The sequence below is a fragment of the Acinonyx jubatus genome, chromosome B1, assembly GCF_027475565.1.
Source record: "Acinonyx jubatus isolate Ajub_Pintada_27869175 chromosome B1, VMU_Ajub_asm_v1.0, whole genome shotgun sequence".
Classification (NCBI taxonomy): Eukaryota; Metazoa; Chordata; class Mammalia; order Carnivora; family Felidae; genus Acinonyx; species Acinonyx jubatus.
The window spans coordinates 158,875,364-158,947,452 of record NC_069382.1 but is presented as its reverse complement, the minus strand read 5'-3'; the positions used below and the strand labels follow the sequence as shown (position 1 = coordinate 158,947,452).

The 72,089-nt window shown below is 37.1% G+C and overlaps 1 protein-coding gene across 3 annotated transcripts; it reads right to left on the bottom strand.

The window, feature by feature from the left end:
* Positions 1 to 17,479: 17,479 nt before the first annotated feature.
* On the bottom strand, positions 17,480 to 70,285 carry CHIC2 (cysteine rich hydrophobic domain 2). 3 transcript variants are annotated; one of them, XM_053217376.1, is made up of 7 exons: positions 65,818 to 69,293; positions 58,797 to 58,876; positions 47,709 to 47,763; positions 47,405 to 47,560; positions 22,610 to 22,666; positions 22,384 to 22,443; positions 17,480 to 18,922 (listed from the first exon to the last, which is right to left on the bottom strand). In XM_053217376.1, the coding sequence occupies exons 1-7, from the start codon at positions 65,854 to 65,856 to the stop codon at positions 18,872 to 18,874; spliced, it is 498 nt and encodes a 165-aa protein (XP_053073351.1). In that variant the 5' UTR covers positions 65,857 to 69,293; the 3' UTR covers positions 17,480 to 18,871. The 3 variants fall into 3 exon arrangements, with proteins under 3 accessions (XP_053073351.1, XP_026912730.1, XP_026912736.1); XM_027056929.2 differs by lacking the exons at positions 58,797 to 58,876; positions 65,818 to 69,293 and adding an exon at positions 70,151 to 70,285; XM_027056935.2 differs by lacking the exon at positions 58,797 to 58,876.
* Positions 70,286 to 72,089: the final 1,804 nt, after the last annotated feature.

The following is a 72,089-nucleotide window of genomic DNA, read 5'->3' as shown; positions in this document are numbered from 1 at the left end:
AAATTCTCAAGCGTGTGAGAGGTTTTTATGACAGAGTCTCTATTTTTTGTTTCGGTCTATATTGATAATCTACTGTTGAGTTTCCTCACTGATGTCTATTCAAAGATCCTATTGCCCTTCTTTCCAATCTGAGGGGGTTTGCAGACTATAATTTCCTAACAGTGGCTGGGTAGGAGTGGCCAAGCTTCTCAAAGGAAGGAATGAGGACACACATTCCTTAAGAGAGGACACACAACCATAAGAGAAACAAGAGAGTTTCCTAAGGTCAAAGTTGTGGGGTAATGCCAATTTTATATTAAAATATGTGTGGCTACAAAATTTATTTATTCAACAAATACTTCTTTTTTTTATTTTTTTTTATTTTTTATTTTTTAAATTTTAATGTTTATTTAGTTCTGAGAGAGACAGAGTGTGAGCCGGGGGAGGGGCAGAGAGAGAGGAAGACACAGAATCCGAAACAGGCTCAGCTCAGAGCCTCACGCGGGGCTCAAACTCGCGAGCTGCGAGATCACGACCTGAGCGGAAGTCGGACGCTCAACCGACTGAGCCACCCAGGCGCCCCAACAAATACTTCTTGAGCACTTATCATGTGTCAGGCATTGTTCTTGATGCTGGGAATACAGTGCGCTGGGATTTAAATCGGTCAATGTCCCCAATTTCATGGGGCTGATATCCTAATAGAAGCCATACCAAATGACACAAATATGAAAAAGATATATGCAGACAGTGAAAAATATAATCAAGAAACTACAGTTAGGATACTGACTGGGTAGAGGGACTAATTCAGACTGAGTGGTTGGGAAAGGTTTCACTGATGAAGGTAGACACTGGTGCTAACACCTGAATGACCAGAAAGTCACTCTAGGCAAAGGCAACAAGGAATAAAAGGCCCTCAAAGAGAATTACACTTTGCCTTTTTGAGTAACCGGGAAAGACCATGGATCAAGGACTGGAGTGGGTGAGACTGGGTGCTGGGAAATAGGAAATGGAGGCCAAAGATAGGCAAGGGCTGGATTACATAGGAGGTTAGAAAACAGTTAAGAGCACCAATTCAGGTAAGAATGGACAGGAAGTAATGGAAGCTTAGACAAAAGCACAAGCAACGATACGGACAGAGATTAAAGTACCGAGGACGTATTTCTGAGGTAGAGCATGGAAAGCAGGGCACATGGAGGGGAAACGACAACTCCTGGGTCCTTGTTCTTGAATATCCGAGTGAAGAAGCCACACTCAGGTATGGGAGAAGAATGAAGAAAGAACAGTTTTCAAGGGGAGAAAACCAAGAGTCCTGCTTTGGCCATTTTAAGTGCGAAATGCCTTTCTGTTATTCGAGTAGAGAAGTGTTAAATTGGCATCTGGGCATCTAAACTTACAGCTCAGTGGAAAGGTCAGAGCCGGCAACATGAATCTGCAGATAGGTGGTCTCTAAACCATGGCATCAGATGAGATTGGGTATAAAAAGAGAAGAGCACAAGTCTTGGACCTGAGACCTTGAAGGGAGCCACCATTTGGGGGTTAAGAGGAGCTGGAGCCAGTGGGCGGTGAGAGGAGTGAGTAACTGACAGAGAGAAACAGAAAAGGCAGGGCAGGGAGAGGACAGAGTGGCCAACGGACGCCAAGCTTCAGAGTAACAGAGGCTCGACTGCTGATCCGGCAGAGTGGTGGTGGTAATCTTTCAAGGGGAGAGAGCAACCAAAACTGTATTAGGGTCAGCAAAGGTAAGCTGGGATGTGCGGAAGCTTCTGAGCTGTCTGTGAGATGTGAGAGGAGCGGCAGAAAGGGATAGGAGGTCCAGGGAGGGTTTTGTTTTGTTTCAAGATGGGAGGCAAAAGAGGATGTTTGTGTGTGGATGGATGAAAAGATTCAGTGGTAGGAGAAGGTTGGTGCTGGACACTTAAGAGGGAAGCAGAGATACGACAAAGTAATTTTGGAGAGCAAGGGACCAATTGTATTTGCGAAGTATAACAACAACTCTGGGTGGTAACTCTTTGACACTTGTGGTAATGAGCTAAAAATGAAATGAGCACTGGTTGTGGGTTCTTCTCCAGCCCCTTTCGGCTGCTAGGTGTAAGCACCGAGTCGGGGGACAGCTATGTTGAAGACACGTTGAGACTCCCAGGTGACTATGACAGGGGGGGGGGGGGGGGCGGGGGGGTCGGAGCAGATGAAGAAACGGCTGTAATTACAAGGCAGCAGATGCTAACGACAGCCTTTGATAAGTTGAATTCCCAGTGCAATGCGAGTGTTTATTAAATGTTTGATGAAAACCACAGATCTGGAATCGAGCTTAATCACTTCCTAGAAGAGCAAGTTTATTCAGCTTAAGTCAAAGCTTCCTTTGCAGAATAGAAAAATTATCCTCTATGTACAGGATTTCATAACTTGTGTGTGGTGTCTAAAATCGCACCTGGCGATGAGTAACCACTCAGGAGATGTTAGCTTCGGTTCTGCTTTCCAAGCACAGTATGGTTTCCTCCTTGAGTTGTTCAATAACCATTTCTTCAACACTTAGTCTATGCAAGGCATCGTACCAAGTGCCTGGGATAAAATAACAGACAAACAGGGCCCTGCTCTCGTGGTATATCTGGGAACACAGAGATCATATGAATAACTGCACTTAATATTTAAGTGCAGTCATGATGAACACTATAAAGGTCGGCCAGTGTGGTATTTACATAAAATAGACATGTTGGAATTAGATTTTTAAACTTTCCGTTAAACTTGCATAAAAATGTTCAAGGAATCAGAAGTTTAACATTCTGATTTATCCTTCCTGATTATGAAAAACACTAACTCAAAGTAAAAATCTAAAATGTAAGAAAAATCTATTCACATACAAGAGGCCAACAGAGCCACGATGCCAGATTTCAGAAAAGCATTTGAGACTTGGGCTCAATATTACAGTTCCTTAAGAACTATTCCTTAAGCTTTAACTGTTTGCCAGGCATCGTGCTCACTAAGGGGAGAAAAGCAGTCCATGGCATCTGGAGGCTGGCTTGTTACTATCAGCTAGGCCTTGGTGTTCTCCTGTTGAACATACACTTAATGTCACAGAACACCAATATTAGGCAACGTCACTCTATGACCCTGATGAAATGAGAAACAGAGAAACCCTCTTCATAAATTCGTCTAAGTATAGACAAAAACAAAGCCACAGTGCAAAGCAGAAATTCCAAACATCCCCCTCGCCCCGTCAAGACTAGCGACTGCCGCTTCTTTACCAATTACAGCTTTAACTTCGCTGCATTCTTCCCACCTTATAAACAAGATCCATGAAGATAGCCAATCATAAAATAACCCCACTTCCTGAGAGAATCTCAGGAAGCAAGCAAACTCTTGCTTCCTTGAACTCTCCCAAATAAGTCTATATCCCATAATAAAGTCCTTTTCAGTGCTGGCCGATAGGAATACACTCACTGATGCCCTATTGTGTGCTCTAGTTTCAACAACGCAACGAACCCAACTTTGTTCGACGCCTACACTTCCTGGTGGCTTATGGCCGGTGGCATTGCCAGTGGCACATAGGCAGGATGTTATTTAATCCTCACAGCTATTTCACGAGGGGTGCCTGGGTGGCTCAGCGGGTTGAGCGTCTGACTTCAGCTCAGGTCATGACCTCACGGTTCGTGAGTTCGAGCCCTGCATTGGGCTCTCTGCTGTCAGCAGATTCCTTGATAAATTCCCAGATAACTATCCAAAATTTTCTGAAGGCTAGTCTTTAAGTTAAAGGGCAGAATCATTTTTCTACACCTCCATTCCCTCTTACCCATTATTTGCTCTTATTTCTAGAATAATGAGTTCTTTAAGGAAGTATGACTTTAACCTGTTTTACAGGTTAAAACATTAACATTGGGGCTTGTTTCTTTTGGCTGATTTCAGGGTCAGGATGAGCTTTGTCAGGGGCAGACCGATCAGGCCCGCTCATTTCCTAAAAACCCTTTGACAGCTTCAGGTTAGAGTTAAAATTGCAGCAGGCTATACACACCCCTTCTTCCTTTTCTGGCCTTCTCTTGATGCTTCCACTTAATTCATTGATTTAACATATAATACTATGTACCAGACAATTCTCCCTGTTTTCTAGTCTTGCAGAACCCATTTTTGTTAGTAGTGTGTGTGTGTGTGTGTGTGTGTGTGTGTGTGCTTGTAGTTGGCATACAATGTTGTATCAGTCCCAGGGGTACAGTGTAGTGATTCCACAACTCTGTATGTGATGCTATGTTCACAAGCACAGCTGCCATCAGTCTCCATACAACACTTCTACAATACCATTGACTTCATTTTCTATTCCTATGCCGTTCCTCTCATCCCTGTGACTTCTTCATTTCATAGCTGGAGGCCTGTGCCTCCCACTCCCCTTCACCCCTTTTGCCCATTCCCCACCTCTCTCTCCTCTGGCAACTGCTCATTCCCTGTTATTTATCAGAACCCCTCAGTTTTTTTAGCACAACATAGTTCTGTCTCGGCACACGTCCGTTAAGTTTCAACTGGGGCTTCGAAATCACCTCTACTCTCTCTCCTGCAGACTTCACTGAACTTCCCACACGGTACACAATGTATTGCTGAATTACATGGTATGGTCATTACCATGGCCGATTCCCTTGGCTCTTGTCAGACCACGTTGCATGCTTATTCCTCCAACCTCAACTCTTCAGAAACAGAGATGTTATTTCCTTTAATATCTTGTGCACTTGGCACACAGTATCTGGGAATGGGCCAAGCTTAATACATTGTTTGAGCCTTTCCTTCACCAAACCCATCTGAAATATGACTCGATTAAAAAGAATAATTCAAATGTCTTCAGTAGTAACTTATTTCTAGCTCTGTTACCTGGCACTCAAATCTACATTAATCAATTTAGTGCATTCAGCCACAATGAGGGGCAATTGGTTTTCAGACTATTTTCCTAAGATCGACTGTGGATCCGAAGACAACTTATTAATTGAATTTTTTGTCTTAATCAGGAAGAATAATTCAACAGGTCTTTAGAGCACCGTGGTGTCATCTCTTGGAAGTACACTTCAATACATCTTTTTTTTTTTTAATTTAAATTCTAGTTAGTTAACATAACTACCTTTTTTTTTTTAAAGGAAGTCTTTATCTTCAATTCCAGGCCGCTCTACGTGATTTGTGGACGCTGTAATAATAAATCTCCTTAATAACTAGTAGGAAAATAAATACTAATAACAAAAACAAAATAACCTCACAAGATAAGGATTACTTAAGGAAGTGAACTGAAGAGAACGAAAACTAGCAATTATTCTCTTTTGTGCCTTCTGAATTTTGAACTGATGTCAAAAAAACTTTCATCTGATGATGAAAGTACTCTTTAAAGCGAAAACTGTACTTGTTGGAAGTAACAAGAGTCCTACGGATCGTGTGAGATAATGGAGACGACTTTTTTTTTCAATCTACTTAAATGTAATGAACAATCTTATTAAGAAAAGTACACTAACAGGGTAGCTTTTAACAGTAGATTTGCCATATTGAGCTGGACTCCTTTGCTTCAGGAAAAAAGATGAGGTAATCACCTATCTTTAAACTGTTAAAATTAGAATCAAAGAAAACACACTTGAAGTGGCATTTAAATGACAATAGTAAATTTGTCAAATTTGTTTCTCTCTTTTGCTTTGAAAAAAAGATATTCTTGAAAGGTAATTTTGTAAGTAAATAGATTTGCTGTCATAGTAAATCCTCTCTTGTTTGACTTATTTTTGCCATTCCCTTGGATTTGTTTTTAAAACTTCAACAATTAGACCTAGCGGTTTCAAAAAATCCAAAGCCTTAAGCCTTTTCGTTGTTGAAGAAAGCAGAATCAGCATTTTGTCAAAATAAACATAAAAATAACACTCAAATTCTGAAATCTAAATGTTACTTCAAGGCAGAACTACTACTATCTCTGGTCAATACTTTGAACTGTTTAAAAACAAAGATCATTTTTGTTTTACTCCTTGTTTTAAGCTACTTAAATATTCCCCCAATTGATTTTAGACATCACTCAAAGGTGTACCTTGAACAAATTCTAGCATGCTATTTAAGTAGATAGGGTTCAACATTGTCAGCTGCTATACTTCATCTTCCTGTTTAATTGAAAACATTCTCCAGTTGGTTTCCAGTGATGTAATGAACTTCATTTGTGGTCTTAATACAAATTCATTCCAAGAATGTCATTTCGATGAGTAAATCAGAGTAGTTCAATGGAGGAACCACAGATATAACCAAGAGATGCTTCATGTTTACCCTTCATGTTTGAAAATGTGGCATTCAGGATAAAGGAATTGTGGTTTATATACACAATGGAGTACTACGTGGCAATGAGAATGAAAGAAATATGGCCCTTTGTAGCAGCGTGGATGGAACTGGAGAGTGTTATGCTAAGTGAAATAAGTCATACAGAGAAAGACAGATACCATATGTTTTTACTCTTATGTGGATCCTGAGAAAATTAACAGAAACCCATGGGGGAGGGGAAGGGGGGGGAAAGAGGTTAGAGTGGGAGAGAGCCAAAGCATAAGAGACTCTTAAAAACTGAGAACAAACTGAGGGTTGATGGGGGGTGGGAGGGAGGGGAGGGTGGGTGATGGGCATTGAGGAGGGCACCTTTTGGGATGAGCACTGGGTGTTGTATGGAAACCAATTTGACAATAAATTTCATATATTGAAAAAAAAAATGTGGCATTCAGGTAGAACACACCTGAAGCATAGTTTTAGGGGCTCCATACTGCCGCAGGAAGACAATTACCGTAAGAGAGACAACGTTGAGCTCAGCAATCCTACATCAAAAGGCTCTATCTTTGCTGACAGCTGCTTCTTTGAGAAGAGAATCCCAAACTATCTAAGAATCTGAGAGTGCTCGAAGCATTCAAAGGAAAAGCACATTCATAAAAACTATTAAAAATTCTGTGATTTTTAAAGTTTATAGTTTCCTCAAAAATATACCTACAACTGCTATGTTTTTTTAAGCTGCTAAATTTTCAAGCTGTACAAGTCCTTAAATGGGAGATTCTGGCCAAAGGACTTTCAGTCAGTAAAAACAATTTTAGACATTATAACTTTCTGCAATTGAATAGTTCACACTTCAAATTCATATGATAGACTACTTTCTTCTTCAGTCACGGCCTAGAGCCACAATGTCATTATTACTGATGCCAATAACTAAAACTAGGGCCTTTCCTCTCATCTCTCAGGCACCTGCTTGTCAATTACCCTACACTGGCAGCCTGCTGGCCAGCCAGCCCCTCCAGCATAGAGTTCTTAGTTCCAACATTTCAATTCATTACATTAGTCAGTCGCTATTTCCTCCACAACCCTTTCAAATCCCTTGTAACTTCACAGAACTTCCCAAAGTATAAGATGTTTAAAAGAATGGCAAACTGAAGTCGAATTTCTAGTCCCTAGTGAACATTAATTGTCGAACATTCCATTTTTATATTGTCACTCCTTATCAAGACCATTGATTTCTATCCACGTGGATGCAGAACTAGAGTGGCAAGTCTGTGGAGAATGGGTTTACTACACAGCTGAGCAATGATGCTCAGACTACACTTCATTATCCCCAAGCATTCGTTACCTAGGGAAGAGTACATGAAGTTTACATGCGTAGATCTATAGAAAATGTAAAGCAGGGTTCACTGAAATTAATGTTGCTACACATTATAGTTAACTCACACTTTAAAATAAAAAGAAAAAAAAGGGGGGCGGGAGAAAAATAAATAAAGAGGGAAATTAATGGTAAGGAAACAGGATATAGTTAAGTTAGCATTACATTATTCACTGTTTGCTTGGAAAATGCAATGAGAACACACACATACAAATCGGTATTTGTAGACCTGCCTTTGTAATTTAAAATGTTAATGAAATGTAAATTTTTTCAATACAAAATTCATGAATGTTCATCTCTGGGCCACATTGTGTCCAACCTTGTTGGAGTCCTTTTTTAAATTTTATTAGTACCAGAAGTCCCTCGTTGTCCATTTCTCTTCCATCTCACCACCACGGAAGAAAATACACCTGACAATCACAACCAGAATGGTGGCACTAACACATAAAATAATTTTAATTTAGAAAACAACACACCCCTTGCATTTTTTGTAACGAAATCAAGTTTTTGGGTTCCAAGCCATTCATCATGAAGAGAATGTGTTTAATTTGATGTGAAGTTGGCTACCCAGCAGTCTCGTCAGGCCGTAGAATGTTTAACTCGGGCCTGGGAGGCTGCCAGCCATTCTGAATGTTTTCACACGGATCAGCAATAAATAACTAAATGTCTAAGTCACAGCTCTCAGGTTGGGCAGGAGCTAGAGCTAAAATTTCCTCACTTTGGACCTAAGAAATTTTGAGAACTTTTTGCTCGAACAATTTGCTTTAGATGATACTCTTTCAGCGACAAAGAATCAATTTTGATAATGCTTTCTGGATTTCAAATGGTAACTTCTTGGATTTTTTTAAAAAAATCACTACGTTGGTAAAAAAGACTCTATTTATAGCATTTACTGCAAGACAGACCCCACATTTGTGAACTAGGGATTTTTTAGTCCTGGTACTATCACTAATCATCTAAGAGTGTAGACAAGTGACAAACTGCCTAGGTCATTATAAAGTTAGCATGGGAAGGGAAAATGTCTTACCATAATTGAGAACACTTTTCAAAATATACATGCTCTCCTTGCCTCTCCTCCCAATTCTAATGGGGGTTGGGTGGGGATACAGTCATGGGTAACGGAAAAACAAAAGTACTCCCCAGTTGATTCTAATGCACACCCCCCATAGGACATCTTTGGGGTTTCTTCCAGATCCGATATTCTACATTAAAAAAAAAAAAAAAAAAAAGGTCTGTAAGCTATGGCTAAAAAGCAAGACCCACTCACTAATGACAAAACTGGAAAAGAAGGTAATTTATTTCCTACACATATCCTTTCTTCAGAGCTCTTTTTCCAGCCAAATTGTCGATGGTTTTGACAGTATTTACACACACACCATGCATTTATAAATAATCCAACTCATCTTTGCCCTAAGTAGTATGCAGAAGAAATCCTAGTCAGTCAAGGCAGAGTAGTTGGTTTTACACCTGTATTTTACAAAATTACCTTCCAGCAGGTAGTAGTAGCATGTTATAAACAGAAGACTAACTATAAAGAGCTGGTTTATCAGAGTTCATCAATCTTATAATACTTCTGGTAAATTTTACCTATATTTGGAAAATAACTTCACAAGAGTTGTTGGTACATGCTTGATGCACAGAGTAAGACTATAATGATTATTTTTATGTACATGAACAGAACAGGTTTGCCCGCCTCTTCAGGTCAGGCTGTCCAAGTATGAGAATTCCAAAGTTTAAAATAATGTTGTAGCACCTGGGTGGCTCAGTCGGTTGAGCGTCAGACTTTGGCTCAGGTCATGATCTCACGGTCCGTGAGTTCGAGCCCCGCGTCGGGCTCTGGGCTGACAGCTCAGAGCCTGGAGCCTGCTTCGGATTCTGTGTCTCCCTCTCTCTCTGCCCCTCCCCTGCTTGCTCTCTGTCTCTCTCTCTCTCAGAAATAAACATTAAAAAAATAAAAAATAAATAAAGTAACGTAAAAGTCATTTTCAGTGGAAAGAAAAAAGCTCTCACTATATAAAAATACTTGTGTTTCTCACTACTTTTCACCTATGATGAAGTCTTAGCCAATTTCCTCATTCTTACAAATTCTCAATTTTAGGATTCCAGCATTGAACGGTAGCATAGAAACCATTGATAAATACAGTCAGAAACACAAGGCTGAAGATTTAAATTCATCCCTATACTTTTCAACTTTAGTCTTTAAGCTATAGGTAAGCTTTAAAGAAAAAGCTTTAAAAATATCACAGGGGGGAAAACATCCACAAATATGTATATACCAAATATGTTTGATTGTAAGAAAAATTCTTACTGGATGTAGTCTGGAAATTGGGATTTTATCTATGACGCACAGTAGCCAAGAAGCATCTTCTGGGGGAAACAACTAATGAAAAGGTACGATAAGTACAGGAATTAAGAATTTCCTTTTCAGATGTCTTTTTAATAAATTTCGTATTTCCCCCTGGTAGCAGAATGCCTTTGCAATTTATGCTTCTTGCCCAGATCATTCAATATTAAAGAACTACTAGTTTAGAGTTTTTACTGATGTAATTAATTGTTTTGACCAGGAACACTCATTTCTCACCTCCAAATCACACAGGCTTGTCCTTTTAATACTTGAGATACTTCCCTTGTGATCAATTTTAAATTTGCGGAGACTCATGTAGCAATTTTCCTTCCTAGTTTCTAGATTTCTGACATTTCTAATTGAAAATGTCTAAACTCTCTTCAAGTTATATCAGTGCGGTATTTGTGCTGAACAAAAAAAAACAAAACAAAGCCACATGCATCAATGCCAGACTGTCTGACCGATGGCATCAATGCCAGACTGTCTGACCGATGTCAGCCACTAAAAGGGCGTGTACGATGCGCCATAAAAGGAAGTCCTTAGCACCTTCAGGTACTGCAACCTAAGCAAGTCAGTCCACTGGTTCAAGACCGAATTGGATCCTCCTTCCACTCAGCTTTATAGTGGAGAGAGTCTTGGAAGTCTGGAACATGATACCAAGTAAGGAGCATATAACTAAAACCTTCAATTTCACAACCCAGTTAAGGTCTTTCTCACCTAGAGCCTTCCCAACCATTATGAATATGCTAATCCTCACAGCCAAAACTGGTTCACCCACAGGGCTTCCTTTAAAGGACAACTTCAGGTCATAAGGTGTAGGAAGTCTAGCCGCAGTCACGCACCAGGAAGGATTCGGAAAGAGAGTTGAACCATCTCTGTGCCACTTCAGAAAAGAGTTTCTCACTGTTTTAACGGCCCCATATGAGTCAGTGAGGTCATCTACGGTATGCAGCCTTGCGCTCCAAAAAGTGGGTGGTCTTTGCAGAGGGGAGGTGCTCACTCACTCTGCCTCTGGCCAGAGCCAGTTCCTGCAGCTGGACCGAAGGCAGCCCACAGACTACACTCGGCACAGTTCTTCATTTCTCACTTGAGTGCCCTTCTTTAGTTCCCTTTCAACTGCCCACTTTATATCGGCTTCATTACACCACCGCTCCATTTGTGATGTAAATTGGGAAACTCGGGGAAGTTTTTCTTTTGGCCTTGTCTGCGGAAGAATACGGAGAGGTATTCAAAACGTATTAACACAAATCAATGGCACCAATAAAAGCAAAATCTCCTTAGCAACATAATCTTGATTGCAAGAGGAGAACTGAGAGCATTTAGCAGAACAGTGGCCCACATGGAATACGCATTTGTCTGGAAGAATCCAGCACAAAGCCTAAAAGAGAGATTTTGAAAAAATCCAAAATTAACTCACAGGGAACAGTTACTCTTTTTTTCAAAAGTACACAATTGGCTACATTAAATCTATCGTGTGCTTTTGGCTCAGCAACATTGTATCACACCGCTTTGCAAACTGAAATTACAACACCCTGCATGCTTCACATGAGTTACAGGGTGTTTTTTGTTTGTTTTGTTTTTTGAGGGTTTTTTTTTTCTCTTCGTTGATTTCTTTAGTAAAGCAAACAAAAAAGTCTCAAGAAATATTCATCTCACACACAATGCAAAGAAAATTGAATGGCTACCTAACAATATCTAAGGCTGTAGGTACAAAAGGTTGAGCTATCTTTTTTAGGCTTTCTGTGCTGCCTTCTAAGATAGTAACTGCTGCAAGAGGTAATGGCATTTTTGCTTTGGCCTCCATTTGTGAAAAAGGAAACTGAATACACTTCTGAGAACTCTCATATTTTTCTCATCAGAATGAAAAAAAAAATAAGCTAATGAAAGAGCAGGAATTCAGAAAATAAGGAATCAATTCTTTGGAAACTACAGTATTGAGATGATTTGAGGAAACAAATAATCCACAAACACAAAATTTCCCTCTTAGTTTTTAAACGTTTCAAATAGAATTGTCATTTTTATTTTAACGTCAGCAATCCAGGTGACGGACGGAAGCACCTTTCCTGCCTACTGTGAAGAGATGCCTTAGTAAGCTGGGTTACAATTTATCTTCGAATGAAGTGTGTGTGCATGTGTGTGCTGGGTCATCAAGTACAATGAGAACGTAAAAAATCTGTATGACAGTTATTTGAAACAATACAACAAACTTTAAACACTGCTAAATATGTATATTTACAGGAGTAGTGATTAGAATTATTTGTGTCCCCCTGAAAGCTTAAAAACCGAGGCTAAACCTAAATAAGATAATTGAGAATCCTATTTTAAAGCTGTATTGGCTTTTGAAATTTAGGAACAACTTAAATAAGATCTTTGGAGAAAAAAGATAATATATGCTGTATTTTCTCCTCTTCTTTTTTCTAATTACGTGCAAGTTATGAATACATAAATATAAAGGTTTGTTAGGCATGGTTCCTAAACTCATATACATAATGTCAATTATTTAATTCCCTGATATTCGTACAATCCATGTCTACAGAAGTATTTGTGTGTGTATTCATTCATTTACATGGTCAATTCAACAGACATCCTTAGTTTGGCCAATTTCTTTTAAAGTGATTTGATCTCTACATACCAGGCTCTCTTTTTCAACTTCACCTAAATTGCCTTAAAATTTTATCTAATATAGTAGAGTCTGCAAAGAGCAAATGCTGTAAATCAGCCCACATTTTAGTTTCAAGCATAGAAACATGCACTGAAGTCACTCATTAAAACCAACTCACTTAACAAAAACTCAACTAGCCAAAGCAAGCAAGTAAAGAAAAAGTAAAAAAAAAAAAGTCCCCTATTTCAAATTACAAATCGATTTACTAGAAAAACCCTCTCAATTAAGACTTGATTTTATAAGACTAAACCTACTGCAACCAACATGTGACCAAAAAGCAAATCGCCTCAAATAGAACCCATCTACATATTTCTTCACAATTATGAAGGTCAACAAATTTTTATCTAACCCCCCAAAAATCTAATTTTAATAAAAACAGACGTTTGACAATGGTGTTAATTTCTCAATGAAAGAAAAATACAAATACCTTTAAAATTCAGCTGTATATTTTACCGGTTATTTTCATTTTTTACAACGTTACTAGACTTACCTGATTGTAACTAGAATTAACTGAAAACACAATACGGACCCTGATCTTGGGTCTGCATAATTGTTCACCCATCACGAGTTTCTGATTATTCTATGTGAAAACTATTCCATGCTCATTAAGGATATATATAGGAACAAATTCCTAAAATCCTTTATTTAGTATTTTTTTAAAAAACTGTCACACTTCCATTATAAAAGATAAATAAAAGAATACTTTATTCAAGGTAGCCTCCCATTCTCTTCTCAAAGGACACGATAGCCGAGGAAAACTATCTAGAACAAATTTTAAAAAAAAATTCCATTGTAATACATAAAGAATGTATAAAAAGGAAGCAGTAAAGCTGTGTGCAATTCCCAGCCATCGCATAATTTTGCCCCTTGTAACCCAAGTGTAGGATGACAATGCAGTTACGTCTCTTGGCCAGTAGATTTCAGCATACTGCTTTCCAGTCAGGTCTACCTTGCTTCCACTGCCAGCTTCTTACCGCTTAACTCTTCTGCCAGGACAAGATGTCTGTCAGTCATTAGCTCCGACAAATGTCAAGAGAAATACGAACTTTCAAAGGGCTTTGATAACTTCAGCTAATACAAACTCCTGTTCATGAAGACCTCAGAGCAATGCAATGAGATTATTGCAATTAACCTAATTAAATAAGCTGCTACTAGAAGATAAAGAAGGAGGTGGTCTTTTTATTAGTGCCAAAGGTTTCTTGAGAGAACAGAATGCTCTTTCCTTCTAGAACATTTTAAATCTGTATAGCATTTGTGTCAAGAAAGAACTGGAACCAGCTATACTAAATTACAAACCGGCAGGAAAGATAATAGGAGGAAATCTGCAGTTTGAGAATGTATTATGGTCCAGAAGAGTAGCCAAAACACTGATCCATTACTTGTCTTCTCTTAAAGGCTGGTTGACTTTCTTTAAAAATAAAATGTTGGCTTATCTGCCCAAATTAAGAATGCCTGGTATAGTTAGTTTACTGAAATATTTCTGACAAAGAGCTAGGAAAGCAATTTATTATCTTTCATACAGAGAAAAAAGCACTCAACTCTCAAATTCCGAGCACCATGTTTTATGAAGTAGAGGAAATGTCACTAAAGGGGGGGCATGGTTTTGCTCAAGTATCTGAGATGTACCTATTATCTTAAAGGGTCTTATTAGAAAGAAACCTTTCTCAAGTATTATATTTAATGTCTATGTGATTTTTAAACATGCAAATCATTACTATATATATAAGGAGTACTCACTCTAACTCTTTAATTTTAAATGCAAAATTGGACAGTAACTCAAATTTCTGCTGACTTTGTAACTCACTCAAAAAGCTACTCATTCGTTACTATTGAACATCTAGCTACGTACTTTTATATAGGATTTAGTAAATAAAAGCAAAATAAATGACTTAAAAATATGAGGTAGTCATAGTATCTTCCTTTTGTGGAAATGAAAATAAATGCAAAGAAGCCAAGTAATCTGATGATTTTGCAGAACATCAGAAATAAATTCAAAATCAGGATTAGCACTCTGAATTTCTGCTTTCAGTACTGTCTATTAAGGCTACAATCAGCCTCTGCTGTTTCAATTTACCATGGTGGGAGGAAGGGCAGTATTGCTCCCCGATTACAGAAACAAGTGCACAGAATTATGACCCACAATATAAACAATATTTAAGCTTCTCTTCTGTTACTACCTAAAAATCTCTGCAAAAGTACAGAACAAGATAATAAGCCTTAAAGGCTAATCACCTTGAAATTTCAACTTAAATAAAAGGTATGTTCCTTAACATAACATAAAGTTGGCTATTACATCTAAAACTATATTTAAGCACAACTATTATGGGATGATTAACAGTCTGGTTTAGGACTGGCCTTAGGGCGCCTGGGTAGCTCAGTCGGCTAAGCATCCGACTTGGGCTCAGGTCATCATCTCATCATTCGTGAGTTCGAGCCCCGCATTGGGCTCCGTGCTAACGGCTCAGAGCCTGGAGCCTGTTTCGGATTCTAGATCTCCCTCTCTCTGCCCCTCCCCCACACCCGCTCTGTCTCTCAAAAGTAAACATTAAAAAAATATATATATATAAAAAAAAAGGATTGGCCTTGAGCCTCTTCTTTCTAATACTCTATGAATAAATCAGCTTTCTTCAGGAATGGTGGTTTGAGAAGCCCCACTTGCAACCATCCTTGCAGAGTCTGGACTGATAGTCTGATGAAAAGGAAAAAACCAATTGTACCACTGCAACAATGGGAAACTTAAGTCAGGAAATTTTTTAAATTCAAGTACCATCTTAGCAGAATTGAGAGAGTCGGCCATTAATCACTTAATGTGACTAACTCAATTTAATTGGCCTTCTAAACACCTAGCCAAGAATGCAAAAGAATTACCATTTGTACTGGGGAAGGAAGACAGAGGCATGGTGAACTCTGTCCATGGACATCTGGACATCGAGAGGGCAGCAAAAGGACCCACGGTACTTCAGTAGGATAGGACAAGAGAAGGAAACAGGGTCCAGGACTAGATGCTGGAATTCAGTCAAAGACAGTTTTTTAAACAGGTTGTACTTCTGATTTAGTACTGCTGACCAACAGCCGAGCCAAAGCAAATATTTACAGTGAAAATCAGGCATGCAGCTCAAGGTTGTAACTGTAAAGCAGAATACCATAAAAGTGGAAACAGTCTATGTACATAATGTTATGTAAGACTACTGTAGTTTGAACACATGCAACGGTGAATCCAGCTGTACCTGTCACTATTAATATCATTCTTTTATAACCAAAGATGGATATGGAATGTTGTCAAAGTTTTACACAGTTTGCCTGTGTCTACTAGTATAAAGAAGCAATCAGAAGTCGCCTGCAAATAACATTGAGAACACAACCATGGAGAAATTTGTAGTTCTTCCCGCTCCAAAACTGTTCAATTATAAAAGTACTTTTTCTAGTAAGAAAAGGGAATCATTGCTTACTATTAAAGGTTTGAACACTTCCTGATTTTTGGCCAAAATTGTATGTTTGAATTTCAAATGAATGGAACCTACTCATTGAAGAGTCTTAATAAAGCATCTGATGACCATTTGCTATAGGTAAGGTGACCCTCTTGTGAGCGGGGCCAGTATCTGCCTTAGAAGCTAACTGTGTCACTTGAGTTTTACTATAGTCATTAGGTTTTAGAGTATACATTTTAACCCAGTTATATTGTAGTCATGTATTAAAATATAATAAGCTTTGCAAAGTAAATGTTTCTACACAAGAATGATGGACTACCTGTAAAATGCCAATCATACATAAACAAGGATCACAGTTATTCACTTAGCCTATGTAAAATCTACACATTAGATTTTCTGCCAATAACACCTTTTCTTGGCCGACTTAAAAAGTACCTATAGTTTATGTCTCAGGAACTTTAAGTCAGAAAATAGGAACCGAAGAACAACTACCATTTTAAATATTTCCTTTGGGCTAACGTTCACACAACATATGCATCTCTGACATTTCAGCTCCTAGTGACATGGGCCCTTAGATTCATGAATCAAGAAAAGATAAGCCAGAGGGCTCCGCGGGAGCTAATAACGAAGAGCCGAATGGGGAAACGGAACTGCTCAAGGTATAACTGGCTAATGGTGATGCCACATATTAATCATTCATCGTTCTTTTCTACACACACATTAAAAATAGGAGAGTGCATATTTCTAGGGAATCTTAAAGCAACTGACATACTTCTCAAAATCAGAAAAGCTTGAAAAAATCCTATTCCTAAATATTGTCAACTATGAATATTATCTTACTGTTAAAATATTCTTATGGGAATAATTTTAAAATTATAATTTCCAGAAGACTAATAACAGGAGAAAAAAATTATGTCTGAATAGGTGTAGTTCTTCCTATAAAGCTGATCAATATGGTACTCTACAAATTTACAAAATTTTTGATATGGAATACCTAAAATATGTAGACGTGTTGCAGTGTCTACATATGTATTTTCTTGTTCTTTCTGAATCCTGAGGCAGAGTCAGCCTTCTCCACTTAATACTTTTTCACACTGAAACCATACAGGAATACTAGTTTTTGAGTAGCATTCCCTTTTCGTTCCACTACTTTAATGCGGTAGGACATGCCCTGGACATGAAGTCAATAAAGCGAGAAAGAAGTGTTTGAATCTTTGTACTCTGAACTCTTCGTAGGAAAAGTGTTTTGGGGGGCAATGGAAACAAATCATTCTCAGACAAAAAACAAAAACGACACCCTAGTTTTTAAGATAGTTCCTAATGTCCAATATAGGATATAGGATATAAGATTCTAGACTCCAACTATTCAAATTTATATACAATTACAGTACTCTGGAGAAGTACAGAGAAATACTTTTAAAAAATACAGGTATATAAATTAAAGAAACTGGTATTTAAAAGATTTAATACAAGGAGAAAAGATACTGTATAGTGGTACCAATTCTTAATACAAATTAGTAAGCATAGTTTATATAATTTCAAAAGTTATTCACATTATTGCTAGATACCACAGTTGAATGGAACAAGTTCTTGACACACATTAAAACTCGTATAATTTCAGGTTTATAAAAACAAAACTTTACACATAGGCCATTCAGAAATTTAGAAAGTTTTAAAATGCATGGAGATATGTACAACCAAAAGGGGGGGGATATGTATATTTGTATATATTTAGAAGAAATATGTTAATCTGATTCAAACTTACATGTCGCATTCTCAGTCAAAAAAGTATACATAACTGGACTGAAAGCAAACTAGTGGATAAAAACAGTACTAAATAGGTCCTCCGTCTCTTAGCAATAGTAATCTGTTCTAAGTATCAATGGGGTATTTAAACACCAGCTTACTTTTAATTCTAGAACTTTTGCTTTCTTCCAAAAACTTTTCAGAAACATATATCCATTCTACAATTATGTTAGATTGGGAGAAGTATTTTCCTTAGAAATTTTTAAAAGGAGTATTTCCATACTTTTCTATAGAAGATTTGATAAACAATAAAAAATAACGCAAGTAAGGCCATTATTATCATCTTGATCAAAAATATACACAGATTGTAATGCTACTATATTTTGTGATCCTGAGCTCTAGTAACCATTAGGTGCATGCATACCATTCATTATTTGTCTATTCTATTAAAAATAATTTAATACTGCCTTACTACCTCTGAAGACAGAAACACTTTCAAAATTTGTTGATAGGTCTTCATAACGTAACAGATATTTCTGCTGTAAACAGAGCATTAGGAATTGTATGGAAAAGGATATGTTAGATTCCAAAAAGCTATTAAAGAAAACTTACTATTTTAAAACAATAACTATTTTAAATTTTAAAAGGAAGAAAAATAATACAAAGAGTGTGCTTGGAATAGGTAAGTAGAGGCTTACAAAAGTGTTCTTCTATATTATGGAATTAATAAATAGAGGACTGTGTGTGTACCTTGGTGATAAAATAAAAAAGGCTGGCCACTTTTTATGCTAAGTTCAAATGTATTTTTTCGATAATACAAAAAAGTAATCCTTGAAAATCAGAATACATAACAGAAAAGAGCACAATAACTTAAGTATTAAACATCTGTATGAAATAACTGTTGCAAGGTTTGACAAAAATGCACACTTAGAACATGCGGTTATTTAAAAAAACAAAAACAGAAAAAAAAAAAAAACCAAAAAAACACCACACGATTCTGTAGAACCAATGTTATGTCACCACCAGGAGAGCACCAAGCAAGGCACCATTGGAAAGACAACATACTTGGAAAGTCTCTATAAATAAAGTGAATGCTAATCTGGTCGAAAAATCGGTGTCTTTGGTAAAAATTCTATGAGGATGACCTGTAGAGGGAGAGAAAAAAGTTTTAAAAAGATTTAAGTACATTTTTATCTTAAAAACTTTCAATTCTAGTCCGTCGCTCACAGCAATTTTGCTGCCTCTGAAGGAGAATGCATGCATGCGTGACAAGAAAGGGGAGCCAGAGCTAGCAGTCATGGGATGAGAACTGGACTCCATACCAAGTGTTTCATACTCTACCCATCTATTTAATCCCAACAACTTTTCTACGAGGCGAGTATTAGCATCCTCATTTTACAGATGAGGACAGCGATGATCCAAGAAGTATAACATCATGGACTGTGGAGTCAATACTTGAACAAAGGGCTATCTTAACTCCTAAGCCTTGCCCTTTCTACTGCACCATGTGGTTGCAGCCAACCCAATATTTATTTCTTCAGGCTTCCTCTTTTGTACCTAACCCAGTTCCATGGGTCTTTTAGGTTCTAGATTTGCTCTCACTTTACTGTACCAGGATATGTGGATCTCTTGATAAAGGATCTCTTAATTTTTTCAGAAGCCCTTTTCTTCCTAGGTTAGCAAAATTAAAGGTTAAATTTGTTCCAAAAGACCTTTTACTAGGAAAACCAATAAAAACAAAACACAGTAACACAGAAAAACACAAGCTGACTAGAGCTAATTTTTATTCCAGTCTTGAGCTGCTTTAAATTACAATCAATTCTTTCCCTTGTTCCAACTCTGTATGAAATAGATGCTAAACAAAACATTACTTGAACAGCTTCCAAGTTTGGTCAACTCCTCATTTTTTTTCACAAACTTGTCCTGATGTAACCTCCAGGTTTGGACACTCTTGTACATTTAGCCAAATGGGCCAGAAACATTCATTTTCACTATTCATTTCTCTTGACTTTTGATCTGCCTCAATAAAGAAGGCTCTTCCACATACAGCTCAAAAATATTCCTCCGCTACTTTGGTTATCTCATACTAATAAGCCTTAGGTGCCACTCTCTGACCTGTTATTTGCTGACAAAATGTCCACTAGCTTCCTGTCTAGCTTTCTTATTTGAGCTAGATTCCCCTGTTTCTCAGTTTCCTCATATTAAATAAAGGGACTGGACTAGATGACAAAATTCTGTGCAGCTCTAAAATCTGATGATTAAACTACCTGATTTGAGGTTTAACAACTTATGAGTCAACATTCAATAAATACTTCTATATTTCAAACATGTCCTCATCAAGCAGTTTTTATAATTTCAGGTCTTAGGTATAGGCATTACATTACATACTACAACTACGTAATACAAAATAAAAGCTATCTTTGACTACATGTCAATTATTACTGGTTTTCAAAAAATATATCCTAGAAACTCTTTTCCTTCATGGTCACACACAGAAACTGGCCACTTGTCTTATTTCTTCTACTGCATCTGGATAAAAGTTGGTATCAAGTTTATTTTTTTCCAGATTGTCCCCAATATTCAAAATATAACCGAGGAGAATTCTTTTCTTTTAACTAACAAATGAAATTTCTGTAAGTTAAAGAAAAGCTAAGGTCAAAGAGAAAGCTGTGGTAAAAAGGCCCAATTCATTAGAAAAACAAAGCACTCTCTTCTTACTAATTATTGTGCTATCTTAACTTTTTAAAATTATTTCTTAGGGAGTTTTTGAAATTATGTTATTCCACCATGCGACTATCACAAATGACACGTACTCTGAGAAAATTTAGAAAAAAATACATTTTGTAGCAATTTTCCTGTATTTTTCCTTGTTTAAAAACAAAATTTGTATTTTTAAGTAATCTCTATACCCAACATGGGGCTTGAACCCACAACCCCGAGATCAAGAGTCCTATATGATCTACTGACTGAGCCAGCCAGGCATCCCTGTTTTTTTTTCCTTTTTACTACTCTTCTGGGTATCTCCTATGATGGTGTAAGAATAATATGGCTTTAGAGGAAAAGTGTTTATCTAAAAATTTGTAATAAATTAAACTATTTTACAAACAAAGCACATAGTTCAGAATGTTTTGGAAGGTTAGTAAATTATTTTTAGTTAATAAAATATGTCATAAAAATAAGCATGAATATAATGAGTACATTTTATGAATGGATGACTTTCTTATAGCTCTATCTGGAAATAACAGCATTGGGAATAACTTTTATGTTTTACTTTTGAAAGTCAATTTAGAAATTCACTACTATTTGGGTTTATAAATATAGCAAGTATTTTTTCACAAAAGCCTTTAAATCTACATATTCACCCCTCCTCACAAAATACATAAACTCTCTTACCATCATGAGAGCACAAGACCAACATTTTCATAGGTCAATCTCAAAACGAGTTACTGGAATGTACTTTTTTTAATAAAAAAGTATCAAGTGACTTTCACATCATCATAAATTAACATGTCTGATATACTAAATAATGATAAAACCTACATTTTTGATTCACTGAAAAGACATTTTTAAGATGTCTTTTCTGTTCAAGGTTAGAAATGGGATTTGACTGTATGATAATGAAAGAAAGGGAAAACGCTACAGAGAAAAATGATTTTATGATAATTTGCAACTATTTAAGCACTGTTTTAATCAATCTCTTATCCATACACACACTCTCTCACACATGCACACACAAATCTACACTATCTATGATGGCTGTACTGTTTCAAAGAATAGACAAAATTTGTCAGAAATGTGCCTGGTACTTCACAAAGACTAAGACTTTAATTTTCAACAGTTAACCCTTCACAAATCTTTTTCTTTCAATATAATAACCTTTCCATACTTAAAGCACTCAAGCTCAAGGGAGAGTAAATAAAAATTCATGATTTTCTACAGTATTTTCAACTTTGTACAAGGAAAATCGCTCAAGTAAAATCAAGGAGTCAGTAAGTTAAATCCCATACTGAATAAATTTTCAAATTCATTGTATACATGCACCACTTACATGTCTTTTAAAGAATACAGGATGAGCAACATCTCACCTCCTGCCTTCCCTCTAAGATAATTTTTACAAAACAATATTCTAATAACATTTTTAAAGATTCTTTAAAGGCCACTGAGGTATGGGCAGTTAAAATCTATAAAGGCTAAAGGTTTCTTAAGCTCCGACGGCTTGGTTGAAAGGTTTTCTTCCATACTTGGAAACTTGATTAGCATTATATAAAAAAGCCATATCTGACTTGCTGCGTAACCAAAGTTGTGGTTATTCTTTATACAGCATCTAAAATTTCACACTCCATCAACACATGTTCAGGCTATTTTATCTTGGCAATTAATTTATTATTTTTCAGAACACAGTGAAGCCTTGTTCTCAAGTCATTCATAACTTTATAAATCAGTCCTGCACATGAAACCACGCATCTGTGAACCGTAGAAAATCCTTGCACTCAGGAGATTAAGCTCCTGACACCTTTGCTGATTAATAATCATGGAAAGAATAAGATCAGAAGCAAAATAAATGATCATTTAATAGAGAAACTCACAAAACAGCCCTTTAACTTACATATTCCATCATGTTATTCGTTTCACATTTCCTTTTGCTCAGTCTCCAGTGCAAGCACAGCTAGACAAGTAGGAGAGTAAAAGAAGAAAAATGAGCTCTGTTTTATTGCAGCGCACAGACTAACCCATTTGTCCACCTTTCATATTTTTAGTTCAACAAAAGCATCTGTTTCCATACTGTGCAATTCAGACCCCAACAGTACGAAGCTGCTCCCTGCGGTACTCACCTTGTGGTATAACCTATTGTTTTCCCATTCTAATAACTTCTCAATCGATCTTCGTGTCTGGAAGACAAATGAGAAAAAAGTTTACTCTTGACTGGTTTTAGAAAAACTTTGTTTTGCAGCTGTTTTTTGTGTGAAAAGGAGAGAGGTAAGAAGACAGTGACTGAGTACATGGTAGTCTAGAACACTTTCAGCATTTTCGTACTGCATAGTAACCTGACCAGAAGTAGTACTCTATTTTAATAAAGATATGGCTTTATTCTCTAGCACTGTATCTTTTTTTAACCGTTTCAAAATTACTAGCTTCTGGTTTAAAACTGCCAACGTCTAAAAAGCTAATGTAATCTACCAAGTGATATACATTTTAATCCCCGTTTCTTTCAAAAATATTTTTGCGGTATTTAGTGGTAAAAGTTCCTTCATATCGATTTTAAAACAAGTTATCTAAATATCAGTTAACAAAATACAAAAGACTTTAGGGTAAAATCAAAAAGAAAATAATTAAAAATTAATAAAAAATCAACCAGCTATCAAAACAAACTTTTACATCACACTTAAAAAATAATATCCAAATTTAAAAGCTAGTTTATTAATTATTCCACAAAGATTTTCAAGCAGAGGCAAAACTGTATATAAACCAACAAAAGTGATTATTAAAATCAAAAGTTTAAATCAATACTACTAGCTGCTCAAGGAATCAACTGAAAAATTTATGTTTAAGTTCACTTGATTTTTGCAACATACACCATGCAGCATGAAACGTGTCTTGCTTGGACGTGTGAATAAAGGAGAGGATAATTCATGATGCCAGGTGTTAGGATGAGACTGACACAGCTGCAGGTGCAAAAGGGACGGTGCTGCCACCAGAAGCAACTGCAACTTGGTGCAGCTGCAGCTTCCTTGCAAGGGAAGGAAAAAAAGCATCCAGCGCTATTAATGTGCACAACTAAATGACTACTAAGAATCAAATATGAAAATCTGCATGTCAAGCAAGGATGAGCAAGGTGAAAAATTGTTAGGATCAAGCTGGTTTTCAATAGTTTGTCACAGAATAAATGGTTAATATTTAAAGTATATACAGTAACCTAAGTTACCACATTACCTTTTAGCATGTTGTACATACTAACGTTACACTAGTCACATAGGTGCCAATTATAATTCATAGCTACCAATGAGTTACCCACTATTACTATTTTCTCCAAGCTTATGTCCTAAGAATCAGAAAATCACCTAACTCTGAGCAATAATACGCCAATGACTAATTTATTACTTTTTTTTTTAACAGTTGTGTGGGTTTTTTTTTTTTTTTTTTTTTTGGCAAGAATTTTAAAGGAAAAAAGTGCCCTTGTTAACAATGATCAGCAGACCTCACTTGTTTCTTTGTAAAGATAGCCTTTTAGAGGCAGCTCTCCTTTTAAATGAAAATAGGGCAGCAGTTATGGTCACACTTTTTGTTAATTTAGTTGCCAGTCAGCCCCAAATCAAAAGAAAATAAGGCTGCAGAGTGTAATTAACATTCAGTTCAGTCGTTTTGTCCCTTGTCTAGCCCCCAAGCTTTGTTAAAATTGCCATCTGAATGCTGAAGGCTGTAGGGAAATCGATTTGATTCTAATCGCACCATGAAAAGAACATGATCTAACTGCTTTCAGCCCTCCGTAAATCTGTACTAGGTCTTTAGCACAATGCAACTTCCAATTTAAAAAGCACTGAATGTCTCGTCAATGACTTTGTGAAGAAAAAAGAACAAGGAGCAGACATAAAAATTCCAATAGTTGTTTAAGCATTAAAGTTCATTTGCATCACAGCGAACCTGAAAAGGGCTGACCTCTCAAACCGCCTCTCAGGTCTATGAAGTTGTAGCCTTGACAAGCTCACATTGACAGAGCTCATTGACTCTGAAAGGCTACTCTATCAATGGTGAAAAATGGCAATAGGTTCTACTCTGAGCAGGCATCTGCCTGCCCACCCGCTGCTAAACCAATGGCAAACCGATTCAAGACCTGAATCTACCTTGTAATCTTCCTTTCTAGGACTTTTTAATAATAGATTAAGATTACTATACAATTTGAGGTTTTACTTTTACTGATGTTTAAAACAGGGGGAGGAGAATGAAATAACTAGGGAGGAGAGAACAAGCTTTCCGAGTCCGTTGTTTTCTATCAATGTATAAAAAGTAAAAGCTTAACATTACATTCAGTAAATATTCATTGCGCAAAAAAAAAAAAGTGTAGATACCATCAACATCATTTCATCACAAATTTAAACCTATGCTATACTATAGCGAGAATGGATCTCATTAGGAATGGATCTCATGGTGTATATGATGCACACAAAATTAATTTAGAAACTTGAAAGTAGTTACTTTAAATAACTGACATCAACTAGCAGTTTTTGGATAAAAGGTAAATTACAAAGTATGAGCCTGAAATTCCAAAATATTTATGTAGGAATTCTGAATTGACTCTTTGCCTCTAATTAGGAGTTTAATGATAGGGTTTGGTACAATAATTGTATCTTACGACATTTAAGAATTCTAAAGCAAACAAACCCTGGTATGCCGTATTCTGAATAAGCATCTAAATATAAAATATTTCTACGTACTTAGACAATCTGGAGAAAAAACTGTGAATTAGCAACATCTAATCTTGCGATAAGACTTCTTTCCTGCTTGACAGGTGAAAAAAAGCACTTGCACGTGCAGCTTAATTAATCACTGCACTTGACATCTCAATGATTTACAGTGAGGAGCAGGTGAGAACATACAAAACCAGAAAGGAACCCTTGATCTAAGTGGAACATTTCTAGGACACTAAGGTGACAAGTATATAGATTCTTAGCAGTCATTTAAAAAAGGAGAAAGAAAGAAAGAAAGAAAGAAAGAAAGAAAGAAAGAAAGAAAGAAAGAAAGAAAGGGAAAGAAAGAAAGGAGGGAAAGAAAGAAAGGAGGGAAAGAAAGAAAGGAGGGAAAGAAGGAAGGAAGGAAAAAGGGAGCAAGAAACTGTGCCACAAATGATTTGTTAATAACAACAAAAGCTCAAATTAAATGGAAAAATAAAGCTTTAACTACCAAGAATGGTTAATATTCTGTACTTATTTTAGCTAACAAAATCAAAATATATTTTCAAGATCAAATACAACATCAATTTAGCAAATATTGAAAAAATATACATCTCAGCATTTGTAAAAGCTATTTAAAAGTCTTTAAACAGGAAGAGAAAGCACCTCATAATTGCAGTCACCTAGAAATCAAAGTTAAGAGTTTATGTCCACAGTGTTGTTAGATAGCTATTTCTAAAGAAATATAAGATTTAACACTGCCAAACTCTATAATTACTACTAGACAAGCAAACCTAGCCATATAAAAATTTGTTCTTGATTTTTTAGAAGTTTGTATCCATCACCAAATTCAATAATTAAAGCAAACTAATGTGCATCGAAAAAAATTAGTATGTACAGGATCTGTGAACACAAAATACCAAAAAAAAAAAAAAAAAATCCTTTTTCAGTATTCTAGCCCACTGGATTTCTAAAAATAAGTCATCTTATTAAAAGAATTTGGTGCTTATGAAAAGCACCAGATTGATATTCATGGGAACCAAAAATCTTCTTCTATTTAACTGAAAAGAACAGGGGAGAGGGCAGTGCAGGCTTCAGTGCAAGCTTCCCTACAGTGGGCCTTAATCCTTTTCAGCGTTCACACCCTGGGGGTGAGAGGACAGGTTAGTGGTTCTTTACCAATGAATCCTCGGTCCGGCAGCATAAGATGATCAACAAAAATCTAATTTTATCATGGATTCTTAACGAAAAGGACCAAGACCACCAACTCACACCATGCAAGCAAAACAAGTTTTTAAGGGAATAATGGCATGCCACTAACCTGGTCTGTAAGGGGACAGCTCCAAGAACCTGGACTCCCACCTATCTTCCTTATCACAAAGCTCACTTTAACTCTTTTTTCACACATTTCTTCAACACCTTGCTAATTCTATTTCTGTCACAGGTGAACTAACTCTAATATAGCCATATGGCAATGTTAAAGTAAAAAATAATAGAGATTCAAAAACGTTGCAATTCTAAATAAACTTATTTAATAAACAGACTTTTAAGTAACAAGTAGTAATAACAGAAGGATAGAAAGTTTGGCTTCTATTTCTATTACCTTTGAGACCACTTTTTTGAGAATTGTGAAAATAAGTGAAAATGTGAAAATCTTAAGAGAAGTAAAACGGCCTGGACAATTCACAAAATGGGTACCTAAATAATGATTAATAAAAAAATTTACAATAGGTATGACATGTTCCTATCAATTTCCAAAGAGGCATCTAAATAAAGTAAGCTTACAATAGTAAAATACCTATGAGGCACCTAGAAATAGTAAGTTAGCACAATTGAAAATTAGGGTTTCCTGAAAATTCAAATTGGACTCATTATGAAGCATTTTTGTCATTTTTTTCTGAATATCATTACTTCCTAAGGAATAAATTACTACTCCCTATAAGCAAATTATGTGCCAGTAGATCTAAGTAAGTCATTTAGGGCAGCAAGAAATCCTCTAGAAAACCTGGAGCATGTTACTCCTCTACTTTGCTGCAAGTATTACTTAATAGCATCCTCAATTACCAACGATTCATTGATCACAATCAATTGTTTAAAAAGTGGTTTTTCAAAAAGTGGTTTTCTAAAAGTTGCTAATACAATCAATGGAAATCTCATGAATTTTAAAGTACTTTAAAGCCAAAGAAAAAAATGCTAAATGTAGAAGCTGTAACAAAATTTCTCTGAAATCTTCCCAAAGAAATGGCATTCTTACCAGTCTTTAAAACATAAAGATGCTAAGATATGTTAATAAGATGTATAAATAAAATATCTCACGAATAACTATTTATAAAAGTTCAGCTATTGAAACTTCAAATTTATTTGAATAAGATTAATTTATAACATCACAATATCAATTCTTATTTAAATTCAATTTCTTATTTAAAACAAGTTTTAATTTTAAACTCCTAAATTTATAATGCATTAAGCTTTAACTAGAACAATGCTTGAATATATGCAAAATCTTATTTTTTAAAGTATTTTAAGTATTTTTCAAGAACTATACTTTCTTTTAACATCTGTGCAAATTCAAATTGCTAAAATAAGTGACACAAAAATGTTTTTAGCTGTAATTCACTAGAAACCATATAAAATTTTAAATGAATTATTTGAACAAGAGAAAATTACATGATACACCTCTATTCGGAATTAATATAAGACTTATATTGTATTGATGTGCAGAAAATTAAATGGCGTATCTTATTGTGACACACGAAAAATCTGGATTCAGCATAAAGACAAACTAGAACACGATCAAATTCCTCAGAAGGATGTTTAAGCAAATTCCCTCCCTATACTTAAAGGCTCCTTTTGAAAATTTTATGTGGACATTAACTTTTTAGTAATTTAAAAAAATTTTAAATGTTTACTTATTTTTCAGAAAGAGAGAGAGAGAGAGAGAGCGCGCGCGCATGGGTAGGGGAGGGGCAGAAAGAGAGAGGGAGACACAGAATCCAAAGCCAGCTCCAGGCTCTGAGCTATCAGCACAGAGCCCAATGCTGGACTCGAACTCATAAACCATGAGATCATGACCTGAGACAAAACTGAACACTTAGCTGACTGAGCCCCACCCAGGCTCCCCAGTAATGATCTTACTTTAAGTTTCTTTCAAACCTTTAAAATCCCCCTACTTCTAGGTATAAAATCAAATTATAATCAGTAATTTTTAAAAGCTTAATTTTGTATCCTTATCAGAGAATGGAAAAAAAAAAAAAAAGCATGAGATCTGGAGCAGTAAGGCTGGGATTCTAGCCGTGGCTTAGCCTTAAGACTGTGGGGCTTCAAATAGATTACTTAACTTCTCCAGATTCCTCAGTTTTCTCATCATTAAAGTAGGAATAACATGAACATCTACTCATGAAATCTGGGGAAAATTACATGACACACTACAAGTAAAATGATTAAGCCAATCCCTGGCACACAGTATGCACTCAATAACTATTAGATATTGTAATATTTACCACATAGAACTGGTATAAAAATTTTAGATGGGTTTCAACAATGTATGTATATATCAAATCATCATGTTGTACACCTTAAATTTACACATGTCAATTGCATCTCAAAGCTGGATAAAAAAGACAATGTATGGAATAGATCTTACAAGTTAAATACTCTATCATACACACAAATACACACACAAGAGGGAGGGAAGGAGGAAATTATCAGAGGTGATGGTCATGTTCATGGTATTACGGTGACAGTTTCACAGGTGTATACTTAGCCGCAATTCATCAAGGTGTATACATTAATATGTACAGTTTTTATGTACACCAATCATACTTTAGTAAAAAGGGAGACAGAAAATCCAAAAAGAATGCATATAAAATGCTTTGCTAATAGCAGGTGTACAAGACAGGTTTCCCCCACTATCCAAAAGAGTGTTCTTAACAAAAACTTGTCCATAAACCGAAACAGTATAAAGAAGCAATTACCATTAATTTATATGGAAATTTTTTTTGAGATTTCTCAGACCTAAAAAATAACCTCTTAGATTCTTCTGATACATCAGGACACATCTTGCTAACAAATGTACAAAATAAAAGGAGATAAGGTACTGATGCTCACAGACACAGTTCAAAGCTATGGTGGCTGGATGCTGAGATGCTCACTGTAGTTCCCCGGGGAGGCAGCTTGGTGGGATCCTTCCTGCTGCCCCGGGTGCCCGCTGTCTCTATGACGGCTGGCTGCAAAACAAACGCTAAACACTATTTTCACTTTTTGTCTTTTTTCCTAAAAGCCAAAATCCTCTTCAGATTTCATTCAGTGAGTTACCAAAAACAGGTACGAATACAGAACTTTTGTAAAACTGAAGTATTCACAATGTGAACTTTCAAAAAGCAGGGGCTATCTATAATGATCTTTCTCTTCATTTGTTCCTTGGAGTCTATTATTCCATTACATATCACTACAGAGTTTATATCTTATAGCAAAATATGTTCAGTTATCAGGAATTTAGCAATTTGGAGTGACTTACGTTATAAACCAAATGTTAATATGTTAAATTACATTAAAGAAGGTATAAAGGTCAGATAGCCAATATGAAAGGTTTTCTTAAATATAACATTAATACATTTCTACGTTAATACATAATGTGAGTTATACCCAAATGTATAATTCAAGTTTGTTTCTCCTGGTTTACAGGATAGAAATTTCTATAAATCGTATTTTATAATACTAAGTGTATCACTATACATTAAAAGAGCATTAAACCTTCCTTCGCGACAAAGATCAGATTCCTGAAAAACCTCTGTAAGAAGGGCATATAAAGTCAAGAAAAAAAAGACATTGAAGACAAAAAGCATTACTGACCACACGAAAGCCCTTATAAATATCCATTATACTTATAGAAACAAAGCAAACTGGATAGCATTCTAAAAAAGAAAAAAAGTTAGCACTGATTTTCTACATCTTCAATTAATAATAATGACTATTATAAGAACACATTTCTTTCATCATCCCTTGTTTGTTAGAAACTTTTCAGGATTCCCCTTCACTAAAATTTCATTAAGATGTTTTTAAATTTGGGGGTGCCTGCCTGGCTCAGTTAGAAAAGCAGGTGACTCTTGACCCATCAGGGTCATAAGTGCAAGCCCTACACTGAATGTAGAGATTACTAAAACATAAATAGATACACTTTTAAAAGCGAGAGAGAGAGAGATGCTTTTAAGTTTGTTTTGCTTCGTTTCATTATCTGCAATATGGTAGAGGCATTTTTGCTTATCTAATTCTTCACCCAAATGTTCAATGCCATTCTCATTTTATGATTCAGTTACTGACTACAAATTCTCACCATCTAAACACAGAGTAACTTAGAGTTCTGAAAACTCTGGTAACTTTTAATACTATAGTATAACTGAGTAACTATATTTCAAATTTCTCCCATATACAAATATTTGTAGCTTCCTAATTATGATTCCCCCAGGTTGACTTTCCCTTGAATTTCTTCAAGTCTTACAAGACTATATTCTCACTCAAAAACTCTACTCCTGACCTCCCCCGTTTGGATTTTCAACTCCAAACTACATCCCAAGGAAAGTAATTCATAATTATTAGTTAACTAAACTGGGGCTGAGAGAAAAAGATATCCAGAAGTAAATCTAAGCATACCACAATTTAAAGAGAAATTCAGTTAGACTGTATACAGGCCCTTTTCATCAGTTTCAAAACCTAAATAGCAATTACCTTTTAAAACAAACAAACAAACAAATAAACAAACAAACAAACTTGAGGAACCTGGCTGGCTCAGTCTGTGCGTAGAGCCTGTGACTCAGGGTTGTGAGTTCAAGCTCCTCGTTGGGTATAGAGATGACTGGAACATAAAATCTTAAAAAAACAAACAAACAAACTCAGAGAAGCCAAAATTAAAAAAAAAAAACCTATATGAAAAATTTTACTGAAATGTTCATTCTTTACATTTGAAATTAAAATCAACACTGAAAACTTCTTTACTTAAAGCTCAGAAATACAAACATTTCTGTAGACTGACACAGATCAATTTTTAAAGGATTACAGATTTTCAGAGCTGGAAAGAACCTGAGAGGTCAGTTAGGCTTCCTTTTTTTTCTCAGATTAAAAGAAAAAGAGGAGTAGGGGATAGAAAAACTTCAGGCTCACAGAGGTGTTAAGTGATTCCCTCAAGGTCACCCAGTTTCAAACGGTGATTTACCATTACACTATTACACTGCAGGAAAAAATGCCTGTTACTTACTCTAAAAGACAAAATGCTTTTATTTACGTAGGAATCTTGTTTTGAATAGTAAGAACCGTATCTTCTGAAATCCTATGATCTTACTACTCAAGGATTTCAAAAGCCAAAGGGTACATTCATTCAACACATATTTATTGAACACAAGGTAGACGTGAGGCACTGTGAGAGGCACTGGGACATAGCAGTTGGCAGGACAAATACCAGGAAGAACAATAATAAAATGATAATAATAGCAACTGCCATTAACTAAGCACCTACTATAGGCAAAATACTATGCTAAGTATTCTACATGCACTTGCTCTAAGTCTTAAAACACTGCAAGTAAGAGATTAACACCATTCTATTTAGGTAAAGACTGAAGTTTAGAGAGTGTAAACTGAGAAGTCACTCAGAGTAAGTGCCACTTTCCAAACCAGTTCTTTCTAGCACCAAACTACAGATCCCAGGTACCACATGGTGCAGCCTACTTCCCTATTCCTAAGCAAATGATTCCCTGATAGAGGACTAAGTAAAAATAAAATTAATAAATAAATAAAAATAAGTAAATAAAAAAGTATAAAGGGAATGGAAATATACACTATTTACAACAAATCCCTATAGCATTTTTAGAAACCACATAATTCTGGTCATATGTAAGAGAGATAAGGCACGAAAAAGAGGAGGTAAATTTAAACTAACAAGTATAAGAAGTTGGTGTATGAACAGTCAACAACTTAGGGTTTTCAGTCAAAAAGGATAATGGCTAAGAGCATATACAGAGTCTATAAAGTTATTAAAGTTGGAGTAGGATATAAATATGCACAAAGTCTCAGAAGACTGAAACTAATAGTTACTCCAATATGAAACACAAATCAAAACAAAAATACTGTAACACAACACACAGTAAAATTATGAAACCTGTCTCCTCAAAAAAATCAGCCAAACCCAAGTGAAAACACATACAAGTCAGAGTTCACTTACTTGGACATAAATTTTCTAAATTATAATACTACAATTAAGGCACAATCAGGGAGCAAAGTATAAACAAATGTAAGCAAAAATAAGCTTTTGCAAAGAAATGCCATAAAATCTATTTAATGAAGCTAAAGCATTTTATTCACTTGGAAGCTCCTCAGGTGCTTACCAGAGAACCTACTAAGAGGCTGAAGTTTCCTGTTTTATTGTCTTCCAAGTTCTTATCAACTATCTGTAATCACCTCATTGCTTTTTGTCTTTTAAATTCACAAGAGGAAACGCATAACCTCTAAATAGTACCTAAACAGCATCTTAAAACAGTACACCAAGCCCTAATGAGGTTTCAGAAATATTAGTTGAATAAGTACTTTCCAGAGAATGGCACACTAGCAGCATAAAGAAATGGCAGTTGAAACCAGCATTTTCATAAGACAAATATGCTTTTTCCATACTATCAACTTAAGAAGTAATTTTAGGGGCGCCTGGGTGGCTCAGTCAGTTAAGCGCCTGACTTCAGCTCAGGTCATGATCTCACGGTTCGAGCCCCGAGTCAGGCTCTGTGCTGACAGCTCGGAGCCTGGAGCCTCCTTTGGATTCTGTGTCTCACTTTCTCTCTGCCCCTCCCCCATTCGCACTCAGTATCTGTCTCTCAAAAATGAATAAACATTAAAAAAAATTTTTTTGAACAGAAGTAATTTTAAGCATTTTTTATTAAAACAAATATATGCTATGCAATAGAATGAAAAATTCAAATGAGTATTTGAGATATAAGACAAGATTCAAATGCATTTTGTGACTGCAGGTGGCCACTTCATGTTCCTAGGCCCTAAGGACATATATTTATTGTCTTCTGTTATTAGAGCTACTTCATGAAAAACATTACAAGTAATTACAAACTTACACTATTTCTGCACTCACTCAGCCAACTGTCCAAAGAGACTACATACTCTCTAAGCATTAACATACATGTTTCTATCCCCAGCATCCAGCATAGTACTTATATGTCAAGATCGGTTCTATAAAAAGAGAACGGACTTCCATTTTCAGCCAAGATACTACAAGAGGCACCATACGTACACTCTGGCCTGACACAACAAAGAAAAGTGGGGGCAAAACATATGAAATTGTTTCGAAGACAATGGACAACAGACAGTGAAAAATACTGATTCCTGTGAGACCAGGAAAAAATGACACAGGTCCCATGCTTTCCCAAGCTTATTGATATAAGGCAGCTTCTGGGTCACAGCACATGGAGAGAGCCCAGACAAAGCCTGGGGCCTCCCTAAGTTAAGGCGACAAAACTGAGGGTCTGGGGAGACCAGGGCAGCTAGAAGCCACAGAACAGAACACCAAAGAGAGTGCTACACGCTGAACAAACCCCAAAGATAAGCAGACAGTTCCTACTGAATTGCTAAGGTGAGTCCTGAGCAATGCTTGCAGGTAAAGAAACTACCAGAGGTGGAGCAAAGAGAACTACTAGAAAGAATTAGAGGTAACAATGTCCCAAATTCACAAAAATCTAGCAAACTGCCTCTTTCCATCAGCCATACTAGAAACTATAACAATTCACAGGCGGTTAAGAAAAGTATCCAGGATAGTCTTGCCTCACTGGTGGGAAATAACTAGCCCTAAACATAATTCTGCTCTGGTTCCTCAAGAAATTAAACATAAAATTACCTTATGATCCCACACTCTTAAGTATACACCCAAAGAACTGAAAATAAGTATCACATCCATGTACACCCATGTTCATAGCAGCACTAGCACCTTTTGGGTAAAAATGGGCTAAATGTCCACCAACGGATGAATGGATAAACAAAGTATGGTATATACACAAAATGAAATATTATTCGGCCATAAAAAAAGAATGAAGTATTGACACAGGCCATAACATAGATGAACCTCAAAAACATTATGCTAACTGAAAGAAGCCAGACACCAAAGGTCATACATTATACGATTCCATTTATACGAAACAACCAGAATAGGTAAGTCCATAGAGACAAAACCTAGAATGATGGTTAGCAGGGCTGGGGGAAGAAGGTAATGAAGAGAAACTGCTCATTGGGTTAGGGATGTGGAGTGACGGAAAGGTTTTGGAACTAGAGAGAGGTGATAGTTGTACAACACTGTGAATGTACTAAACGCTACTGAATTGTTCACTTTATAATGGCTAATTTCTGGTAAGTGAATTTCCCCTCAATAAATTATATTAATTAGAGATTAATATATTATATTAATTCTCAATACATTAGAGAAATAAAAGGCCAGAAAATGAAAATGGAAACTAAACATTGATGTAGGAAAAAAGAAAACAAACAGTAAAATGAAATTTTAAATTTGGCCATGTCACTGGTCACAGTAAGTGCAAATGGTCCAAAATCCCTAAAAGGCAGATTGCCAGACTGAATAAAAAAAAGCAAGACACAACACTGCCTGAAAGAAATGAACTTTATATAAAGGTACAAATAAGTTAAAAGCAAAAAAATGAAAGATCTGGATATTAATCCAAAGAAAGTAGAAATGACTAGAGAAAGTAGTGTTCAAAAAAATATATTATCGGAGATAAAGATCAATTTCATAATGATAAAGAGGTCAATCTACAACGAAAATACAAAACATGTAAGTTTATGCACCCAATTATAAAGTGTCACAATATAAAACAAAAACTAGAAGAATAGAAAAACCCACGGTTACATAATTATATCAGAGATTTTAATACTAGTCTCTTGATAATTGATAGAACTAATAATCAGTGAGAATACAGAAGATCTGAACACTACCAACCAACTTGACTTAATTGACATTTATAAAACACTCTACCCAATAACAGATGAATGCACATTCTTTTGAAGTGCACAAAAGTTATTTCATTTACCAAGACAGCTCATAGCTGAAATAAAACAATTCTTAATAAATATAAAAGGACCCAAAACAAAGTGTTATCTAACCACACTCCTAATTTCTAATTTACAAATTAAATTAAAAATCAGTAACAGAAAGATCTCTATGAAGTCCCCCAAATATCTGAAAGCTAAGTAAAATACTAAATAATGCACTAGTCATAGAAGAAATCAAAAGAGAAATACATGCAAAAGAATGAAACTGAACCACTTCCTTTCACCATACATAAAAATAAACTCATACTAAGGGGCACCTGGGTAGCTCAGTTGGTTAAGCATCCAACTCCAGCTCAGGTCTGATCTCACAGTCCATGAGTTCAAGTCCCGCATTGGGCTTTGTGCTGACAGCTCAGAGCCTGGAGCCCACTTTAGATTCTGTGTCTCCCTCTCTCTCTGACCATCCCCCACTCACACTCTGTCTCTCTCTCTCCCTCTCTCTCTCTCTTGAAAATAAATAAACATTTAAAAAAATTTTTAAAAACCTCATAATGAATTAAACACCTACATGTGAAACCTGAAGCCATAAAAATTCTAAAAGAGAGAACAGGCAGTAATTTTTCTGACATTGGCTGTAACATTTTTCTACATCGGTCTTCTATGGCAAGGGAAATAGAAGCAAAAATAAATTATTGAGACTACATCAACATAGAAAGCTTCTGCACAGTGAAGGAAACCATCAACAAAACTAATAGGCAACACACTGAAAGGGAGAAGATATTTGCAAAAGACATATCCAATAAAGGGTTAGTAACCAAAATATATACAAAATGTACACAACCCAATACCCTGTAAACAAATAATCCAAGTTAAAAATGGGCTTCAAGAAAAAGACTTGAACGGACATTTCTCCAAAGAAGACATCCAGATGGTCAACAGAACATGAAAAGATGCTCAAAATCACTCATCATCAGGGAAATGCAAATCAGAACTGCAGTATCACCTCACACCTGTCCGAATGGCTAAAATAAAAAACTCAAGAAACAACAAGTGTTGGCAAGGATGTGGAGAAAAAGGAACCTTTGCGCACTGTTGGTGGGAATGCAAACCTGTGCAGCCATGGTGGAAAAGAGTATGGGGATTCCTCAAAAAGTTAAAAACAGAACTACTCTATGATCCAGTAATCACACTACAGAGTATTTACCCACAAAAAATCCCAAAACACTAATTTGAAGGGATACACACACCCCTATGTTTATTGCAACATTATTTACAATAGCCAAATTATGGAAGCAGCCCAAATGTCATCGATAGATAAATAGATAAAGATGTGGTATAGGGGCACCTGGATGGCTCAGTCAGTTGACTGTCCAACTTCGGCTCAGTTCATGATCTCATGGCTCATGGGTTGGAGTCCTGCATCGGGCTCTGTGCTGACAGCTCAGAGCCTGGAGCCTACTTTCGATTCTGTCTCGCTCTCTCTCTGCCCCTACCCTGCTCACATTCTGTGTCTCTCCCTCTCTCTCTCTCAAAAATAAATAAACATTAAAAAATAATAATAAAAAAAGATGTGGTATATACATACAATGGAATATTACTCAGCCATAAAAAAAGAATGAAACCTTGCCATTGGCAACAACATGGATGGAGTTTGAGAATATAATGCTAAGAGAAATAAGTCAGGTAAAGACAAATATATAATTTCATTTATACGTGGAATTTACGAAACAAAACAAAGGAGTAAAGGGGAAAAAAGAGAAAGACAAACCAAAAAACACTCTTAACTATAAAAAAACAAACTGGGGGCGCCTGGGTGGCTCAGTCGGTTGGGCGTCCGGCTTCAGCTCAGGTCATGATCTTGCGGTCCGTGAGTTCGAGCCCCACGTCGGGCTCTGTGCTGACAGCTCAGAGCCTGGAGCCTGTTTCAGATTCTGTGTCTCCCTCTCTCTCTGACCTTCCCCCATTCATGTTCTGTCTCTCTCTGTCTCAAAAATGAATAAACGTTAAAAAAAAAAAAAAAAAAAAAAAAGGTGTACTCTTAATCCCCTTCACCTATTAAAAAAAAATAAAATAAAATAAAATAAAATAATAAAAAATAAAAAAACAAACTGATGGGATGGGGCACCTGGGTGGCTCAGTCAGTTAAGTGTCCAACTTCGGCTCAGGTCATGATCTTACAGTTCATGAGTTCAAGCCCCGAGTTGGGCTCTGTGCTGACAGCCCAGAGCCTGGAGCCTGCTTCTGCTTCTGTGTCTCCCTCTCTCTCTCTGCCCCTATCCTGCTCTCTCTCTCTCTCAAAAATAAATAAACATTAAAAAAAAAAAAAAAAAAACCCTGATGGTTACCAGAGGGAGGGGTGTGTGTGTGTGTGTGTGTGTGTGTGTGTGTGTGTGTGAAATAGGTGATGAGGATTAAAGAGTACACTTAACAACATGAGTACTGAATATGTACAGAATTGCTGAATCACTATATTGTATACCTGAAACTAACATAACACTGTATGTTACACTACACACCATAGTAATGTACAGTAGTATACTATATACACCATAAAAAATCTTAATTAAAAATAAAAATATATATATATATTATTCAAAATAGCATAAAAATAATACATACTTGAGAATAAACCTAAGGAAAGATATACAAGACATGTCCACTCAAAACTTAAAACATTGCTCAGAAAAAATGTTAAAAGTAAATGGAGTGATATATTATTGTTACATGGGTCAGAAGATTAAATATTTTTAAGACACCAATTTCTCCAAATTGATGCATAGATGCATCCCAAAAGAATCTCCTTGGTAGAAACTGACAAGCTGATTGTAAAATCCATATGGAATACAAACAACGTAAAAAGCAAAACAACTTTGAAAAAGAAAAACAACTTGACAAAGTTGGAAAACACTACCCAATTATACGACATAATTATAAAGCTACAATACTCAGGACAATGTGGTATTGGCATCAAAATAAACAAACAGATCAAGAGAACAGAACAGAGCTAAGAAACAGATGCACATATATACTGACAACTAGTTTCCAACAAATGAATAAATGCAATTCAGTGAAGAAAGAATAGCCTTTATAACAAATATTACGGAAATATCTGGATACCTATATGCAAAGAAAAAATATTTTAACTTCAATCCATACATTACACCATATAAAAATTTTAACTCTAAATCAATCATAGACCTAAAAGTAAAACTTGAAGCTATAAAAATTCTAGAAGAAACAGGAAAAAAATCTTTGCACCCAGGCTTAGGAAGAGTTATAAGATATAACACTAACAGCACAATCCATAAAAGAACAAAGGAATAAGTTAGATTTTATTAAAATTAGAAATTTCCACTTTTGAAAAGACTGTTAGGAGATGAAAAGTCAAACCACTAATTGGAAGAAATGTGTTTTTTTTTTAATTTTTTTTTTTTTTAACGTTTATTTATTTTTGAGACAGAGAGAGACAGAGCATGAACAGGGAAGGGGCAGAGAGAGAGACACACACAGAATCTGAAACAGGCTCCAGGCTCTGAGCTGTCAGCACAGAGCCCGATGTGGGGCTCGAACTCACAGACCGCGAGATCATGACCTGAGCTGAAGTCGGTCGCTTAACCGACTGAGCCACCCAGGCGCCCCTGGAAGAAATGTTTTTAAAGCATATACTTGTACCCATAATACATAAAGAATTCTCAAAACTCAACAGTAAGAAAACTCAATTTAAAAAAAACAGGCAAAAAGTTGGAATACTTCACCAAAGACACACAAATGTTAAATAAACATGAAAAGATGCTCAACATCATTTATTAAGGAAATGCAAATTAAAACTATAATGATGACATTATATACCTATTAGCATGACTAAAATTAAAAAGACTAACCATATTAAATGTGGACAAGAATAGAGCAGAAGAGACTCTATTGCACACTGCTGGTGAAAATGTGAAAAAACAGCACCACTTGGGCACACAGTTTCTCCATTCCTTAAAAAGTTAAACACACGTATACTATATGACCACACTACTCTGTTCTTAGAAATTTTTACTCAAGAGAAAAGAAAGCATATGTTTATAAAAAGACTTGAACAAAAATAGTAACAGCAGATTTATATAGACGAAAACTGGAAACACAAATGGCAATCAAATAAACAAATGTGATAGATCCACACAATAAAACATTATTCGGCATTAAAGGGAATAAACTACCTACCATCGACCCAACAACATGGATGAATCTCAAAATAATCATGAGTAAAAGAAACAAAAATGAGGGGCGCCAGGGTGGCCCAGGTGGTTAAGCATTCAGCTCTGGATTTCGGCCCAGGTCGTGATCTCACAGTTTGTGAGATCGAGGCCCATGTCAGGCTCCTGTTGCTGACAGTGTGGAGCCTGCTTAGGACTCTCTGTCATCCTCTCTCTCTCTGCCCCTCCCTTGCTCACGTGCTATGCATGTGCACGCTTTTAAAATAAATAAACTTAAAAAAAAAAATGAATACATACTGTATGGTTCCATTTATATAATACTCTAGAAAACGCAAACTAATATATACTACCAAAAAGCAGATTAGCAGCTGCCTGGAAGGGGTGGAGGAGGGGATTACAAAGAGACACAAGAAAACTTTTGGGGGTGATGAATATGTTCACTATTTTAATGTATACCTGTATAAAGGTGTTAATTTTATGACAAAATTCATCAAATGATACACTTAAAATATATGCAGTTTATTGTATGTGAATTACATCTCAATAAGGCTGCTAAAATAAAAACAATTTTATCATTAACAAAATACACAATACTTGAGGCCCTAAAATAACACATTAAGAAAATGAAATTACACAAAGTATATTCCCTGACAACAGAATTAAACTAGAAATCAGTATCAGAAAGGTGTCTGGAAAATTCCTACATATTTGTAAGTTAAATAACACATTTCTTAATAATACATAAATCAAAGAGAGAGTTTCAGGGAAAATCATAACATATTTTGAACTGAATGAAAGTAAAATATGGAATGCAAGCAAAGCAGTGCTTTAGAGAAAAATTTCAGCTTTATATGCTTATATCAGAAAAAAGGAAGTTCTCACATCAATGTCTTCTGCATCAATCTTAAGAAACTAAAAAAATAATAAATGAAATCCAAAGCAAGGAGACAAAATAATAAAAATAAGAGCAAAGATCAATGAAATTGAAAACAGAAAAACAACAGAGAAAACCAAGACTGAAGCAAAGAGTCCACTCTCATCACTCCTATTCAACATTTTACTGGAAGTCTTGCCCAGTGGGAAAAAAAGAGAGAAAAATAAATAAGAAGTATGCAGATTAGAAGCCAAGAAACAAAACTGTCACTATCCTCAGACAACATGGTTATTTTCTACATAGAAAATCCCCTGGAATCTAGAAAAACATTCCTGGAATTTAATAAGTGAGTTTGGCAAGGTCACAGAACACAGTGTTAATATACAAAAATCAATTGTAGTTGTTATGTACTAGCAATGAACAACTAGAAATCAAAATTTTAAAAATGATACCATTGGGGTGGCTGGATGGCTTAGTCAGTCTGGATTTCAGCTCCGGTCATGATTTCACAGTTCATGAGTTCAAGCCCTGCAACAGGCTCCATGCTGACAGTGCAGAGCCTGCTTGGGATTCTCTCTCTCCTGTCTCTCTCTCTCTCTCTCTCTCTCTCTCTCTCCCTCTCTCTCTCTCTCCCTCTCTCTCTCTCTCTCTCCCCCCCCCCGCCTCCTCCCCCATGCAAGCTCTCACTCTCTCAAAAATAAACTTAAGGGGCGCCTGGGTGGCTCAGTCGGTTGGGCGTCCGACTTCAGCTCAGGTCACGATCTCACGGTCCGTGAGTTCGAGCCCCGCGTCAGGCTCTGGGCTGACGGCTCAGAGCCTGGAGCCTGCTTCGGATTCTGTGTCTCCCTCTCTCTCTGCCCCTTCCCCGTTCATGCTCTGTCTTTCTCTGTCTCAAAAATAAATAAAACGTTAAAAAAAAAATTAAAAAAAATAAATAAATAAAAAATAAACTTAAAAAACTACCATTAACAATAACACTATGCACAAAGAAATACATATAAAGCTAACAAAATGTGTGTATGGTCTGTATGCAATGCAAAAAACTACAAAACACTAATGAAAAAAATCAAAGAAGATCCAAATAATTGAAGAGTTATGCCATGTTCATGCTGTGGAAGACTTGTTGTCAATTTTCCCAAAAACTGATCTACAGATTTAATCCCAATCAAAAAAAATTTCAGACACAGTATTGGCAAGCTGAGTTTAAAATTTACATGGAAAAGTAAAGACATCAGAATAGCCAAAATAATCCTGAAAAATAAGAACAAGTTTGGAAGCCACCCTATCTAATTTCAAGACTTACTATAAAGCTATAGTAAAAATCATGTGGTATTAAAATTAGGATAGACACACGAAGATCTAAAGAACAGAGTCTAAAAATAGATCCATGTAAACAGGGTCGACTGACTTTTGTCAATGTGTAATGGCAATTTAATGAGGAAAACACAGTCTTTTCAAAAAATGGTACTGGAAAACCTGTAGTTATATACAAAAAAAAAAATGAACTCAGACCTGTACCTCACACTTACACAAACATTGACTCAAAATGGGTCATAGATCTAAAAGTAAAATACAGGGGCGCCTGGGTGGCTCAGTAGGTTAAGCGTCCGACTTCGGCTCAGGTCACGATCTCACGGTCCGTGAGTTCGAGCCCCGCGTCGGGCTCTGTGCTGACAGCTCAGAGCCTGGAGCCTGTTTCGGATTCTGTGTCTCCCTCTCTCTCTGACCCTCCCCGGTTCATGCTCTGCCTCTCTCTGTCTCAAAAATAAATAAACGTTAAAAGTAAAATACAGAAGAGGTCTATAGGAGAAAAAGTTTGTGACCTTGATTTAGGCAAGGAATTCTTAGATAGACCACCAAACACACAACCCATTTTTTTAAATATTGATAAATTAGACTTCATCAAACTCAAAAACTTTTGCTCTGCCAAAGGCATTAAGAGAATGAAAAGACAAGCCACAGACTGGAAAAATATATTTGGGGGGCACCTGGGTAGCTCAGTCGATTGAGCCTCCAACTTTGGCTCCGGTCATGATCTTGCAATTTGTGAGTTTGAGCCCTACATCAGGCCCGCTGCTGTGAGCCTGACAGTGCAGAGCCTGCTTCGGATCCTCTGTCCCCCGTTCTCTCCTCCTCCCCCACTTGCGCTCTCCCAAAAATAAAAGAAAAGAAAAAAAGAAAAACCATTTAAAAGAATTTTTTCAATGTTTATTTTTTGAGAGAAAGAGAGACAGTGTGTGTGGGCGAGGGAGGGGCAGAGAGAGGGAGACATAGAATCCGAAGCAGGCTCCAGGCTGAGCTGTCATCATAAAGCCCCACAAGGGGCTCAACTCATGGACCATGAGATCATGACCTGAGCTATGAGTTGGGACACTTAACAGACTGAGCCACAGAGACACTCCTCTTTTAACTTTTTTTTAATATTTAGAAAAAGCATTTAAAAATATATATGGCTACATACCTAACAAGGGACTTATACTCCAAACATATAAAAAATTCTCAAAACTCAACAATAAAAAATACTTTTGAGAGAGAGAGAAAGTGAGCAAGGAACAGAGAGAGAAGGCATCAAGAGAGAGAAGCGGGGCTCACCCTAAGTGGGGCTCGTGCTCACCAGAAGCAGGGCACGAGGTCACCTAATGAGGGACTCAAACTAATGAACTCACGAACTGTGATCATGACCTGAGCTGAAGTCAGATGCTTAACTGACTGAGCCACCCAGGAATCCTAAAAAATAACGATTTAAAAACGGGCAAAATATTTGGGGGTGCCTGGGCGGCTCATTCGGTTAAGCATCCAACTCTTGATTTTGGCTCAGGGCATGATCTCACAGTCATGAGATCGAGCCCTGCGTTGGGCTCCACGCCACACAGTGCAGCCTGCTTAAGATTCTCTCTCTCTAACCTTCTGCCCCTCTCCCCCACTCTTGTTCACTCACTCTCTCTTTCAAACACAAAAACAACAACAAAATGGGAAAATATTGGAATAAACACTTTAACAAAGAGGTACAAATGGCAAATAAGCACATTAAAACGTGTTTAATACCATTAGCCACAAGGGTAATAGGAAGTAAAACCAGAATGAGTTGCACTACATCTATAAGAACGACTAAAATTTCTAAAACTAACAATACTAAGTCCTGGTAAAGATGCCGAGCAACCGGAACTCTCATATACCATTGGCTGGTATGTAAGATGGTACAGCCACTTTGGAAAACAATTTGGAAGTTTCCTATACAATCAAGCATGCACTTACTGTAGGATCCAGCCACCCAACTCCTAAAAATAAAAACTTATGTTCACAGAAAAATATGCATGTGAACATTTACACTAAGTTTATTCAAAATCACCAAAAACTGGATTGTGGAAACCAATTACACAATCCACACTGGATTGTGTAAACCACACAATGTCCCTTCAGCTGGTGAGTGGATAAACAAATTGTGACACATCCATACAATGGAATGCTACTCAGCAAAAATAAATAAATAAATAAACTATTGATACATGCAACCAAATAGATGAATCTCAAATGCACTAGCTAAAGGAAACAGCCACACTCAAAAGGCTACATATACTGCATAATTCCATTTATATAACATGCTTGAAAAGGCAAAACTGTAGGGATAGCACACAGATCAGTGGCTGTCAGGGTTGAAGAGCTGAAAAGGGTATGACTACAAAGGAACAGCGCAAGGAAATTTTCTGGAGAACCGTAATGTATCTTGGTTGTGGTGGTAGCATACTACTCTATGCATTTGTCAAAAATCATTGATCTCCATCAAAAAGAGTAAATTCTGCTGTATATTAAATAATTTTCAAAGATAGGTTATGGCGGTTTGTTTTTAAAAGGAAAGGCAATTTGGAAGGAATAATAATAATAATGCAGGTTGAAAACAAGGTCTCCAGAGGAAGGTCAACTGATACAAAGGGGTACTTAGTTGGAGATGGATTTAAAAAGCAATGCAGAAATCTTAAGGAATCTACTCCTGAAATCATTGTTGCACTATATGCTAACTAAATTGGATGTAAATTAAAAAAATAATAATAATAGAAAAAGAAAAAAATAAAATAAAAAAATACAAAGCAATGCAGATATCTAATTATCCAAATTATTGAATAATGTCATCAAGGTGGAAACACTGAGCTGCATAGAAAGTATGCCTTTGGTCCTGATTCGACTTAAGAGTCGGAGACAATTCTAATTTTTTTTTTTAATGTTTATTTATTTTTTGACAGAGAGAGACACAGAGCGTGTGCAGGGCAGGGGCAGAGAGAGAGAAGGAGACACAGAATCTGAAGCAGGCTCCGGGCTCTGAGCTGTCAGCACAGAGCCCGACGCAGGGCTCGAACTCACAGACTGTGAGATCAAGACCTGAGCCGAAGTTGGACGTTTAACCGACTGAGCCACCCAGGCGCCCCAAGACAATTCTAACCAATACCACCTCACAAATGAAGACAAAGGAAAGGTTCAGTGGCTAACAATCAGGCAGGGTTTTAGCCTTTATTTATACTAGTATTTCAATCAAGGTTTCTTAACATGAAATACCTAGATAGAATTCTAGGACTCCATGAAAAGTGGATGAAACAAAGATTCGTCTTCACTTTCACTAACCTCTAATTGAAATGTGGTATAGTTTCCTTAGGTCATGAATGTATGCAACTATCTGTGGTAGACTAAACAGGACTTGTACTTCCATCACTCACAGATATCATAGGTTTTTCCTATCACATAGTATTACCATAGATCCTCTGCTATCTTATTTTGTATATGCATTAATAATTATTTGCATCAATATTAATATTAATAATTTGCATTAATAATTAATAATTTGCATTAATAAATATTTATAAGTAATATATTTGAGGGATTTTAGCACTTCAATAACGAAAGTTATAAGGAAACTTTATAACTTGTGTATTTCATTTCCTACACTTAAAATACATTAAATATTTCATTTCATACATTTAAATACATTAAATCTTTTAAAATACAAATAAAACATTCTAAGAGAGGGTTCATAGGCTTCCCCGGAACACAAAAAGAGTCCACAACAAATAAAAGTCAAAAATTCCTGCTCTAAATTATCCTGCTCCCATTGTACAAAGCACCTTCATACATGCATGAAGTGTCACTCTCTCCCTGGGTATGTAATACTTTACATCAGAGACAAGGAAATGCACGGCTTTTTTAAAAGCAGTAATCGTATTTGTTTGCACTCACTAGATAGTAAAGTCCATATAAAATTAAATTATATACATACAGAGACCTTGGACTGAATACTACATTGTTGAACAAAATGTACTTTCTGAAACTACAGATGAGAATAACCTAAAAAAATCAATCTATCTTATGTCTCAAATAAGAATTTAATGAAAGCATCTAAGAAATGATTTATGTTGGGGCGCCTGGGTGGCTCAGTCGTTGAGTGTCTGACTTCAGCTCAGGTTGTGGTCTCTCAGTTCGAGAGTTCAAGCCCCGTGTCAGGCTCTGTGCTAACAAACAGATCAGAGCCTGGAGCCTGCTTTGGATTCTGTATCTCCCTCCCTCTCTCCCCCTCCCCTGCTCATGCTCTGCCTCTCTCTGTCTCTCAAAAATAAATACATGTTTTTGACAAAATGATTTACGTTGCTAAAAACACATGGAAAAGAGTAGGAAGTTTAGTTTTGTTTCCTAAATCCTACACTGTACACACATTGCAATGTCTTGTTTTCTCGTTTAAAAGGTAAAAAACAAAGAATCTCAAAACCTCAAAAACCAAAAAAAGTAGATTTTAAATACCTAGATTTCTAAAATAAGAAAATTCTTATGATTCCCTGAGTTAAACAGCAGTAAACTGCCAACCAAATGAGATACAGCAGTCATTTAAATAATGAAAACATCCCAAACAGGAGGCAGAAGTAAGAGGATCTAAACTCCAAGGGCTGCAAATTTGATCATGGATCAAGGGACAACCAAAGATCAAAAACAAACAAAACAAAACCAAAAAAAACAAAAAACAAAAACAAAAACCATTCTGTGGTCTGAAGATGATCTGATCAGAAATACAGGAAGGAAAAGAAGAAATATTCTTGGAGAAAAAATGAGTATTACAGATATTACAGTAAATATTACAAAATTCTAACACAAAGGCATTATCTCCTTCCTATCAATAAAATGTACTAGCTAAAATTCTTTCTCATTAGGAATATACTGCTTATTTTTATAACAGAAATCAAGGGACAAACTGAATTTGCTTTTCCATGTTCCCTATCATTATTTGATGACAAAATGAAATGCAGCCACATAAAACCACTCATTTAATTTCAACTTAACAGTATTTCATTTTTATACCTATAGTTACCATACCTTTTAAAAACTTTAACAAAAATGTAATGCATTCCATCCTTAACAATTTGCCATATCTCTATCCATATCTTAGTCAAAATTATGACTTTTTAGCTCATTTTTTCCTGATTACAGAATCACTATGTACTCATCTCAGGAAACTTGTAAAATACAAAAGAAAAAAAAAGCCACAAAATTTCTTCAAAAGAAAACAGAATTCCCCATAATCTGACCAACGAGAAACAAACATTGTAACCATGTTACTTCATCTGTTGGTACTATCTTACATTTTAGTAATCACGCCATTAGTCAATGTTTATTAGACGCTTTGAGCTACTTAGTTAATAGCTTTCCATATACTGTTTCACTTTATACTTGCCACAATCCTATTCAAGTAGTTGGGTGAATACTGTCATTTTGTATATAAGATAACTAGATTTTAAAAAGGTTAGGAAATGTGCCTAGGGTCACAGAGATTAGTAGTAGACCTGCACCCAGCATTCTCAATCACTAGCTATACCACCATTAATGTATACGTAGAGAGAGAATGCTGTATTCTACTCTACTCTTAGGTAATTTCCTAGATCATAAAAATTACAGATATAACATATAATTAAATTTAGTATAACATTATGGACATACCATAATGTACTTAATCATTCTACTGGATCAGATTATTTTTGTTGTCGTATTCAACATGGTGTGATTCGTTCAATACAAAAATAAAAAGTAGGTAAATGAAAGATTTGCTTATCTACTTCTAAATTTAAATTAAAATATATTAATTCAACTTACTCTTTTACTGAGGCAAATAACTGGCCACATACTGCAACCTAATGTGCAGCAGCAACAAAGGCAGCCACAAAGTAGCCAACGTACATTAACAGGAAGGTTCTTCTTAAGACAACTGTTAACTCTGTTGATGCTGGCTTTAAATTCTTCAGGAGCTACCTAAAGAAAAATTTTAAGAAATAACAACACTGCAATATTAATGTCAAGAAACATGTCTCATTGGCATAATTATTTTTTCTAATTTGTTACGAAAAGACTCTACTTTTGAGGTATATAAATAGTACCTAAGTAAACGACAGACACTCACTTTTCCAGTTAACGAAGAAGGGAATTCTGATTCAAATTTGTTGCTCAGTCCAAATCTAGTTTTTAAAAAAAGAAGAGAAATATGTTATTACATGTCATTGTTGAAAAAAACCATACCATTTAACTTAATCAAAGGTCAAGTAAATAGATGCAACTTGATATACAGAGTAACAGTGGAAGTTTGAGACACAAAAACATTGTAATCAGCAAAAATTTATGAAATGCAACAAGCAATTTTAGCAGCTGAATCAAAACTTTTGTATAAGAGGCAAAAAATACAGAAAGAAATGACTTCTTTGGGGCTCTCTTTGTAAGTCAAATATTAATGTAATGAGAAACAACACAACTGTCCAATTTTGCCAAAATTACTGAGATTCTTCCAACTAAGTAATAGAAAGCCACAACCTCTGCTATTAGTTATTTTTTAGGTCAAGAGCACTTGTCAGCACTCAATAAAGCAGAAACATGTCTAAGAATGCAAGTTGATCAGTTAGCATTTTCTGAGATCACATCGTCACTGCCATTACAACCAGAGAATGCTAAAAACAACTGGACGATGTGACAGCTGCCCTGGCTAATTAAACTTTCAAGTACGAGGACACCTGCTATACGCATATACCCCCAAAGAAATAGAACTGAGGTAGTACGTTTCAATATCTTTAAGCTTTTAAATGTTTGCAAAAATCATGAGATTGGACTGGGCACTTGACTATCTTTGTATGAGTCATTAGGAAAGAATAAAATACTCATGGACACATTGGTAATAGCAGATTGCACCTGGAAATAAAAAGTGAGATACTTAAAAAAGATAAGTTGGATCCTGAAGCCAAAATGTTTTCCACTTTTATTGATATAATTGACATATTAACACTGTGTTAGTTTAAGGTGTGCAACATGACTTGATACATGTATATATTGTGAAATGACTACCACAGTAAGTTTGGTTAACATCTATCACCTTACATAGTTACAATTATTTTCTTCCTGTGATGAGAACCCTTAAGATTCGCTGTCTTAACGACCCTTATAAATACACAATACTGCATGTCAGGTAGCTGGCACTAGTAAGAAGGATCCCCTAGGATAGTCTGTGTGAAACAGCTGGCCAGATGAGACTTCTAACTTAACCATCAGTAGAGCCAAACAGGAAAATCAAATAAGGTGAGCCATGCGAAAGCAGTAAGGAGTGGTGGAGACTGGCCAAGAGGAGGGTATACAGAACGTGTGTGTGTATGGTGTCATGGGACAGATCCAGCTGATTATGGTCCTACTAGAATGCAGGCCCACGTCTGAAAAATTGTATGATTTGTCTTTCTTTAAGAAGAGTTGGAAAACTAGATTTCTATGTAAAATTTCCCATCTTTAAAGTACCGTGCAAGGCAAACAAAACACTTCTGTGGGTCAGGTTGTGTGGTCTGCATCATCATCTAGATTTCCCTATGTGCGAATGGTGGCCTCGGAGACCATTTTATCATTATCATAAGTAATTCATACATTATTTTATAGAAGCATTGAAATGATATCAATCTGTCTTTATAAATAACAGATACTGTTTACAAAATAGATTACAACCCAACTACCTAAGTCCAAGCCAAAGTTCTTTTCGTACTAAACATAAACTTGCAACTATTGGTGGTGTACATAATCCTGGCATTAATGCCATTCTAAGACTGAAAGACTCTGAGTTAAATCTATTTTCTGTCTATGCAGGGCCCTCAGAGCAATGTGGTTTTACTTGAAAAAGCCCCAACAGATAACTCACTTCCAACCTCAAAAGTCCTGGCATGAGGAAGAAGTCACTGTGAAGTGTTCAATGATAGCTCTCAGTGAGGCGTCTACATAATGTACTTCCTTTTCATCTATTTCCCTCAGGGAAGAGGACATTCAACAAATGTTCAGTGAGTATAAATTATAAATTTCCATCTCTTGAAGTATTATCTCCCTTGGTCTGACGGTTCTTGCTTTCAATCAGTAGCTCCCATTTCAACCATGTTTATTATTGCAATTAACCATCTCCTTCCAATTGGTCTTTGAAAATTTTTTAGAGAAGCAACCACCAGATAACTCCAAGTCCCCTAAATAGAAAAGCCTCCCCCTTTCATCCCAATCATTAAACATTTAACACAGATTCAATTATTTTAGTGAATATCTACACTTTACTGCCAGGTAATATGCTAAATTGAAGGGAACAGTCCAGCATGAGTTTAAACCCCAATTTCCTTTCTTTCTAGAGGCTGAGTATTTCCTTATTGGCTAAGTGGCTGAGTACTGATGCTTTGCCCAGGGAGCACAACCAGCTAATAAATTGTCCTGTTGTTCCTGCAGGTCAGGGCTCCTTTTAAGTCAGGCTTGTTATTCTTCCAGTAAGAACTGGTAGCTCCAAGGATATTCACTCAGTTCCTCTTCAGTCATACTTTCTGTTAGGTTTTATCTTAGGAACAGATCGTAAACCTGCCTCTTCCTTCATCTCACCCCCAAAAGAATGTCCCAAAAAAAGATTACCCAGTGACATGATTAACACTATAAGGGAGTGCTTAGTTTTTCTACCAGCCATTAACTTGGTGCTGATGATTTTTCCATTCCTCTTTGCTCGCGTTTCCCATCCACAGAACAACAATACCTGGAAGGAAGGTAAAGAAAATCCTGTGCTTGAAGCCCTTGAAGTCTCCCCAGCCCAACAGGAATGAACCCCAACTGTGCTTTCTCTTTTAAAGTCTCTAAACAAGTCATTTAATATTCAAATCCAGTACTCATGATTACCAGGAGAATGAGCCATGATAATCAAGCGCCCCTTCTTCATCTTCATTTGGAAATTAGTTCTCTGCTACAGGGGAATTCAAAGGTTTGGTCAGGACCTCTTCGCTCTCTTAAATCCTTGAGGACCTCAAAAAGCTTAAGTTTATGTGGTTTATATTTACCAGTATTTTGGATTAGGCATTAGAACTGAGCCTTCAAAACATTTTTAAAACTTATTCATAAAAGAACCTAGTATATGCTAATAAATATAACATTTTAATGAGACACAACTTTTTCAAAAAAAATTTGAGAGAGAAAAGTATTGTTTTACATTTTTACATCTCCTTAATATCTGACAATGGAAGACAGGTGGATTCTCACATTTCTTTGTGCATTCAAACTGTTGTGATATGCTCTTTTGGTTGATATTTAAAAGGAAACTTAGGCTTCACCAGATACACATTTGGAAATCTGTATATATCATTCTTTGATTATATACAAAAAACTCAACACGTGGTAGTCTCTTAACTGTTTTTTTTTCAAGAAGGAAACTGAAACCATATCGATAAACTTTTAATACTTTGTTACATAAAATTCCATTGATATATTTTGCCTTTTGAAGGCTTTACTTACACCTGATTTTATAACTTCATGCATTTGTCCCTTGGAAATGGAAATATTACTAAGTTAAGTTATGCAAATACTCCAAATGTTGACACACTTCATTGTATGATGTTAGAATCATCACACTCATTAATAGAACCACTGATCTCATCAGAAAGGTCTTTTAAGTATTGGGAAGCTGTCAAGTTCACAGTGACAGATACAAGTTTTCCAAAGTTCTAATTTTCATACTGAAAGCTAAAATTTTATTACTGACAACAAATGCTATCAGTTGTTTTGAAGTGACAGTCTTGCTTTATTTAAAAAAAAAATTTTTTTTAATGTTTATTTATTCTTGAGAGAGAGAGACTGAGCATGAGTGGGGGAGGGGCAGAGAGAGAGGGAGGGAGACACAGAATCTGAAGCAGGCTCCCGGCTCTGAACTGTCAGCACAGAACCCAACGTGGGGCCTGAACTCGCGAACCCCATCATGACCTGAGCCGCAGTCGGACACTTACCAACTGAGCCACCTAGGCACCCCCAGTCCTGCTTTATTTTAAAAAAATATTAACAAAAGGGGCACTTGTGTGGCTAATTCAGCTGAGCATCCGACTCTTGATTTTGGCTCAGGTCATGATCTCACAGTTTTGTGACTCTGAGCCCCACGTTGGGCTCTGTGCTGACAGTGCAGAGCCTGCTTGGGATTCTCTCTCTCTCTCTCTCTCTCTCTCTCTCTCTCAGCCCCATTCCCCTGCTCACTTTCTCTCAAAATAAACAAAAAAATTATAAGAGGCTGAAAGTTAACTAACCAGCATTACATAAACAAAGAAAAAAATGATTCATTTAAAATATTTGCACTACCATCTATACCTTAAAAACTAACAGCATATTATTTTAATAGTTGTTTTTCTAGCTTTGAATGTTACTGGTAGAGATACACAATGGTTGTTAATTTTAACAGGTCTCCTGGCAATAAAAGCAGGAGAGAGGAAAATGTAAGGAAAAGTGGGGAGGGGAAAGTAGAAGGAAAGAGGGAGAGATGACATAAAAAAGAAAGTAAGCATTAACAAAGTGCTACCAACAACTGTCTCATTTACCCCTCAATACTTATTGTCAGTCCACCAGATGGAATTAAAGAAAATGCAGACGTGCTATATCGACATCTATCCCTATTACCTAAAAGACCTTTTCCTCAATTATGGTTAAAATACTCACGGCTTCAGAACTGATAAAATAGTTAAAATTTTTTCAAAGAATGGCAAATATAACAAGATAAAATACATTAAACTTAGCCTATTTTACAAGTTTACCATTACAAGTTTACAGGTCTCCAAGTCTCCAAGTACAGTTGGAGAAAAGACAATTCACTCAAATCACAACCACCGAAAACCTTCTATGTAATACTTCAAGAAAACAAGGTCCTACAACAGAAGACATAGTTTTTTTTTTTTTAATTTTAAAAAGCAAGCATGTACAAGGCTGATTTTTACTTTTATGTAATTTGAGGTAATTTTGAAAGTTCATGTAATATACTTGGTAAAGCTTTGGAGAGACAGCAACTTTACACCTAAATCTATTTAGTTCGTTTGTTTGTTTATTTAAGCAATCTCTGCACCTCATGACCTCGACATCAAGAGTTGCACGCTCTTCCAACTAAGCCAGCCAAGTGACCCCAACACTTAAATCTAAATGAAATCTTCAAATAGGTTTGTTTTACTCCTATCCCTTCTTCAATTTCACTGTCCCCTCATTCTTACAATTCTATAGCCATAATTCAGAGTGTGAGCCATTCTAATCTGTTACCCTGCACTGTCATGTTTATCCAATTCAGAATCTCCCTTTCCTGATAGACCACTCCTCTTCCAAACTCCTTTTAATATTTAATTCTGGTACCCCTAACCTGGATACCTTCTTCTATCTTCTCTTTAAAAAAATTTTTTTCTTCTGAGTATAACCAAAAATCCTGTTGGAATGACACTCTTTCCTAGAAATTCTCAATTATAGCTTATTTCCTCAAAGTCCACCTTTCAGACTCCCCATCTTCCAGGTTCCAGTAATACTTGACTACATTCTCTCCTGTACAGTCCTTACCGTACCTTATTATAATTAATGTTTACAAGCCTAACTCCCTACTCTGATAAATAATGAGTTGTTTATAGGTAAGTATGGTTTCTTAATTATACCCCAATGCCTGATAGTCAATAAATACTTGCTGAATAAATTAATTAATTTCCAAAACAAAAGCTGAATCTACATTCCACTAACTCTTTGTTGCAAATTTCCATACCATTTTTCTCTCTTCCTCTGATGCCCATGACGTCTGTTTCTGCCACACTGTTCTCAGTCTCAACCATCATTTTCAGCCTTCCAGGTCACCCCCTTTGTTGGAGGTCCACAAAACTCCCCTCAGGTTTGATGATTTACTAGGATGACTCACATGACTCAGTACATAGTTGTACTCAAAGCAAAGGATAAAAAGCAAAATCAGCACAGGGAAAAGGCACATAGGGAAAAGGCACATAGGGCAAAGTCCAGAGGAAACCAGTAACAAGCTTGCAAGAGTCTCTTCTCAGTGAAGACACAAGGATGCGTTTAATTCCTCCAGCAACTAGTTTTGACAACATGTATACAATACTGTCTACCAGGAAAGTGCATTACAGATTCACTGCCCAAGGCTTTTATCAGCAACTGATAGAATGTACCCTCTGCTTAGCATATACCAGAACTCCAGATTCCCAGAAGGAGAGCAGGTGTTCAGCATAAACCACACTGTTTGTTCAAATAGTTTAGGCTCAGTGAACCATGCCTATCAATTTTGGGAACACTGGGAACTTTCCAAAAGTTCAAGTTCCCAGACACCAGCCAAGAGCTGACAGTATAGGCAAGTATTTCTAAGGACAGCAATCTCAAGCCTACTATGTTAAATCTTTTCTGTACACCTTCCTACTCTCTAAGGACACACATCCTAACTCTCTACGGATGAAGACTGTTGTCTTTATCCCAATCACATTTACCTACGTCTTCAGTCTCTACCATCTGTCTCAACGCAGGCAAGCTTCCCAAAAGCTAAACCATCTGCTCCTGGTTGCATCTCCCCCAGTCTCCTCTGTAATCTGCTCTATTGTTCCCTCTCCTTTGGCTCCTTACACATATCCTACAAACCTGCCTATGTCTACCCAGCCTGAGAATCTGAATCCCTATTTTCTTCTCCCTCAGTGAATGACGGCATCCACCTCTTTTCTTTCCTCATCCAATGTCTTGAAAGAGTCCTTATATTCACTATCTTTATCTCCCCTTCCATCCACTATTCAAACTACTACGATCCAGACTTTACATTTCTTTACTGATGAGACCACTCAACAGACTAGTTGAAAACAAGTCTTTTCAGCAAGTCCTCCTTCACAGAGCATGCTTTTCCCAGCAAAAAGCTTCAGCATTACATTGGCAAATGTCTTTTTTTCTTTAAGTTTATTTGAGAGAGCGCGAATGGGGGAGGGGCAGGGGGGGTGAGAGAGAATCACAAGCAGGCTCCTCAAAGTCAGCACGGAGCTCAGGGCGGGGCTTAAACTCACAAACTGTGAGATTATGACCGGAGCCAAAATCAAGAGCCAATGCTTAACCAACCAAGCCACCCAGGCATCCCTAGAGTGGGCAATGTCCTATTTGGCACAGGCTACAGCAAATAACTCCTTAGCATTGTCTTTGAGTTCTGCTTTGATTTTTGTTTGTTTGTTTAATTCTAGGCCAACCAAAGCAATACCGTCAGATAAAGTTTTAAGAAAATCATCTTATTTTATTAAGTGAATAAGAAAAGTCATATTTCATGTGTGTTAATATAACTGCAAAGTATCTTAAATGGTTTTGATGTGACCTAGATCACTTAATTTTGATGTTACCTTAGTTCCAGTTTCAGGGGGTTTTAAGTTGCCAGGAAGTGGGGTCTGTTAGCAATGAAAATGAGTTATATGTTTCAGCTTAACTTGACCACATTATAAATTACTGCTTTTATTATAAATTACTTTTATCCATTATGCTCCTCCAAGTTTAAAGTCTTTAAATATGGCAAAATATAATTTCCTTTATTCTAAATCAAAGGACAATTGGCTCTGGACAGTACTGAAAAGGCCAAATTTCGTCTTCTACAATGCCAATTTGATATGCTTGAAAGAAGAGCAATGGGTAGGAAGCTGAACTGCCTTCAAGCCTAATAACCTAACATCGTATTGATCCAAAAAAGCTGTAAGTAACAATAATTTCAAAAGATATGATTCAGGGTGGGTGGCATCTTAATTCAGTTATCTACAAAGACTAATATATGAATACAACAAAAAACTATTTGTCAAGAGGTCTTAAGATAGAAAATACCATGCACTGCTAATGAAACTTTAAGTCATTACAACCAGGGGCACCTGCCTGGCTCCTGTAGAGCATGCAACTCCTGATCTTGGGGTTGTGAGTTTGAGCCCAACACTGGGTATAGAGATAACTTACAAATAAACTCTTTAAAAAAGTAAACAGGGGTGCCTGGGTGGCTGAGTCGGTTAAGCATCCAACTTCGGCTCAGGTTATGATCTCATGATTCGTGGGTTCGAGCCCCATGTCAGGCTCTGTGCGGACAGATCAAAGCCTGGAGCTTGCTTCGGATTCTGAGTGTGTGGGTCTCTCTCTCTCGCTCTCTGCCCCTCCCCCACACACACGCTCTTTCTCAAAAATAAAGTAAATAAATAAATAAATAAAATTAATTAATTAATTAATTGATTAATTATAACCATTCTAGAAATCAATTTGGCATTACAAACATTTAAACCTTTGTCCCAGTGATTTCTTTTTCAGTACTCTAACCTAAAATATAATCTGAGGGGTGACTGGGTGGCTCAGTCGGTTGAGCATCTGACTCTTAATTTCGGTTCAGGTCATGATTCCAGGGTAGTGGGATCAAGCTAAGCTAAGCGTGGAGCCTGCTTGGGATTCTCTCTCTCTCTCCCTGCACTTCTCTACAACTCACATGCTTGCTTGCTTGCTCTCTCTATAAAATAAAAAAATAAATAATTTAAAAAGAAAGAAAAATAATCTAATGTGGATAAAATAACAGGCATAAACAAGTTCCCTGAAACTTTATTCACAATAGAGAAAAATAAACATAATAACATTATGGGAATGTTAAGTAACTTTTAGTATCTCAATATAACAGAATATTAGACAACTATTAAAAATGAAGTTTGCAAACAACTAACATAGGAGATACATATACAATACTATTAAGTAAAAAAAATACAAAGCTGCACATACACTATGATTTTAATTGTAAAGAAAAAAAACTTACAAAATAACAGAAACCTTCAGAGTACAATTTGATTGTAAGAGTCAAAAACATACACATACCTTTTGACCCAGTAATTCTCCCTCTAGAAATGTATCAGAGGAAAATAATTACAGTTGGCACAAATATGTTAATAAATAATCAAGTTTTCTAGAGCGTTATTTTGGTATGAGAGTATTAAACGTTTTATTTGTTGTTTCTTAAAATAAGATCTAATTTTCAGATGTACTATAGTTGCTAAATAAATACTTTAAAAGCGTTTCATAATATACAATACCATTATAATTTTTTTATATATGAATCTATTTGGTATTAACTAGGTAACTTATCATAAGTAAACATAAAACAACATAAAAAAAGTTTGGGTTCACTAATCAACAGTTTTTCTGAATGCATTTCAACCTTTTCTGTAGTTCATGCCTATATAATATCCAGTCTTGGGGCACCTGGCTGGCTCAGAGAATGCAACCCTTGATCTTAGGGTGTTAGTTAGAGCCCCATACTGGGTGTAAAGATTACTTAAAAATAAAATCTTAAAAAATATATATCCGTGGCACCTGGATGGCTCAGTCAGTTAAGCATCCGACTCTTGATCTCAGCTGAGGTCTTGATCTCAGGGTATTGAGTTCAAGCCCCATGATGGGCTCTGCGCTGGGCATGGAACCCACTTCAAAAAAAAAAAAAAAATCCAGTCCTTTTTGCCTCCATTTTTAATTCTTCCATGTTCCTTATATCTTCTCACATTAATGTCTCTTATAATTCACTAATGCACTGTTATTTTGAGTTGAATCATGTTTTGATCTCATGACGAATTTTGTCTTTGAAATACAGAACTGCAAGAATCTGACTGCTTCATCTTGCTTTGTATTTATTTTCCTTACTTCTTAGTTGCAGTGCTATTTTTGACAGTGAAAATTCTCAAATACTAGAAATGTCCTACAATTACATTAACGATAATATATCCATCTGAAAAGACACTGTGTAGCTCAAAACCACGTATACTAAAGAGAAGTCTGTTACTCTGAGTGCCTGACCAGGAGTTCCCTATGCTCTGGTGAATTAGACCATAAATGGGCATCTGATTTTAGAACCTCTAATCCCTGGGCTAGCTAGCAGCATATGGGACGGAGGCCCAACAAACCCGCCCAACTTAGACAACATTCACTAATTCGGTCCGATCCTCTTTCTCGAGGTGTCTATCTACACAGGAGACAATAGTTGGTAACATGAAGCTTCAACTGAAGCCAAGATACAGTAAAGCCATGAATAAGTAGAAGTAAGGAATAAGCTGAGGCCAACAGTAAGCAGATACAACAAGAGAGGGGAAAAGCTCTCTGCCAGTTCACACTACAACAGCACAAGCTCCAACTGAAAGTAAGTCATTGTGATAGACCATTAGACCAGGGAGCAAAGGACACATGCTATTGAGAAAAATAACAGAATAACCTCATAGCCAGATTGCACTATATCCAAAAATATTAATATTCCAGTCTCCTTGAAGCCTGGCTGTACAGTGACAAATGCCTCCTGTCTTCCTTAGTGTCCATGCATTCTTACAACAAGTTTCCACTGACTACGGTCCTCTGAGTGATTCTGTTCTCTGAAATCTAATAGAGTCTCATATTTCATACTTTAAGAACCCATAGTGACACTGGCATATTTTCCTAGTGTCAAATGAAAAATGTAGAATACAAAAGACTTTTAAGTATGGTCTCAATTTTTTTAATAAAAATATTTACATATACAGAGAAAAATTTTAAAAGATAAGCCATCAAAATATTAATAGCGGTTAATCATAGGCAATTGCCTTATAGGTGATATTTCACTTCTAATATTTTCAAGTTTTCTAAAATTTCTATAATAACATATATTGCTATTTTAAACTAAAAAAGAGATTCCTAGAAAGAAAAATTTAATAAGGACTAGAAACAAATCCACCAAAATATTAAATGACCTTGGTCTCTTGCTGATTATAGACAGTTTATTTTCTGCTTCACTGAGAAGTACTACTTTGCAATTTTTAAGTAATCTTTGTTTTTCACTATAATTAGAAAAGAGTAAAAAAAAAACAAAAAACAGAAGGGACGCCTGGATGGCTCAGTCAATTAAGCGTCCAGCTTCAGCTCAGGACATGATCTCACAGTTCATGAGTTCCAGCCCCACATCGGGCTCTCTGCTGTTAGCACAGAACCCATTTTGGATCCTCTGTCCACCCACCCACCCCTGCTTCTCTCCTGCTCACGCTGTTTCTCAAAAATAATAAAGTAAACATAAAAAAAAAATCTGTAGCATAATGCTCCATTTAAAATCAATGAATCAAAGGATCACTATGTCAGATGTACTAAGAAGACTGTATAGGTTGAGAGGCAAAGGAAGGAGGGAGGGGGAAAAAATTAAGTGTACAGCAGAAGAGAGACGATGACAACTCACACCAGTAGTGGAGATGATAAAAAATGGTCCAATTTTGAATATGTTTTGAAGACAGAGCCAATGAATGATTTCTTGACAGCCTGGATGCAAGGAAAGAGAAAGAGGGACTTTAAGGATGTATCAAAGATGTTTTTAATCTAAACAAATAGGATGCCAGATCTGCCATCAACTGAGAATAAAAAGACTGCAGTTGAAATTAATTTGGGGAAAAGATTATGAAATCAGTTTTGGCTATTCTGGATCTTGAGACACTCAACCTGTACAAACCTAGACTCACAGAATTTTATTTTCCTATTGATATGACAAGATCTATGAACATATGAACTAGAACTTTCAAACTGAACACGGGGAATTATGAGGATGGCAAGTGAAGACAACATTTATTTCCTAATGTTGAACTCTGAGTTCAACGGAATCAGTTTTTTAGCTATTTTGGAAGATGAAGTCGTAACTGTAGAGAAAATTAACAGTTTAATGCATAAAAGCCACACTTTAAATTCATCTGGCTGTCTCGATAGACATCAGAATATCAATGCGGCTCAAGAAGGAAGGGACAGAACTGAAAGTGCAGTGTTTATTTACCCAGAAGATATAGAATCCCTGGTGTTGGGAGACATATACACATGCATCTCAGAACACATCTAAAAATTTTAACTGTGTGACCAAATTCTGAATATCTGGGGTTCATCCAACTCTGTAAAAGTACATTCTTTTTTTTTTTTTAATGTTTATTTATTTTGAGAGAGAGAGAGTGTGCATGCCGGGGAGGGGAAGACAGAGGGAGAGAGAATCCCAAGCAGGCTCTATGCTGCCAGTGCAGAGCCCAATGTGGGGCTTGAACTCATGAAGTGCGAGATCATGACCTGAGCTGAAATCAAGAGTCAGATGCTTAACCGACTGAGTCACCCAGGCACCCCCGTGAAAGTACAATTTTACTAATAAACTTGTGAAATCAAAGACTTATTTAAATCATTTATTAATTCACTCATCACTATATAGTTCCATAATAGTCTAGCATTAGAATTTTACTAATTTTCAATTATTAAGATTATATTTTCAAGTATTTATAGATGTTTACATATGTTGTTAAACAATGGCAGTTATGTAATATATATTGATTAAACTTAATGGTATTGACTTCTGATGATATAGGAATTCAATTAATCTAACTATCTAATTTATACATATGTTAGAATATTCTTCACACGTAAATTGTATGAGCAACACAATAATGATAAATTATGGGGGCGCCTGGGTGGCTCAGTGTGTTAAGCGTCTGGCTCTTGATTCCAGGTCAGGTCATGATCTCATGGTTAGTGAGACTGAGCCCCCTGTAGGGCTCTGCACCAACAGCACAGAGTCTGCTTAGGATTCTCTCTCTCCATCTCTCTGCCCCTCCCCCATTCTTGCACAAGCATGCTCGCTCTCTCTCTCTCTCTCAAAATAAACATTTCAAAAATAATGATAAATTATGTTCATTTAAGAATATGTGGTTGAACTGGATTATAGTATAAATTACCAAAAGTATCAATTTCAAGTGACATTTACAATTGAATAGTTTAGAAAGAGCAGAACAAGAAGATTAGTATACAGGAATTCCTTTACTAGACTTAACCAAGGACTCCACTGTAACTACAACACAAATTCAAAGAGAAAAAAAAAAAGGAGCTCTTGCAGGAAGCATACACACACACACACACACACACACACACACACACACACTAAAAAAACAACAACAACAAGGGTAGCTTACCCCAAAGTCCAACCAACTCTAACCTAAATAAGTTTAGGTTTACTTAGATGGTAGGACCCTACATAAATGAGAGGCTGGAGAAGAGCTTAAGGAGAAAATGAATCATCAGCCCGGGCCTTAGTGAGAAAATTTCATCCACTGTGTACTCAATTTCACTTTAAGTGTCAAGACTTTAAAAGCACAGTCTTTTCTTCCAGTCTAATAGACAGATCGTTGTCAAACACCACACGTCTTGTCGTTGAAGGGTAAGACCTGACAAAGTTCCTCGCTTCCAAATCTATGATCTTATGGGAAAGCCCCTCTCCACTTCCGACACAGGCTGTCCTCTTGGCACCTGAGCTGCCCTGTGGCGGCAGAACAGGAAATGCAGGTATGTCATCAAGACAGTCGCGTCTACAGTCAGGGAAGCCACAGGTCTCCGACCTCACTCTTTACAAAGCAAAACAAAAAACACAAAGCAAAATAGAAAATGAGATGGGAACGAGACAGCCAAAGCAGTTACTGCTATTTTTTCCGGCTCTCACAGGAAAGTTGCGAAATTTGATGACCTCTAGACAGAACTGTAACACCTCCTTTATCAAAAGACTATCACCACCATCATATCTCATCTACACCATTCAAAAGCCTTCTGAATGCGGTTTCAGTCTAATTCCTCTACCATCCTTTCCTGCCCCTATGGACCTCACCGACCTCATTTCAAGGCACCGTCCCCTTAAACTCCCTACATTCACCGCAGTTCACAAGTAGCCTTTCAGCATCTCAGGCCAGCCAGACTTATTTTACTGTTCTCCACACCCGGGATGCTCTTCACAGAACTCTTTCGCCCTTCCTAAATGTTACTCCTCCGGGAGCTTCTCCCTAACCACGTTATTTTCAGTCACAGCACCCTACCGGGCTCCTTCACAGCAATGTGCTCCGACATAATTTGTCTCTTAACCGTAAGCTCCAGGAGGACAGAGGAACTATGTGTTTTATTCATAACTATGTACCTAGAGTCTCGCATAACACCTTAACACAAAATCTGATAAATGTTTGTTAAACTACTTATCAGGAAACTTTAGTAAGACAGCTGAGAATGGGGGCGCCTGGGTGGCTGAGTTGGTTGAGCGTCTGACTTTGGCTCAAGTGACGATCTCACTTTCCATGGGTTCGAGCCCTGCGTTGGGCTCTGTGCTGACACTCAGAGCCTGGAACCAGTGTCAGATTCTGTGTCTCCCTCTCTCTCTGCCCCGCCCTGGCTCACGCTCTGTCTCTCTCTCTCTCTCACACACTCTCTCAATAATAAATAAACATTAAAAAAAAAAAAAAAGACAGCTGAAAATGAAGGATTAAGCGAAAAATTCTCTGATTAAACAAATATCTTAAAACTCAAGGATCTAAATCCAGCATCCAGAACCAACTACTCTTACTTTATTCATAGTTCTAATAATGTTGGTTGTCTCATTCTCAACCTACAGTTCATCCATTAGATAAAGAAGGTATATAGAAAAGAAAAGCCCACACATGTGAAATTTAAAATAAAGTGCCATTTAGAGAAGATCATCAGGATGCCTCAGTGGCTCAGTCGGTTAAGCATCTGACTTCGGCTCAGGTCAGATCTTGCGGTTCCTGAGTTCGAGCCCAGCCTCGGGCTCTGTGCTGACAGCTCAGAGCCTGGAGCCCCCTTCGGATTCTACCTCTCCCTCTCTCTCTGCCCCTCCCCCACTCACACTCTGTTTCTCTCTCTCTCTCTCTCTCTCAAAAACAAATAAACATTTAAAAACATTTTTAAAAAAGAGAAGATTCTCAAACTCCAAAATAACTCAAGAACCCCTAAGACTATGACTGTGTACCAACCTGATAATATCTGCTTTTGATTAAATGTTTCCTCAAGACAATGAGATAATTCTGATTTACAGTCAGGATCTTGTTTTACTTTTATTTTTTTAATTTCTTTTATATTTTTTTTTTTTTTTGAGAGAGAGACAGAGTGTGAGCAGGGGAGGGGCAGAGAGCGAGGGAGACACAGAATCCGAAGCAGGCTCCAGGCTGAGCTGTCAGCACAGAGCCCAATGCAGGGCTCAAACTCATCAGCCTTCAAACTGTGAGATCATGACCTGAGCCGAGGTCGGCCGCTTAACCAACTAGCCACCAGGATCTTGTTTTAAAGTAGGAAAGCATATATTACCTTTTATATGGATTTCCAGGAAAACGGTAAATATTAGCCAAAAATGTGCACAAAAGCATAAATATCAAAATATGTAATAAGTAATAATTTGCTGTATTTCTACTGTGGGCACATGACATTAGATAAATTATTTCTGACTCTCACACCTAATCTCTGAGGCAGACCTTATCCCTTTTGCAGATGAGGAAACTAAAGTTCAAAAATGTTAATGGTTACAGTTAGGTTACAGTTAGGAAGTATCTGAGAATTAAAACTAATCTGCTTAACATCAAAGACCATACTCTTTCCACATATCATCAATTGCCTCTAAATGTGTCTGATATGAGAATTACCGAAGCTCTTATTAAAAATAAAAATTCCCAGGGACACCTGGGTGGCTCAGTTGGTTAAGTGCCCAACTCTTGATTTCAGCTCAGGTTGTGATCTCACAGTTTGTGGGGTTGAGCCCTGAATCAGGCTCCACGCTGACAGCACAGAGCCTACTTAGAATGGATTCTCTCCCGTCTCTCTGCCCCTCCCCAGCTTGTGCACAATCTCTCTCTCAAAATAAATAAACATTAAAAAGAAAATAAAAATTCCTAGACTCTTCTCCTTAAAGATTCCAACTGGTGGAGAACCTAAAATGTGTATTTTTAAAAATGCTCTTGGGTGCCTGGGTGGCTCAGTCAGTTTAGCGTCCGACTCTTGGTTTCGGCTCAGGTCATGATCTCACGGTCTGTGAATTCAAATCCTCCATCAGGCTCTGTGGAACCTACATGGAGCCCGCAGCCTACATGGAGCCCGCTTGGGATTCTCTCTCTCTCTCCCTCTCTCTACCCCTCCCCCCACCCCCAAATGAATTAATAAACCTTAAAATAAAAAATAAAATAAAATAACTCTCAGTGATTCTGATAATCAGGCAAGTTAAAGAAATCCTGCATTGGGCAGGGGCACCTGGGTGGCTCAGTCAGTTAGGCGTTAGACTTTAGCTCAAGTCATGATCTCCCAGTCTGTGAGTTCGAGCCCCGTGTCAGGCTCTGTGCTGACAGCTCTGAGCCTGGAGCCTGCTTTGGATTTTGTGTCTCCCTCTCTCTCTCTGCCGATCCCCCACTTGAACTCGGTCTATGTTTCTCTCTCTCTCTCAAATAAAAAAAAACAAGAAGGAAATCTGCATTGGGACTAAGCTAGACTACATGAATGGTGAAAGTCTGGCTTAAGATTTGATTTTATAAATGGATTCTGAAACAAATTATGAAAAGTCACAAAAAAAATGTTAAACAGAAGATACTAAACTAAGGATACTTAAAAGTATCTGTTGCTAAATGTTATATTTAAAGCCTAATTTTATTGAGAATAAAATCTTAAGTAGCTTTATAGTTTAGAAAGCTGAACCAGGCATAGATACTACAGGGAGTAAAAGATCCTGGGCCTTTAACCTATTCCTAATAAGGACTATAAACTCAGGACGCCTGGATGGCTCATTCGGTTGAGCACCCAACTCTTGATTTCATCTCAGGTCATGATCCTAGGGTTGTGGGAGCAAGCTTCGTATTAGGTTCCATGCTGAGCATGAAGCCTGCTTAAGATTTTCTCTCCCTCTGCCCCTCTCCCCCACTCCCACCCTCGCATGATGGCACTCTCTAAAATAAATAAATAAATAAATGAAGGAATATAAACTCAAGCTGGAGTTTAGGAGTAGCTCTCAAAGTAAAAATATTACTCTTTAGAGAAATATTATTATTCAGAGTAATGTTATCTAGAATAGTATTTAAGTAATTATAATTTCATATAACTCATTTTCACCATTTAGTCCCTGTATTACACTTAGCTAGCCACATAAAATTTTAAGCACTAGTCAATTTCACATCTGTTAATAGGCAGAAATCCAACACTGAACTGTTTATACTGAAACACCATGTAAATTTCATATTCGAATACAGTAAAATTTTGAAACTTCAGCTTACAGCTATAATCCTCATTTCTTCAAGAAAGTTTACCCACTGAGAAGTTTTGGTAGCTGATCCAATTAAAGTGTTTAGCATTCTTTTTCTTTGTGTTAGTTACCAAAAGATATGTTCAACTCTATATTCTAAATCAAACTAATTTCCTTTGAAATAATGAAATTATTATCTGGGAAATTATTATCTGGGGAAAAAATATCTTACCTTAATTTCACAATTTCCTTAAAATTATCAATTTAAAAAAAAAAAAGGAAGCCAGTTATCATTTGAATGTGATTTTATAAGAGTTCTATTGTAAAACACTGTTTGCCTTCATCAGGAGGTTCAGGAAAGAAAACAGTTACTCCTTTGGCAATTCTGACAAGATCCAAAGATGTGTGCAATTATCTCATTTATTTAGCAAACATTTTAGGACCCATAAAATTCCAGACACTAGATTAAATAGTGGAGAAATACAAACTAATAACCACAATTCCTGCCTTCAAACAACTTCACAGCCTTATGGAGAAAGATCAGTAATGTCTTAAAAAAAAATCTCAGAACAAAAGTTTAATCTTTAAAAATGGAATACACCTGGGGCACCTGGGTGGCTCAGTCGGTTAAGCATCCGACTTTGGCTCAGGTCATATCTCGCGGTTTGTGGGTTCGAGCCCCATGTCGGGCTCTGTGCTAACAGCTCAGAGCCTGGAGCGTTTTGGATTCTGTGTCTCCTCCTCTCTATGCCCCTCCCCTGCTCATGCTCTATCTCTCTCTGTCTCTCAATATTAAATAAACATTAAAAAATATTTTTTAATAAATAAAATAAAATAAAATAAAATAAAATAAAATAAAATAAAATAAAAATGGAATACACCTTACATATCATGCTGGGTGGAGGACAGAAGGTGAAAGCTATGAAGTTAAAAAACTTGTTTAACTGAAGTGATTCTGTTATTCGGGAAAATCACATTCAGATCTCCTGTTGCTAACTACAGCATCTGGTAGCAGTCTTGGAATACTGATACATTTCAAGATAGACCATTTTTTATTAACTCTACCATTTGAAAGGTCAACGTGTTCTTGTGATGTCTCCTATGCAAAGATTTTATTGCACCCCAAAGTAGTTTCCAAGTTTTTTCATTTCAAGCCCCATTCTAAATCTTTCAATTTTCCACAGCATACCTGACATGAAGACAAGCAAAGAGTGAGTTCCACAGCCATTGGTAAAAACTGGTACTGAAGAATGAGCAATTATTTGTGGAGATGGTAGGAAGATTATACCTCAGAAGAGAGTACATGAAGATACAATAATTTAGTGAAATTAAAAGAGAATAACATTATTAGAAACAAACCTTAGCAAAATAACTTGCCTCTTTGACAGGACTTAAGTTAGAAGTCAAAGATTATATATGCCCTAGGAAAGCCCCAAGTGTGATTCTGATATGGGAGGGCATTAAATGAGACAGAAGCAAATAATGTCGGTTATAATGATAGATCAGCTAGAAAATACTGATCTAAAAACTATTTTTAAATTCTAAGTTTTAGATTAAATCCTTTAATACTGTCATCATTGTGAAAAATCAAAGTCTTCAACAATGATCACTATATTTTGACAAATCTACTGAAGAGTAAAAAACTTTATAATTTAAGAATATTAACCAATCTCGCCTATACCCCCTAATGAGATAGTCACTTTCCCCTCATTTTCATTACATAATAAAATGAGAAAACTCTCTCTCTCTCTCTCTCTCTCTCTCACACACACACACACACACACAGGAAATGTACTTTTAATTGAAGTGTGAACTCAAGTCTTAAATTCCATGCACATAAATGTTATGCAATAATAGGAACTTATTTCCCTCTTCCTTCAAATACCACCTTTCCTCAAAATATGCTTCTGTATAAGATTTCTCCCTGTTGGAGCTGCCACTCTGTTCCACATTGTTACATGCAAATCTAGCAATGAAGAAAATTATTAAACTTATCCAGAAGAATGTCAAAAAAGAATACTGATCATGATGGAAGTACAAAGTATAAGTCTGATTTGCAATAGATGTAAAAATATTTGTGTTAAAAACACATTAAAACAGACTTTGTTTAGACAAATTGTTTTACATCCTTATATCCCAAAAATCTGATTATACAATTATACCCCCAAAATAACCACGACCTGCCTATGTAGGAGAAAATGGAAGGTATCTTACTTTTTCACATCACTATAATGACATGCCAGATCATGTCACATGAGAACACAGTAATTTCTAAAATAAAGTAAGAGTAATACTATAAAATGATTATTATGGTAGGGAGGAAAAAAGAGTGGAAATATTCAGATATAAAGGTCTACTCAAAAGTGAAATCTATGAAAAACAAATATGGATGAATCGGTATGTTTTGAGATTGATCAGGATTACAGACGATTCAGGTGGCACTATCATTTACTTCCAAACCTGTAAGAGAAGACTGCTCTGAAGAGCTCCTTAGTTTAAAAAAAACAGGTAGGGTGGGGGCAGCAGCAGCTTTACTACAACTGTTTTAACAACTCTTATTTATATTTAAAGGTAAGAAAAACTGAACATGCTCAACAGTTATAGTAACCCATAAGAACCAATTTCAGGGGTGCCTGGGTAGCTCAGTCGGGTAAGCGTCCAACTTTGGTCAGGTCACAATCTCACAGCTTGTGGGTTAAGCCCTGCATGGCGCTCTGTGCTGACAGCTCAGAGCCTGGAGCCTGCTTTGGATTCTCTTTCTCCATCTTTCTCTGCCCCTTCCCAGCTCGTGCTCACTCTCTCTCGCTCTCTCTCTCTCAAAAATAAATAAACTTTAAAAAAATTTTTTTAAAAAAAGAGCCAATTTCAAAAACCTTATAGGCACTAAGTGGGCTACCCACGGGCATAGTATGCCAGTGAATTATGTATGACAGAGTCATGTAAAAAGTTTTGTATTACTATTACTAATCTATGTCATTACAAAACAGGTTTAGGTTTTCAATGAAGATTCTCACTAATTTTCATGCAAATACTTCACATAGTAATTTAACCTCATATACATTGTTTAGAAATGGAAAAATAGGACTAAAGTCAATCACTGTTAGGTTTGAAAATGGCAGTTCGGATTTCTTAGTACTGTGCTTTACACTTATGTTTCTCAAAGTGGAACACTTTTAAATATAGAGGGTAACTAATGAAGGTTAATATTTATTGGGCACAGTATCACACAATGTGATGATTTCCTGGCGTATACTGTCTCATTTAATCCTTAATAACCTTAAAAATTAAGGACTATAACGATCCCCATCATAACTGAAGAGGCATAAATAATTTACCCAAGTGGCAGAGAGTAGATTTGAACCCAGAGCCTAGAACCAAGGTAATGGGGAAAAGAGGGAAAGTGACTGAGAGAGAGCACAGAAACATGAACTCCAGTGCAGAAAGGCATACTGCTTACTGGAGGCATGTAGTCCCTCCTCATACTCAGGATGAGAGGTTTTCAACTCTGCCTGTACATTAGAATCACCTGTAGGACTTTCTAAACCAACATCCAGGCCTGGGACCTCACTCAGATACTAGGCCTTCAACTGGCCTGGCCCTGGGGAAAACGCAGCTTTTCTTGTGTTGTTCTTTTGTTTGTTTAATTTCCGCAGGTAATTTTAATGGGCAGTGAGATTGAAAACCACTAATAATCATTTCCCACCCCATTAACCTCTCTGAGTAGCCAACTACAATCAAATTTACTAATCACCTACTTAGTTCTGAGCACTTTATCTATTATATTTTCTATTTACCCAACAAAGTGCTTAGTTTTTCTTTTCCTTAAACAGAGGAAACATTATAACTCTAGCAGCACCTTTTTAAATAGAAAAAAACTGCCTGCTTTTCTTTAACAAGAGGAATTTAGGGGGGAAAGGCAGGGAGATAGCATCAAAGAGTTTGAAAAAAAAAATCCCTTCTTTATGCACACATACACTCATTAGGTTTAAAACAATGTAAAAAGAAAATAAATAAATAAATAAATGTATGTATGTATGTATGTATGTAAACAGGTCCTGAGTGTCAAACTAAAAAATTAAATGGCAGGCTATGAGACTAAAAAAGTTCTGTAATACATGTTAAAGAAAGATTTAATATCCATGAAACTTAATTCTGCTGGAGATGACAGTCAAAATACTAAGTAACTGTTATTGTGGTGATAAATCCCATTGTCTTCCCATGGCACTGTGACAATGATTATGCAGTGTTTTTACCCTATTAAGTCACCTGAATATAGACTAACAGGTGCTAAAGAAATCAAAGCATTACATAAGCACACCCAAACAACAATATGGCTGGTCATATCACGTAGTGAGAAATACAAGGATTTTGCTGAAAATCTTCTATAAGGAGTCTTACCTTTTCACTAAAAGTTATTCACTGCACATCCCACTCACCCCACACCAAAAACGCAACGAAAACTGTTCCAGACAGTCTCGGATCTGCTGGCCCTTTTATTTTACTAGAAGGGTGTAGTGGGGAGATTTCTGACAAGCATACAAGTTTGATCTAGGATTTGAACAAGAGATCTAAAATGAAGAATATAAATACTTCAAGTTGTACACAACTCTGGACTTCTCAGACAAACATTACAAAACTTCCTGCTTCCGGACAGCTCATTATTTGGTTCAAGTCTTCACATTCCTTTATTAGTCATGACCTTTTTACAAAGCTCTCATTCCTTATTGTTTGAATAACATCGGACTTTTAAATGTTGCAAATCAGACTTACAGGAAGGAACCCTTATCAAATGAAGAAGCCATCCCAGAGTTCATGCCCAAAGGAGGCTCTGATTACAGAGAGAACTCAGTAACCCCAGCAGAGTGTGTCCAGCACGTAGATTTCTTTTTAAAAACTGGTAGTAAACATATATCCTTCTGCAGATCTTAAATTTAGGTTCATCCACACATTTTTATCATATACAATTACAGGAACCTGCATTTCCGCAGAAATTGACTCTGCAAGAAACTGGGAAGACCTGTGAGTGTGTGTGAAAGGCACAGACACAACGGTGAACCACTCATTACCAATTGTCACTGGGGTCTCACATGGCCCACATCTGGCCTCTGAGCCATATGTCACTAGACTCAAAGGCACAGATGAGAGGAGAGAACCACAGGGTAACTGGAAGAGAAAACAAGGGGGAGGAACCTCATAAATACGTGTACTTCCACCCCGAAGCTGAAGAGGTGGCCCAAAGGGCAGACTCAAGAAAAACCTTCGCTCCTGGGATCCGTCACATCGCCCAGGCCTGTAGGGCCTGCTAAAGGGGGCGTGTGGGGGAGGAAGGGCAGTGTCTGTGCCCCCTCCGCAGATCGAAACAAACGAAATTAAAGCAAGTTCTCACTTCCTGGTCGCCTACTCTTCCCGAAGGCCCCGACACAAGACGGACACCGGGGAAAGAGGGCTCCCGAGGAGTAAAGGGGGGGGGGACCCCAGCCCTGCACCTTCCCGTCCTCGCCCTCCCCTCCTCCGGGCCTTACACGGTGACGTGACCGGAGCCGCGGACCACCACTGGGTCCGGCGAGTATTTGAGTAGCTGCTCCTCCAGGGCCCGCTCCTCGTCCTCCTCCTCCTCATAGATCTCGTCGAAATCCGCCATCCTGAGCCTCCGAGGCCCCCTGCCCAAAGGGGCCTGACTCCAGGGGCCGGGGCCGCGGCCGGGAAACGGGCAGGCGAGGCGGCGGAGGCTGAGGGGAGTCGCTGCCTCGGGCTCAGAGGCCGCGGAGTTCGGTCTTGGCTGCCTCGGCTCCGGCTACAGAGATGGGGTCCCGGCCGTCGCCACCGCCGCCGCCGCCATTACCATCAGCAATAACAACAACACAATGTCAACATCCGCCCAAGGGCCGACACCACCACCAGTGCCGCCGCTGCCGCCGCCGCCGCAGCAGCAGCAACTCAGGCAACCACAGCAACAGCCAGAGCCACCCGCAGCGGGAGCAGCCGGCTACGGCATCGCGAGACTTCCCGGGAGTGCGGTCGGGCGCGTGGGCGCGCGGGCGCGCGCTCCCAGGGCGCCTTCCTTCCTTCCTCCGCTCCCACCCGCCGACGACGCTTCGGCAGCGCGCCCCCGCCGGCGCGGTCCCGCCCTCCAGCAAGTGAGTCCTGCAAAGGGCGGCTCCGAGGGCCCGGGGCGTTGATCCTGCCTGGGGGAATGGAGCCCGGAGTGTCTGTCCAATGGAGCACTTAATCACCCAAAGTAACCTCTACCCCAAACTACTAAAAACAAAAACCCTGGTTGGAATACAAAATTTATAGTGCGTGTTTGCCAGTTTATCTAATAGCTGAATCTCGCTTTTTGTCAGTGTTTTTAGTCTTGATGGAAGCCAGAGTCTGCACTTTCCCAATTTGAGGAGCCCAACAGAAACATTGCAAATGTTTTTGTCCACTTTGATAAAAGAATTTTCAAAACATGTCCAAACTGAAACATCATGTCCCATCATCCCCTTAAATACAGGCCAATGATGCTATTTTTTTCTTACAAGAGAACTCACTGTAGTCATAACATGAAGCAAAATATTGCCACATTCTCTGGGTTCCAGTTTGAAAGATGCAGTTTCCCTGCCCCAACTCCCTCATCAACCATAACCTGTTTTCTTCCCTTAAGACCTACGGAATCCCTTTCCCTTCCTTACAGCCCCTTCTAGAATGGAAAGGGTAGAGGAGGGAGAGGAGGGGAGGGGAGGAAGAGTTTAATGGATTCTGCTTACCTGCCTAGACCACTAATGAAGGCCTAAGGGTCACTCTGGGTGCTTAGTTTCATAGTCAAGAACCTGTCCGGCCATACAAAAAGTTCAGGGGCAGGAGTGGACTCCTGAGGGAGTCCTAGATAATGAGTATATACCACAAAGACAGGAGAGAACAGTCATACTGGATCCAGGGCTGGTGTCAGACTATTCTGCAAGTACAGTGTTCACATTCTGACATTTCCCTTTAGATGGGTCATTGTTGAACTTGAGAAAAATGCAAAGGAGGGCAATAAGGACGGCAAGAAATACCAAACATTTTCTTATTGGAAATGGTTGAAGGAAATGAGCATAGGTAGCCAAGAAAAGATAAAGGAAAACCGTAGTAGTTGTATCAGACTTGCTGTATATCTCCCCCGAGGGCATTTATTCATTTACTAATTCAACATATACTGAGCTCTATGTGTCAGGCATTGTGTGAGCGTGTGTGTGTGTGAATGAAATACAGTCCCTGCCTTCTAGTAGTTTATTTATCACTAACGTAAGCAATTATAATTGTGTCAAGTGCTCCCAGAGGAGTATACAGAGGGTACTAATGAAGCACACAGAAGGCAGCTTAGTTTGGTGGTTAGCAGTGGGCTGTGAAGCGTGACTGCCTACCTTTGAATCTCAGCTCTGTCACTTACTATGTGACCCTGAACAGGTCACTTAACCTCTCTGTTCCTCATGTGTCAAA

What these genes read in the sequence shown, in the direction of transcription:
- CHIC2 (XM_027056929.2), bottom strand. Translation starts at nt 70,269, where the DNA reads ATGGCGGATTTCGACGAGATCTATGAGGAGGAGGAGGACGAGGAGCGG. An exon ending in TTATTTGCCTCAGTAAAAGA is followed by an intron (nt 22,667 to 47,404) that starts GTAAGTTGAATT and finishes TTTGTCTTCCAG; the next exon opens with ACACGAAGATCGATTGAGAA. An exon ending in ACAATAGGTTATACCACAAG is followed by an intron (nt 22,444 to 22,609) that starts GTGAGTACCGCA and finishes CTACTTGTCTAG; the next exon opens with CTGTGCTTGCACTGGAGACT.